The sequence below is a fragment of the Ipomoea triloba genome, chromosome 9 (assembly GCF_003576645.1).
Source record: "Ipomoea triloba cultivar NCNSP0323 chromosome 9, ASM357664v1".
Taxonomy (NCBI): Eukaryota; Viridiplantae; Streptophyta; class Magnoliopsida; order Solanales; family Convolvulaceae; genus Ipomoea; species Ipomoea triloba.
The window spans coordinates 19848061-19909008 of NC_044924.1; the positions used below are offsets into that span (position 1 = coordinate 19848061).

The following is a 60948-nucleotide window of genomic DNA, read 5'->3' on the forward strand; positions in this document are numbered from 1 at the left end:
AAAGACCCGGAATTGATTTTGAGCAAACATATTCTCCTGTTATTGATGACACTTCTTTCCGCTATTTAATATCACTGGCAGTAAAAATGAAATTAGATATGCAGTTGATGGATGTAGTGACAGCTTATCTTTATGGGTCACTAGATGCCGATATATACATGAGAATACCCGAAGGTATTGAAAATCCTTTTTTGAGGGAGAAAAAGGATCGCAACATGTATAGTATCAAGCTTCAAAAATCATTATATGGTTTAAAGCAATCGGGGAGAATGTGGTATAACCGATTAAGTGAATTCCTCCAGAAGAAGGGATATATAAATAATGATGTTTGTCCTTGCATCTTCACTAAGAAGTCATCAGATGGTTTTTGCATCATCTCTATCTATGTTGATGACATGAACATTGTTGGAACACACAAAGATATTGTGGAAGCATGTTCCTACTTAAAATTGGAGTTTGAAATGAAAAACTTGGGGAAGACTAGGTTTTGTCTCGGCCAGCAGATCGAGCATCTCCCTGGTGGAATTTTTATACACCAGTCAAATTATACAAATAAGCTCTTAGAGAAATTCTATATGGATAAGTCACATCCCCTTAGTACTCCAATGGTGGTTCGGTCCCTTGAAGTGGACAAAGACCCATTTAGACCTAAAGAGGATGATGAGGATATGCTAGGACCTGAAGTCCCATATTTAAGTGCTATTGGTGCTTTACTCTATCTAGCTAACTGCACTAGACCAGATATTGCTTTTGCAGTAAATTTACTTGCTAGATTTAGTGCCTCTCCAACCCAAAGACATTGGAAGGGTGTAAGGCATATCCTTAGATATCTCCAAGGTACAAAAGACCTCGGTCTTTACTTTGAGAGTAACCAGGATATCTCATTGATTGGTTACTCAGATGCTGGCTATATGTCTGATCCTCATAATGCCAAATCACAGACTGGCTATGTTTTCCTTTGTGGAGGTACAGCTATATCTTGGAGGTCTGTTAAACAGACCCTAGTTACTACCTCATCTAATCACTCCGAAATCATTGCCTTATATGAAACCTCACGAGAATGTGTCTGGCTAAGGTCATTGATACATCATATCCATAATTCATGTGGTATAGCGAGCGGAGTTGACAACCCCACTATCTTGTATGAGGACAATGCTGCATGTGTTGCACAGATGAGTAGTGGGTATGTTAAGGGCAACCTTACAAAGCACATTGCGCCTAAGTTCTTTTACCCACATGAACTCCAAAAGAGCGGTGAAATTCTTGTTGAAAAGATTCGCTCTAGTGACAATCTAGCAGATTTGTTCACTAAATCCCTACCGACGTCAATTTTTGAAAAATATGTTAACAAGATAGGGATGCGAAGACTTGGAAGATTGTTATCTTCAGGGGGAGCGATAACTTCTAAATATACTCGACTAGGTTATCGAGAAAACCTTGAAAAATCCTGAAGATTAAACCCAGAAGGTTTTATGGTTGTACTCTTTTTTCCTTTAGCTAAGTTTTTTCCCACTGGGTTTTTCTTAGCATAAGGTTTTTAATGAGGCAACCGGTACATCACATAATTAGACATACCATGTACTCTTTTTCCCTCGACTAGGTTTTTCCCACTGGGTTTTTCTAGCGAGGTTTTTAGTGAGGCATGAGTATGATAACATGATGGCCAATGGGGAACCTTATTAATCAGTATGGCATCATCTCAAAAATCTTCAGAAGCAAGGAGGAGCACACGAACTTGATCTTCAATGATGTCTTTATCGGGGGGGCACATATTGTACTCTTTTTCCCTTACCCAAAATTTTTCCCCACTGGATTTTTCTTTGGTAAGGTTTTTAAAGAGACGATATAGTGTTCATCCTTTGGACATCCAAGGGGGAGTGTTATGAAATAAAAGGAAAATGATGGATGTCCAAGTTATGGTTTGAACTTTGGACCATTCACTTAAATGCTAAGACTTAATCCACACAACAACAACTGCTGCTAATGACAAATTTGGAGAACATTTAAGAAGTAAATGTGACTGGAAAGCTAGTTCAAGATGAAGACAAAAGCTATGGGTTAGGGGAATTGACCCCTTGACCTTAGGGTAACAAAGAGCATCTAGGCATTTGACAAATCCAACCAAACTAGGACAATTATGTGCATTTACTGTACATATATATATTTGTTTACTCATCCCTTGACATTATAAAAACCCCCTCCACTCTTTGTAAAATCATCCAGGATCTTCATATATTAAATGCTTCACTTCTTTCCCATTTCCAGACTTTCGGCCATTTCACTATTATTATTATTACTATTATTTTTATTATTAGTAGTAGTACTATAATTTACAACACAAAATTTATTATTGAATAATTATGTGAAATATTATGTGATTATTGGTTATAGTGGTATTTGTGGAAATCATCTATACGTATAAATCAAGTAGATTTTCGTATGTCATGTTTTTATTAATTTAGATATATATATATTAACGTGAATATATATGTGTTCAAGAGTTAAAGCTTGGCTGCTAAATATTTATATATGTTCTTAATTAAATATAATCCTGTCATTGCATATTTGTATACATATGTTCGTGAATATGTCTTTATTATTTATTTTTACGCTTATGTTCGTGTACATGCCTTTATAATCATTATAGGTGATTAATGTATGTACTTATATCTAAATAGAAGTAATATATTGTGTTCCTCATAACTGGGCAGTGTAACAATCTACTGTGTATACATAATGATGTATTTGAAGTCAAATTATATGTGTAAAGGTGTAAGATTTTGGATAAGTGTGAAACTGTGACATATTATAAATATATTTATTTATATTCGAGTATGGTAAGAGAACAAGTTAATTGTTATAAAAAGTATTTAATCGATTTTGGACATGGAGGATTTATACTTGGATTTTTTTCTTGTGAGTTTGGTCTCTCACAATTTGGTTATGAGGTGGTGGAAGTCCACAATTTGGTTATATTGATACTCACCGGAGTGGGCCGGATAGCTAATCCCACGATTGATTATGGATATGGAGTCTACTTTACATACCGGTGTGGGCCGGATAGTTAATCCCACAGACTCTTTGAGTTCGTTCTACCCATTGGTGTAGGTCTTGGGGGTATGCATACTTAAGGAATTGATCTCAGGCCAACTGTGTGGGTCTCCGGTTGGTTTTTCTTTTGGTCACTGGGGCCGAAGTAATGGCTCTTGCCTGGTATATCTCCTCCTTCTGGACAAAATAGTTAAAGATGGTTAACTGTGAAAATTCTATTGTGGTGGAATATTATAAGTATTGTATATTATATGTTGGTAGTAGTGTATTCAGTAGCATGTTCTTATGTGATTTTATATGATGGCTTATTGGCATACCTGGCATATATAACTAGCATGTTTAGCTTCATATCATGCATGAGAAAATTTAAAATAACAAAGATAAGTTTATAAGGGGTTACATGATGTGCCATTTATGTGTCGTGTGTTTTATGTGCTATGTGCAAAATGTTTTACGGGGTAGAGTAAGTCTTACAAGCTTTATGCTGAATTTGTTTCTTTGTGTTCTTTTTCCTTAACTCTTTGGTTAGTTGTTTTAGCCTGTGTTTGGGTATAAGTAGTTATCCAAGCGTGGCGGTAGCACCCTCTGTTTCCTTTGGTTTTAATTTCGCTTCTGCAATTGTATTGTCTTTTAAAGAAAATGTATTTATTTTAAGAGTTTCTTTGGTCTGGAAATGGGGGTGTTACAAACAGGTTGGTGATAAGCACAAAGAATAGCACTTAAAAGGGGTCTTAATTAGATTAAAAGTGCATCATTTTGACATCCGATTACAATAATTGCATGCATTTTAGCTCAAATGTGATCAAAATCTTCTAACATCATTTCTAGTAGGAGTTTTGAGGTATTTCACAGGTTGGAGAGGGATTTGAGGCTAAAATTGAGCAAAAGACAAACAAGCCGCAATGCAGTATTGTCCCACGCAGCCTCACACGTGTGTGGCTAGGCGTGGAATAATTCCAGTAAGCTCCCACGCCCACCACCACGCGTGGAAGCAAGCGTGGTCGGGTCAAGGGCCATTTTGGGAAATTTGTTCCCTTTTTGTCACCTATATAAATCCCTTTTTCCTAAACCTAAAAAGGATGTCACCTATATAAATCCCTTTTTCCTAAACCTAAAAAGGAAGAGGATAGATCAGAAAATTCATAGAATAGGGTAGAATAGATCTAGAGGGTTTTCTCCCCTCTTGGGGGAAAATTCCTTTTTCCTTCTAGCATAGATTAGATCAAGGGCAAGAATGAAGATTGGGATTTCAAGATCAAGGTTGTAAAGATCCCCTTTCTAAGGGTGGTAACCATTCTCTCCAATTTTTAATTCAATACTTGTTTCTTTGAATTTTCCTTTCTTTTTCTTGTTTCTCTAGTATGATAGAGTAGATTAGATAGGGGATTGGTGGCCCCATGGTAGATCTATGTGGATGTTTAATATTATTGCTTTGAATTGTGAGTTGCTTAGTTGTTGGATGATGAACTTGTGTGGATGATGTTTTTCAAGCTTTGTGCCTTTTGTGGCCACATTAGGTAGCAAACCCAAAGGAAGTGAGTGTGTGCGCGATAGCGGCCACTCACGAGTCTAACTCACCCACATCTTCGCTCTTAGTCCGAAAGGACGAGATCCGAGAGGAGTGGTAGACAAAGTGTTCGATGAAATGCCCCAACCGAATGAGGATGTGGGAGTCCAAAGTGTGACGCCACTTGGTGATGTGCCACGAACTCCCTAGTCTATTCCACATCTTGCACTCGCAAAACCATCCAACGATAGACCACATGGAAAAGCCTAAAGCCCCAATCTCCACTTTACTTTACTTTATTTTATTTTACACAACCACTATCAACTTTTCCTCTTCCTACAAATGAATCCAACCCGTAGCCAATCTCGTAACTCTTTCCCTTCAACCTCTTAGATGCCAACACACCTATTCGGTTCCCATTCGCCATCCTTGAGAGACACGACACTCGGGGAGTCTTGACTTTTCGTTTTACCACCTTCACCACACTCACCCCATACAAACACATCGATCAAAATGGCGCCGTTGCCGGGGACGACAAATGGTTTCGAATAGTGTTGACATCTTAGAAGTAGAATTTTAAGAGTTCTTGAATTGCTTTCTTTTTGTTTATTTTATTTTCTTATTTTTGTTATTTGCTTGAAGAAGTGAGCTTATATTGCATTGAATATCTTGTGCTCACTTGCAACTACTTTTAGTTGCAAAGTATTTGTTGTTGGCTAAGCTTTGTGCAGGAAATTTTCTTAATCAAACCACTTGAAGCTTGCCAATAAGTGCTAAAATGAATCCCCATGGTTACCCACACCATGGAGGACAATCCTATAGAAATACTCCACCCCAACCATATCCCTATTACCCTCATTCCACCTATAATTACCCTCCACCAACATACCACTACCCACCTCCATACCCTTACCCATTTCCACACCACTACCTACCACCTCCATATCACTATCCATTTCATACACCCAACCATCACCCACATCCATATGAAACACCGCCTCCACTTTTCCAAGAAAATTACCCTTCACAATCACCCAATTTTCAAGAAATTGACTCATTAAGCTCCAAAGAAATATCCCAAAGTATAGAGAGTAAGCTTGCACAAATGATGAGAACAATCGACCCAAGCTATACTCCCGAGTCAAATTCATTCCCTACTTCCCACTTAAACACCCACTACCCACCTCCATCACAAATCCACAAAGAAAACAATACTACCTATTCCTTTGAAACACCACCCTCTTTCCATCATAATACCCATACAAATCCTTGTGATTATATCCCACCGGCCACGAACGAAATTGAAATTCTAAAAGAAAAAATTGATGCATTCACAAGGATGGCCAAGGAGGATACGACTAAACTAAAAGCCGATATCAAGAGCGAACTAAAAGACTATCTCGCTACCCTCCGGGAGGAAGGACTTCCATTAGAAGAGGTTGAAACGAAGATGTTGTCTATGATGGAGGAGCTTATGAAAATGAATGAGTCCCGAGCCAACTCCGCCATCATAGATGACATCCCCACTTTGGAAGCCCATCCAAGGATTGTACAAGGGGTTGATAAAGAGCAAGATGCTAGCAAAGAGGTGGATGTTGAAGAAAACGTAGATTGTTACGCCCCGGTGCTTGAAGAAGTTCGAATTTTCGAATTGGAAGATCAAACCGAGGTAGAGATGGAGAGTGAGGATGAGAACATCGAAGTAGTGTGGGAAGACGAAGAGCCAAAATGTGGTAAAATTCTTAATCCTTCTTGCATTAATATTCTTGAAAATCCTTGTGCTCTTGTTGAAAACACCCTTGACACTTGTGTGGATGACTCCCTTTGCATTAATATTTCCATCACATGTGATTATGATTGCTTCAAATTTCGGGAGGATGATTCCATGAAAAATTTTGATATATTGATTAATGATTGTAAGGATTATATCTTGTTTGCTAATGAGTATGATTGCTTTAACTTTTTGGAAGATGAATCATTTGTCTTGGGTGAAAGTGAGTTGATGAGTGAGGGGGATGATGCTTCGGTCTACTCTTGTGAGAGTGAGAGTAATTTTTGGGAAGATGAGAGAAGGGAAAGAGAGGAAAGGATGGTAGGAAATGATAGGACTTTCACGTTTGATCTTATAGAAAAAGTTGAATGGAGAGATTTGACCACACTCGAGATTGAGGAAGGGAGTGTGGAGATATGGTTTGAAGCGAATGAGAAGATCTTTAGGGGGAGAATAGATAAGAAAGAAAAGGAAGTAGACACCATCCTAGAAGAGCTAAGGAGGGTGTTTGAGTCTAGAATTCTTCCAACCATGAATTTTATCTTTCCTTTATCTTTGTGGGAATTCAAGGATGTTACCCACCTTGGGACATTCCTTGAAGCTAAAGTTCACGGGACGCTTGGTAAGGTCCCAAAATCTGTTTGCCTTGAAGGATAGGCCACATTACGTCTGGCCAGGAGACGTAAAACCATGGCGCACTTGGGAGGCAGTCCCAATGTTATCTTATGTTTCTTTCAGTTTTCCTTATTTTCTATAGTATGTTTTTCTTTAGCTATTTTTCAATAATGATTCTATAACCTCGGTTGAGCGAACAAGTACAGATTATACACCCGAGAGTTATAAGTTGCCCGCAATCAATCTACAAACATCATCATTAGCAAAGGAAGGAAGGGAAACCAAGGTAAGCTTTTGCACAGCACGCTTTCCACGCCACCACCACGCGTGTGGCTAGGCGTTTGAAACATTCCAAAGAGCTGCCACGCCGCTCACACGCGTGTGAGCAGGCGTGGGAATAAACCAGAGAGCTCCCACGCATACCACCACGCGTGGTAGCATGCGTGGACGGGCACACGATTTTTCGCGAACTTTTCGCGCGAAGTGGTTTAAAACCCTTTCCTTGCTTCATTTCTTCTCCACCACGAGCAAAAACTCTCCCAAGCTGAAAATATACACCTTCTAAGCATTTCCTTCCAAGTCTCTCAACTTTTCTTAAGGATCTTAAGTCATTTCCAAGGTAAGAACATACTCTTCTTTTGCTATTTACTTGTTTAATGAAGAACTTGTTCTATTTTGAAGGATATCTCCATGGGTTTTTCTTGTGTGACATTATTTTTGAGATACATTGTTATGGGATGACTTGATAGACTTGTATTAAGCCTACATTGCTTCTATACACTAGAAATTACATGTTTTAACATCTCTTTGTGACTAGATCTTGAAATTGCTTGATTTGGGTATTCTCTTGTCATGATGAGATCCTTGTTGATATAGTGAGCATGGTGGGCAAAGTTTGCAACTTTCCTACTCTATAGACACTACATTGCTATATTCTACTAGTTATTTGGTCCAATTTTAACTTTCATGATGCTTCCATTTTTCAACCTTGAGCTAGTCTAGAGGAAGAAGATGAAGTTGACCATATGTTGACCTTTTGACTATGAAATGAGTATGGAATAGAATGAGCTAGTTCTTGCATGTATAGGATAGAATTGTTGATGGATATCAAAATGATGGTTGCATGCAATGAATTCTTATGATCTTTTCTTTAAAGATGTGCAATATTGTTCATAATCAATGTTTAAATTGGCAAATGTTTTTCCTTGTGTTGCTTTGATTGCCCATGATATAGGAAAAATGTCTTCGCCACATGACCTTGCACAACAAATTACTCAAAGGCTCCAAAGAGAGAAAGCCCCAGCAGAAGAAAATAGTGCGAGGAGTGCTAACACTCGCTGTATTGAAGTACCCACTGGAACTCAAATCTTACTAATGCCAGCAACTATGCTAGGTCGGTACAGACAGCTGTTGAATTTCCCTATTGTGCAATGGAGATATGTCGACTTGACAATATTGGAGGATTATGAATGCAAGTACGGACTGGAGAGGTTGATCGCAAAGCCTTATTGGAACAACTTGTTGGGTTGGAGACAGGACACTTTCATTCCCCTAGTCCACGAGTTTATTGCAAGCTTAAGTGTTGAAGGAGTAGCTGGAGATCTCTACAGCCCGACCATTAAGTTTCGACTCTTCAACCAGGATTATCACATATCGGCCAACCGTTTGGGTGTTCTCCTAGGATTCTACGATGAGGAAGACCAGTCGAAGCACTGGTACCGAAGATTAAGGCATGACTTTGGAGATAGGGACATTCCGAGAAAGTATTGGTCGATGATCGCAAGACGAGTCGAATGGGAAGGGTCAAGGGTAAGAGTATCTCATATCGTAAGAGAAGACTTAAGAGTTTTATGGAAGGTGATTTCTCATTCATGGGAAGGAAGGCCTGAGACCTATGATCGAGTCTCAAAGGCGGAGCTGTTCATGCTATAGAGTATGGACACAGGGCACTCAGTGAATATGAGCTCGATTTGCAAGAACTTGCTTGTTGCACAAGAGCAAGAATCGGCCAGGGCAATCTTTGTAGGCCCGATGGTGACAAGATTGTGTGTCTCACTGGGTCATCAAATGAAAATACACTGGTTCGAGCACAGACTTCCAGGAGCGAACATAGTTCCTTTATCTCCCGAAGATGTCGCAAAGCTTCACTTAAGACAACTGGCGCGAACGAGGGTAGATGATGAGATGGCGGAAGATCATGCTGACACGCCAATGACATCCCCAGGGTTCACAGCCCCACCAATGTCATTCCTTACCCCATCCTCAATTGAGCTGTACTCGCCTGTGGATTCTTCGATGTATCCTCCACCACCAAGAGAGCCTGGACCGTCTGTACCTCCACCACAACCTGAAGAGCAAAACCCCAACTCCTCTAGCTTCAACATCCCGAGCTGGTTCACCCCAGTCACTGATTGGAGATCCCTCCAAAATTTCCAATATCAATTGCACCTGGAGCAAATGCAGAAACTGGACGAAATTTCGAGAGAGATTAAGGAAATAAAGAGAGCATGAAGAAAGGAAGAAACTGAAGAAAGAAAAGACAAATTTGATGATGATGAGTTGTGATCTGATAATTCTGAACAAATGATTGTGGACAATCTCTTTACTTTTGTTTATATTTTTAGCTAAATTTCTGTTTATATTTTATCTTGCACGTTTCGTCTAGCCAAAGACGTTAAACGTGGCGCTTATGGGAGGCAACCCACAAATAAGGAGAAGAAGGGACCACTCCACCAACAACCATGAAAGACCAATCTTGAAAGGTATAATTTCAACTCCTAATTTATTTCCTTACCATCACTCTGACCATGTTTCGAAGGGCGAGAGTAGATTGCAAAACTTCGATAGGGATACAAAATTGCAAGTATTTCTTTTATCCTAATTCGACGCCCTATTTGATTTAATTGCTTTATTTTCTAGAATCGCAAATGAAGAGCTGCATAACATTGTTGTGTCGGATGTAGTCTGTTTATTAGAACTGTTTTAGCCCAGTTCACACTTTTAAGTGTGGAAAAGGGGCTTGTGTAGAACCCTTAAACATATATCCTTTTTCCTCCGTTCCTTATGGAAACATCGAGGACGATGTTTACTTTTAAGTGTGGAAATGGTGTATGCTTCTTGAAACAGTTAATTGATTAAGTAATAAGGTATAGGAACCTAGAGGGTGTGTTATTGCCAATACTATCTAGGAGGGCTCCTAACCTTGTGCCAAGGATTGAATGTTTTAAATATGCTTTGGAAGTCTCACCTTGCACGAATTTGCACATTCCGACCCAAATTGAAAATTTTTGATGAATGCTTGCATGCTTTCACCTTGTATTTTGTTTGGACCTCAGTCAAGGATCTCTCGAAGTGGGAGTGCGAATCCTTTGAGTTTTAGAAAGATAAGAATTGCGAAGCCTGGAAACTGAACTAATCTTAGCAGGACATGGGGCAAAAGGAGAGCCTAAGTGAGCTTTGAGTGAAAACAATACCTAATCCCTAGAAAAAGGCATGGGGGGTTGATACGGAGAAAAGTAGAAAGGCCTAAGGCCATTCCTAGAGATAAAAACGAGGTGAGCCATCTTGTCTGGATAAGGGGTAACCATTGCACTGTCTTCGAAAAAGAATGGAGATCCATGTGAAGTCGGTTGCCCCGAAGAGATCTTGAAAGATGAGAAAATAGAGAGGAGGTGAGCCACTTCGCTAGGATTCAGGCACCCATTGCACTGACCTTCGAAAAAGCATGGAGCTCCATGTGAAGTCGGGTCGCCTGATGACGTTATCCTAGGAAGCGAGAAAATAGAGTGATCGCCCAAGCCATGGCGATGAGCGGTCCATGTCCCTGCCCTCACTTATATAATGTAAAGAGGCTTTAGCGTTAGGTTGGAAATTGGCGAATGGGTGAGCATCGGTCCCACTAGTCAGATCGGCTGGAGGTCCCTAGAAAATACAAGGTAAAAACTCTTTGGTCACTTGCATGCTTAAAGGTGTGAACAAAACTTCTTATATAATATCCATCTCTCGAGACCTTAACTTTCTTAGCATATTTCTTACATTTGGTTGGCATGAGTTTAGCGGTCTTGGTAAATAGTGTAGGGGATTTCACCAACTCAACTCCGAACACCTACACATCGCTTGATCGGTTAACCATGAAAGAAAGAACTATTCTTGGTGCTTACATGATTAGGGATTAGAAAAGTATGCTTGCTTGAGGACAAGCAAGGTTTAAATGTGGAAACTTTGATAAGCACCAAGAGTAGCACTTAAAAGGGGTCTTAATTAGATTAAAAGTGCATCGTTTTGACATCCGATTACAACAATTGCATGCATTTTAGCTCAAATACGATCAAAATCTTCTAACATCATTTTTAGGAGGAGTTTTGAGGTATTTCACAGGTTGGAGAGGGATTTGAGGCTAAAATTGAGCAAAAGACAAACAAGTCGCAATGCAGTATCGTCCCACGCAGCCTCACACGCGTGTGGCTGGGCGTGGAATAATTCCAGTAAGCTCCCACGCCCACTACCATGCGTGGAAGCAAGCGTGGTCGGGTCAAGGGCCATTTTGGGAAATTTGTTCCCTTTTTGTCACCTATATAAATCCCTTTTTCCTAAACCTAAAAAGGATGTCACCTATATAAATCCCTTTTTCCTAAACCTAAAAAGGAAGAGGATAGATCAGAAAATTCATAGAATAGGGTAGAATAGATCTAGAGGGTTTTCTCCCCTCTTGGGGGAAAATTCCTTTTTCCTTCTAGCATAGATTAGATCAAGGGCAAGAATGAAGATTGGGATTTCAAGATCAAGGTTGTAAAGATCCCCTTTCTAAGGGTGGTAACCATTCTCTCCAATTTCTAATTCAATACTTGTTTCTTTGAATTTTCCTTTCTTTTTCTTGTTTCTCTAGTATGATAGAGAAGATTAGATAGGGGATTGGTGGCCCCATGGTAGATCTATGTGGATGTTTAATATTATTGCTTTGAATTGTGAGTTGCTTAGTTGTTGGATGATGAACTTGTGTGGATGATGTTTTTCAAGCTTTGTGCCTTTTGTGGCCACATTAGGTAGCAAACCTTAAGGAAGTGAGTGTGTGCGCGATAGCGGCCACTCACGAGTCTAACTCACCCACATCTCCGCTCTTAGTCCGAAAGGACGAGATCCGAGAGGAGTGGTAGACAAAGTGTTCGATGAAATGCCCCAACCGAATGAGGATGTGTGAGTCCAAAGTGTGACGCCACTTGGTGATGTGCCACGAACTCCCTAGTCTATTCCACGTCTTGCACTCGCAAAACCATCCAACGATAGACCACATGGAAAAGCCTAAAGCCCCAATCTCCACTTTACTTTTCTTTATTTTATTTTACACAACCACTATCAACTTTTCCTCTTCCTACAAATGAATCCAACCCGTAGCTAATCTCGTAACTCTTTCCCTTCAACCTCTTAGATGCCAACACACCTATTCGGTTCCCATTTTAATAATACAAATAAAATCCCTCATTTTAATTTTCCGTCCAAAACACTCATATACTATATATATTAAAGTTTGTGTAATATTGTAACGTATATGGTAATACAATTCCTATTTGTACTACAATTGTACATTAAAATACGGTAATACAATTCCTACTACAATATATCCTTTCTTACTTTCCTATTCGTAATCTAAAATTCTAAATTAAAATTACAAGTCGTTAGTACATATATTTCCCTACAAAGTAATCTATATTTATATTAATAATATTTTTTTGAGAACAATATTTATATTTATATTAATAACATAAAAACAAAATCTTCCATTTTAACTTCCCGCCCAAAACACTCCTATATTATTAAGGTTTGTTTAATGTTGTAAAATATGGTAATACAATTCCTACCCGTACTACAAATGTACATTAAAATATGGTAATATAATTCCTAATACAATATATTCTTTTCTACTTTCTATTCGTAATACAATTCTAGATTAAAATTACTAATCGTAATAATGCAGTACATATACTTTCCTGCAACGTAATCTATATCTATATTATTAATAAAAACAAAATTCTCCATTTTAACTTACTGCAATAAAACACTCCTATACTATTAAGTGTTGCGTAATATTGTAAAATATATGGTAATACAATTACTATTCGTACTACAATTGTACATTAAAATATGGTAATACAATTCCTAATACAATATATTCTTTCCTAGTTTCCAATCTGTAATCTAAAATTCTAGATTAAAATTACTAATCGTAATAATACAGTATATGTATTTCCCTGCAATGTAATCTATACTATTAATAAAAACAAAATCTTCCATTTTAACTTTCCGCCCAAAACACTCCTATACTATTAAGGTTTGCGTAATATTGTAAACTATGTGGTAATACAATTCGTATTCGTACTACAATTGTACATTAAAATCTATACTGTTAATAAAAACAAAATCCTCCATTTTAACTTACCTCAAAAAACACTCATATAGTATTAAGGTTTGCGTATTATTGTAAAGTATATGATAATACAATTCATGTTCGTACTACAATTGTAAATTAAAATACGGTAATACAATTCCTAATACAATATATTTCTTACTTTTCTAGTCATAATCTAAAATTGTAATGCTTAAGATTTTCTTCGCCCAATTTCATTCATTTGAATCCTAATTTTTCCCCGATATTCATTTGGTCCCTAAGCCATATTCATTGGACTCTACTTCCATATCCATTGAAACCATGAACCCTATTCATTTGGACTAAATAGTATAATACTATTTAGTATATTTTTTTATGATATGTTATATTTGGCAAAAGGGTCAAATAGACCCATGTACTAACACTGATTGTTCATCAAGCACCATGAACTAAAATATGGTCCATCTAAGTCATTATACTCTTAATTATTTTTCATCTAGCATTTTTAGCCCATTTCTAACAAGTAACCCATCTAATTTGTTGACATGGAAAAATAAAATAATAAAAAGTGATGACATGATGGTGTTTTTATTGCCCCTAGGCTTGTGTCAAGAGATGGAGACTCTGATGAACGAATACTGGTGGACTGGGACTATTGGGAATGGCAAGGGGATTCGTTGGAGGAACTGGGCTGGGTTATGCCGACCAAAATCAAAGGGTGGCATGGGGTTTAGAAAGCTTCATGAAACAAATTTATCACTCTTAGGCAAACAAGCATGGAGATTGTTGACGATGCCCGACTCGTTGGTTGCCCGAGTCTACAAGGCTCGCTATATTATCCACAGACTTCTTTCTTTGAGGCTCGGATGGGTTGCAATCCTTCTTTCATATGGAGAGGTTTGATGGCAGTAAAAAATGTGTTGCAAGCTAGTAGTCGAAGATGTATTGGTAATGGCTTAACTACAATCATCGGTCGAGACCCATGGCTCCCGGACGATGTAAAACCCTTTGTCACGACAGAACATATTGCGCAAGCGTCGGTTTCATCATTATTTAATGTGCACGAGGCCAAATGGGATTCTGAATGTGTACATGACATTTTTGATGCACGTGATGCATACCTAATCCTTAATATCCCAGTAAGCCAGCGTAATCCTCCTGACAATTGGATGTGGCCTGCCGATCCTAAGGGTCGTTACACTGTAAAATCGTGCTATAGAAGGTTGATAGGCAATATAATAGATGACAGACCATGGACAAAGATATGGAACTTACAGGTGCCTCCTAAAGTGAAAAGTTTTTGTTGGCTATTAGCATGTGGTTTCCTCCCTACACGTGATACATTGCTTACTAAGCAGGTTGCTTGTAACTTATTTTGTTGTTTATGTCAGCAGAAAGAAGAGACAACACCTTCCCATGGTAGGTTAAAACTTAATACAGATGTTGCTATGGATAGTACAAATTCTGTTATGGGTATGGGGTGGCTTCTACGTGACGAGTATGGTCATTTTATTGCAGCGAAATCAAAGGCATGCGAAGGATGTTTTACTGTTAAGGAAGCAGAGGCTGCAAGCATTCGGGAAGCTCTCAGCTGGGTTAAGGAGTTGGAGATTGGAGATGTTGATGTTGAAACTGACTCCCAGCTCGTTTATTATGCATTATTATCTTAACCTTTTACTTCTTCTTTTGGACTTATTATTGGTGATGTAAAAGAAACTGCATCTCAGATTCATGATGTAGTTTTTTATTGTGCTAGGCGATCTGCGAATCGTGCTGCCCATGCAATTGCCCGGGAAGCCGTTTCTGAGTCAAGTTGCGGAGAGTGGTTGTACTCTCCTTCGTTGTTTCTTGTTATCATTTTGGATTCCGATTTAATGCATTAAGTATTTATTTTCAAAAAAAATAAATATAATAACTTAAGATATTATATTGGGTAAATTTTATTATTTTTAAAAAAATAATTTAACTTTTATATATCAACTAGTTTTATACGCGCATTGCGCGAATGGGTTAATGCCTAATGTTTATATTTAAATAAATATTTGAGAGTATATCAATGCAAGATTATATAGGAGAAGTTTATACATGGGTAATTGAATGTCAAATTTTTTTATTTAAATATCTAACTCAAAGTATATGAATCCAAGATAATATAGAAAATTCATTATAATTATTACTAAAATAAATGTTTGCAACATTGTAAAATCGATAGTCTAAATATTTGGTCTAAAAATGATAGTCTAAATAAATACTACTTTTAATTTGAATTTTTCTAAGTGTTCTTAATTCTCTTTTGAGTAACATTGTTATTGTCTTCATCTTTACTATTTGTTCTCTTTCTTTTTGTTGGTAGTGTGTTATTTGCAATTCGGTCATTGTTGATATCATAGATGACAACGTCATGCAATGAGATTATGATATAGAAGCTATGGACTTTCCTATAGGTGTTCTGCTTGGGGTTCATTTGATTCAACCCTTATTGTTGAATGAGTTATTGTAGATAAATAAATCATTAGTTTAAGAAAAAAGATTAAATAAATTAATAAAAATTTAAAAAATTATGTATTCCAAAAATATTAAAAGGTAGTTTCTCACTTCAATTTGCTGGGTAATGGGTTATTTGAATACTTTCATTGTCAACAAATCCCCCAAGTAGTTAATATGATTGGTTTCAAACTATTCTTTTTTATTTTTTCATGGTATTAAAGAAATACATATGTATCATTTTTTGGTGTAACTACTAATTTATTTAATTCAATAAGAGTAAAATATAGTGATTCCGCTTCAATTTGTTGGGTTATTTGAGTACTCTCTTTGTCAACCAATCCCCAAGTAATTAATATAATTAGCTTCAAATTATTTTAAAATTTTTTCATAGTATTAATAAAATACTTGGTAAATAAATATATAACATTATTTTGTACTTGATAAATTTGAATGTAAAAAATCTTTGTATGAGAGAAAATAAAGACAATATAACTAATGAAATTATTTATCTTATTTAATTTAATTTTTTAATAATGAATAATTTTTTCAAATAAAGGTATTGTAGACACATATTCTAAATTAAAGAAATACATATGTATCATTTTTTGTTGTAGCTACTAATTTATTTAATTTAATAAGAGTAAAATAGAGTGAGAAACTTAATTATGTCAAATTTGATTGAGATGAGGTTCGAACCTAAGACCTCTCTTATAGAAATTAATGGGTAAGTTAAAAGTTAACGGAATACTAACGGAGAAGAGAATATTTAACGAAAAACTTAACGGATAATCATAAAAGTAAGGTTAAATTAGGTAATCTCTATTAATAATATTAATCTGAATTATCTTAACCATCTATTTGATTAAATAATTCATCTGAACCATCCATTTGATTAAATAATTTGACCGCTATTTTTTCTACCCATTTTAGGCCTAACTCTCTTTGGCTCTTATTATTACTCAAATTAAATCCTTTTTATTCTCTCTTAAAGGTTATCCAAAGTGGGGAGTCAATCTATTCTTCTTCCTTGTGGCTTAGCCGAAAAAAATTCTGGTATTCTAAGGGGAGGGAATTTCTTTTCCTTCACATCTCCTTTGGCCGAAATCAACATCCCAAAAAAAAAAAAAATTCTTCTTCCTTCTTATTGAGTCTTCAAGTGTAGGAAAGGAAATCTTGGTAGTAAGTTCCATATTTATCTTGTTGATTTCTTTTAGTCTTAGGGTTGTATCTTATAGAATTGTTTTGTTGTTTTGGTTGGTGATTTGATGGTGGTAAAGGAATGGTAGAGCAAGAGTAAGGAACTTGGAAAAAAGGGATCCTAGAAACATCTCCAAAGTGGATTTGTATCTCATGCCTTGTCCTTATTTGTTGTTTTGGTGTATAACTAAAACATGTATTTTGTGGTATGAAAGGATTGTTCATATTAAAAAATCTCTCTACTTGGTAAATGGTTCATGTATAAAATTATCCTTGGATTATCCTTGTTTATGATTTTCAATATAAGAAATTTTTTATAGTTATGTGAATGATTTTGTAACTTACGTATTAGTCTTTTAAAAGAATAATAATAATAATAATAATAATTAGTATATATAAGTTATATATCGTACGTATAGTATTTATAATTTATGTATATATATACTATGTACCGTATTTATAAATATTTAAATATAAACCGAATGTGTATGTATACAATATTTACTATATGTATAAATATTGTCATATAAATGATTTTTCTTATTTAATTAGTATTAAATATACCGTATGTGTGTATGTAGTGTATATGTATGTGTATTTGTAATTATTGTGCTTTTGTGAAAAATCCAAATATTACTACCTAATTGAATTGCATGTAATATTTGGTGTAGAATTAAATTTTATGTTTTTGGTGAATTATAGTATGTACGTATGTATGTATTAATTAATTATAATAATAATAAAATTGTTTTGTTTTCTTGTGTTAATGGCATATTAGAACAAATGAAATTAATTTTTTTTTTATTTTCTTTCTAATGCCGTACACATGTGATGATAATAATAATAATAATAATAATAATAATAATAATAATAATAATAATTAGTTGGTTTATTTGTGAATGCCGTACAATTATATGTATGTTATGTACCATTGTAGTGTATTTTATTAATAGGGTAAATCAACGTTTTAGTCCCTCAAATGTTGCTAAACTGTCAATGTTGCCCTTTAACTCGGTATTCATCGATTTAGTCCCTGAAAATAATTGTTTTTGGTCAAATAACTCCATCCGGCCAATTTCTGGCGAAGGCTCCAATTTAACAGGGTTAAATATGTCATTTCCTCTTTTCAATATCATTTCCCCACTTCGCATAACACCAGTTCGATTTTCACCAGCCCTCTGCACTCCTGCCGGTTTCCCGATAATAGCCGTGGCCATTATCGGAATTCTCACCACCGGCTTGTTGCTGGTCAGCTACTACGGAGAACACAACCGTGCACCTGAACTCAAAACGTTAAATCACAAACTGCAGCACAAGCGGATAAAATGCCAGGGAATGTATACTGGTTGGCATTAACACTATCTGCTCTCATGCCACAAAAGCACTCAATAGCTTTTAAAGAATTGCCATTTTGGGAATACCCAATGATCATTGCAGTCCAAGTAACATGATTTTTCCCACTTGGCATCATCTTAAAAACAATCTCGGCTTCCACAACACGCATACATTTTGCATACATGTCTACAAGACCGATAGTAACAAACAAATTATGATCAAATCCAGTCTTGATTGCTAATCCATGAATCTGTTCACCTCTCAAAAGCAAACACTTGATAGAGCAAATTCTAAGAATGCTTCCAAGTGTCGATTGGCTCGGCCTATGCCCCCCATTCTGCATTGCCCAAAACAGCTCAAAGCCTTCACTTTCAGCCCCATATTTACAATATCCAGAAATCATTGTTGACCATGTAATGGAACTCTTGTTTGGGGCCTTGTCAAATAATTGTCTTGCTTCAGCAAGCCTCCCTGTTTCTGCATATGTTGAAATCATTGCATTCCAAGTAAACTCATCTCTCTCAGGCATTTTGTCAAACACAACACGAGCCTCATCTACAGAGCCCGATTTCGACAAACCACCCAAGCTCCGATTTTTATCAATCAAACCAGATTCATGGGAGCCTCTTGAAGTTGAACTTGCAAGAGTTTGAAGCTTACGAATTAGCCGTTTACAGTTATGCAGAGGGTTGAAACAATGCAGCTTAATTTTGCTCATGACCTCAATAAATAACGATCTTAAAGAACATTATCAATTCTAATTTAATGGGCGCAAAAAAATCGCCTTTTTGACAAGTTTGATTGTATATATTGCGTCTGGGAGAGGATTGGACGGCGTCGTTGAAGATTGAAGAATGATGGAAAGGGAGCTCAGCTGGCTATGGCGTTCTCTGAAAGGAGAGTGGAGAGCAGAGGAAGAAGCAATATTCCTTCTTAATATTATTAAGTTAAAATATTCACTAAATTACGGAGTAATATTTTTAGGGTAAACGGCGAAGGGCTCGTCCACGCGGCGCCGTTTGGAAAATGAAAACCGTTGGAGGAGGTCAATTCGGTGCCAATTTAAGCAGCACTTGATGACGAAGATGTAGTAGCTGACCAGCAACAAGCCGGTGGTGAGAATTCCGATAATGGCCACGGCTATTATCGGGAAACCGGCGTGATGGGAGCGCAGAGGGCCGGCGAAAATGTTATACGAAGTGGGGAAATGATATTGAAGAGAGGAAATGACATATTTAACCCTGTTAAATCGGAGCCTTGGCCGGAAATTGGCCGGATGGAGTTATTTGACCAAAAACAGTTATTTTCAGGGACTAAATCGATGAATACCGAGTTAAAGGGCAACATTGACAGTTTGGCAACATTTGAGGGACTAAAACGTTGATTTACCCTTATTAATATGTGGGCATGAATATCTATTTTGAGTACAAGTGTATATATAGATATCGTATTTTGAAGATGTTATTTGTATGGTTGTGAATTAAGGGTTAAATAAAATGTTACCCTACAAATTATTATTGTATGAGCAAAATTACTCAAGTAAAATATTATTTTCAAACTATGGAAGTATGTTGATAAATTGATTTACTTGACATTGTGGAGTATTCAATTGTATGTTGGATACTAGGGCTATGCCCTGTTGAGGAGTGGTTAGGATAATCCTACCACTAGGGTTCATACCTTGTTTTGTGGAGTATCCAGTAGGAACAATCCCCGAATACTAGGGCATTTGTTGTCCTGTTGAGTTGAGGAGTGGTTAGGTTATGCCTACCACTAGGGTCTATGTACCCTGTTTTGAGGAGTATTCAATAGAAAAAATCCTCGAATACTAGGGCTAGTAACTTCCCGGTGAGGCTTGGAATCCTCACTTGGAGGTGTGCACACTTAAGGTTAGAGTCCTAATTCTATTGGCATGGGAATTTTGCTGAGTGTTCAGCGTGGAGCTGTTCACTAGGACCTAAGTATAAAGGACCGGTCCCATTTATGTATGATTGATGTGCTTCTATATGTATTTTGTGGTGTGCAAGTATGGCACAAAATAAAGTTATATGTATTTTGTGGTGTGCAAGTATGGCACAAAATAAAGTTTTTAAGGAAATTTTATAAGTGATGATATTATGAAAAGTTCCATATGCTTTTTGATATTAATATCTATAAATTGCTTTTTTTTTGGATCAAAAGTGCAGAGCATCCGAGTTTTGGAAGAAGGGGTAAAGTAAAGTAAATAGTTATTTACTAAATTTTTTTTTTCGCAGGCAGTCCCTTACTTAGCAAGTGTCCCTAACCCCTTACTTTCTTGTTGTGTTTTTGAAATCTCTATTTGAGTAGCAGGTAATGTTGACGTGGTTTGCTGTGAGAGTGCGGTAGATCGAGATCCCGGGGACTATCAAGGCTTAGAAAGATTATGTAATAAAGATTGTGATGTTATTTCAATTAAGACTTATGAACTATATTTTATTTTGGTTTTGTTTAGTTTGCCTTAGCACTTAGGTCTGTTGGTTGCCTAAGTGTGGCGGTAATGCCCTCAATAAGATTTTGAAAAGCTTCCGTGTTCTAAGTTTTGTTTTAAGAATTACTGAATCAATTGGTGAAAATAAGAAAAAAAAATAGGCCGTTTTGGGGGTGTTACAAAAATTCCTGATTAAAATTACTAATCGTAATAATACAATACATATATTTCCCTACAATGTAATCTATACTATTAATAAAAACAAAATCCTCAATTTTAACTTCCCGCCCAAAACACTCATATACTATTAAGGTTTGCGTAATATTGTAAAGTATGTGGTAATACAATTCCTTTTCGTACTACAATTGTACATTAAAATCTATACTGTTAATAAAAATAAAATCCTCCATTTTAACTTCCCGCCCAAAACACTCATATACTATTAAGGTTTGCGTAATATTGTAAAGTATGCGGTAATACAATTCCTATTCGTACCACAATTGTACATTAAAATCTATACTGTTAATAAAAATAAAATCCTCCTTTTTAACTTCCCGCCCAAAACACTCATATACTATTAAGATTTGCGTAATATTGTAAAGTATATGGTAGTACAATTCCTATTCGTACTACAATTGTACATTAAAATACGGTAATACAATTCCAAATACAATATATTCTTTCCTCCCATTTCCTATTCGTAATCTAAAATTCTAGATTAAAATTACTAATCGTAATAATGCAGTACATATATTTCCCTTCAACGTAATCTATACTATTAATAAAAATAAATCCTCCATTTTAACTTCCCGCCCAAAACAGTCCTATACTATTAAGGTTTCCGTAATGTTGTAAAATATGGTAATACAATTCCTATTCGTATTACAATTGTACATTAAAATATGGTAATACAATTCCTAATACAATATATTCAAGCAGCCATAATGTTAATATAAATTACTAATTAATGTAATGAATATGAATATAAGGAAGATTTTGAAAAGGGGGTGGGGGTGGAAGAGGGGGAGGGGACAAAGAATCGGAAATTCATAATTTTGAATAAAATATAGAATGTTATTTGACTATTAAAATTCCATTATAAGTATTCTCAAAAGCAAATAACAATTCTAGCATTGAATATTTTATATTCTTCTCTACTATTTCTCATATTTCTCCTTATTGTTTAGTAATGGAGTTTGTTTTTGTCTCTACCTCCGACCTATCCCTTAAGACAAGGAAATGCTCTTTAAGGCTCTGATTGATGCGTAGTTATTTGTCCAGAGAATATCAACGCTTTACGATCAACCAACAAACACTCAAGTGCTTATTCCATTACTCCTAGGTGAAATTTTTCCTAATATAGTTATACTTACTGAATATCAAAATATAAGTGTACCTCAAGATCTTGCAATAACTGACCAACAAGTAATTAAATTAATGATATATAATGCAATGTAGATTATCTACATATTGCATTTATACACTTATTTTAGAACACTAATTTTTTGTGATATTTCTTGCATTTAAGGAAGACTCATACTATAGTTTATTTGTCGATTCTTATATTTTATCTCCTTACGAGGATTCATATCACCTATTAGTTGCACTAACCACTGTGTTCTTAGGATTTGAATTTAAACATTCATCTATGTAGTCCCTTATTATTTTGAACTTTTATGAAAAACCTTGATTCATTTTCTTCAAGACACCTTTCTGAGCTCTTCTTACTATAACTACATTAACATTTATCTTTAGCTCTGCCTCTATATCATCCTTCAACTTAATATGCTTTATGGTTGGATCCCTTATAATCTTGTCTTCATATTTTTCTTCAATCCATATCTAAGTTACAACCCTTAATTTGTACCTACAATTGAACTTATGTTTTAGATGCAATGTTTTCAATTAGAAACATGTATATCTCTCTTCCCATCTACAATGAAATAAAAAAGGACAACCACTCACACATTTCACTCTAACTCTCTTTCTCCCATCTTATAGAAGCGGATATATCTCTTGTGACGCACGGCATATTTCACCATTGCACTCTTAAATTGTGTTGCATCTTCAAACAACAATCCTCTCTCTAAATCTTGATATTCACACTCTAAGTTATATGTGGGGAATCTCAATTTCTTATGAGTTCATATATGTTCCGTTTCAATGTTTTCTTCAAACTTACAAGTTGGTGGATCAACAAAGTCATAGTAGTAACCAGCATTACCATAATCAATACTTGGTGGATTAACAACCTTTGTCTTGTATTTGGCTTTTGCCTTTGCCTTTGCCTTTGATTGTGCCATTGTCTGACCTTTTCTGATTCTAATTTCCTGCATATTACCATCCCTATTGAGGTCCTCTTCTGCTGCATAAACGTCAAACTCTTGTGTAACCCCTTCATTAAGGTCTTCAATATCTTCAACTTCCATCTCATTTTCAACTTCATAATTACTTTCAAAACCAACATCCTCTAAAGCATGATCAAATTGTTCTGAGCTACATTCTGTTTCATCACATCCATATATGAATAAGCACATCTTCAACCTCAATATCAGCTTCACCATCGACATTGCAGTTTTTGCTTAGGGTTGAGGTGTCAAAAGATATTTGTGTTAAAACGGAAAGTCAGTGACTCCCCGAGTGTCGGTCTCGATGGAAGGACGTGGAGGTGTGTCAAGTGATCGGGAGTTTACTTGATTGAGTCATGCAAGAGATTCGAGTGTGGTGAGTGGTGAATCGTGAGTGAAAGGAGTTCATAAGGTTTGGTTTGAGTGCAAGAAAGTAATAAAGTAAGAGAGTTTGAAAATATGTAAAAGGGGTAGGGATTGGATAGTGTTCATCTATGTTGCATCTTGGTGTGACTAAGGTAATGGATAAACAAGACAAAGATGTTGGCTATTCAAGAGTGTGTGTTCTTAGTCCTTTTCCACCTTTGTGTACTGAGGCTTCTTTGACTTAGGAGTGCCTTCAAGCATCCAAAGCTCTAAGAGGAATTTTATCAAACACTTGAGCTACACACTATCCTACTATTCTTAAGAAGTCCATAGGAACTATGATTGTTTCAAAGCTTTAAATCCTAACTCTAATCAAAGACATGAAAGAGTCAAGAGCTCAATCTCTCATCTAGATTGGCCAAATCCAAACAAGATCTCATCAAAACAACAATCAATAGACAAGAATAGATAATCCAACAATCTAAGCATTTAGATCCAAAATATAGATATAAGATCATCACACTAGCAACATATCTTCACACAATCCAAATCCCTAGATTAAACTAGCCACACATGATATGAAATTCAAGACAAAAGCTAATTTAATCCAAGAACAAGATAACAAAATATAATAGAAATGAAATAGGGATCACCTAGAATGAAGTAATCCTTCAATCCAAGCTTGTTGTCTTCTACAATGGAAATCTTCCTAAAACTAATCTAAAAAATGAAAAGAAAATGGAATAGTAAAAGTCTCTCTAAATTTCTGGGAACCTCTCTGAAAATCTATCAAAGGGGTTTAAATAGTCTCCGAAAAGCAACCCTAGCAACATTTCCGCGCAATGCAGTCTCCACGCCAGCTCACACGCGTGTGTGCGTGTGTGGGAGGCTACTGGATTATTTCCACATATACTCACACGCGTGTGGCCATCCTCTTGGGTCCTCCGGGGCTCCGATCTTGCCTGGTTCGTTCTTTGAGCTCTACTGTTGCTCCTATTGGCTCCCGGGACTCCTGTTTCACCTCCTTTAGGCTAAAAGTAGCTCTTGTGTGTTGGTTAGAGAATTTAAAGCATTTATGACCATAATTCATCATGTAAGGATGCAATAAGCGTGACAAAACACCCTAATATGCACTTGATTTAAGGGTATCTCGGAGGCTTATCAAATTTTCCACACTTTGGCTCTTGCTTGCCCTCAAGCAAGACAATTTACTATTTAAGCTCATAAGTCTCCGAGATACTTTCTCATGTAAAACAAAGCTTTTGGCAAGTCAAAATGATGGGTGTCTAAGACTGTCGAAACGGGAGAAATCATTTATGTTATCTACAAAGGATTTTGGTCAGATGTCATCAACTCAAGAAATATTTTCGGGAAATAAAAACCTTTCGTAGATAAACAAGTAGAATAAAGTGTTAGGAACATCATGTAATAGGTTTTGATGATACCAACTGATAAGTAGAAATCCCCAAGTCTCGATACATAGGCAAAACGCTGTAAGTTCGACAAGTAAACCAAGAGCGAAAATACAACCGGGTAACTTTGAGCTCAACTCGGAAAATATTTAAGCTTGAGGTAAATTTGTTTGAACATCTTAGAAGTCTCGTGTGTTGTAATCATATAGACAGATCAGAAGAAAGCATGGGACAACACTGGAGGAATAAGGGTCTGCGAGACATCAACTAAGTCTCGAGACATAAGCAGAGTTCGAGAGGTAGGACCTCTCGATACAGCTATCTAGTTCGAGACATAAACAGAGTTCGAGAGATAGACCTCTCGATACTTGAGTACGAGACATCAAGCAATCAAGATATCAACCTTGGTCTCGATACACTAACAATTCTCCAACAAAGCTGAATGACGGTCAGGAAGCATACTTAAAGTTTGGAAAAGAAGAATATCATGGGGATAGAATAATGAAGAGGTGCCGAACGTGAAGATTTCAAAATGGGCAGAAATGGATGACACGTCAGATTTCCACCACAAACGGTCAAAAGGTGCACCAATGCTGAAGTGGTCTGATTCCCTACAAACAAGGAATAATGGGAATATAAAAAGAGTAACTTTTACCAAAAGACGAAAGTGGAGCATGGACTCAAGAAAGTGAACTATGGAATATTCACTACAAAACAAAGAGGTTCAAGTTACAAGATCACCACTCCATGAAATATGCTGAAAATATGCAATACCCATGATCAGCATGGGAGACAAATTTCAAACGGAATAGTTTTCCCTCCAACGGAATTATTCCTCTACTCTCATATATAAGGACGTGAAGACACAGAAGTAAAATATGGTGAAGAGGTTCGAAATTCTTAAGAAGTGTCCGTCTAAAACGTTCAAGTGCAAGTACCTAAATTTGGAATATCATCCTGATATTCAAAACAGCGAGAAAACACATCTTAGTGTTTAAGAGAGTTACAAAGCTTAAACTGTTATACATCTAGAAGGTGACCGAAGCTGCTCTACATCGAAGTTGATTCAACGATAGCTTGTGGTCAGATTGGAGCCTGTTACATTCAACTGTGACAACCAAAAACACCTTGCTTTGGATTAAGCAAGAGAGGTGGAGTAACCTGGCAGCTGTCCGAGTGAAAGAAACCTGAGGCTTGACGCGGGCTTGGTGATCAAAGGTCAAGTGCTCGAGAGGTGGAGTAGCTGGAAGCGGGGAGAAAGACCTTGGAGAGGCGGAGTAACCTGGGAGCTGTCTTGTGAAGATCCTGAGGCTTGACGCGGGCTTGGTGATCAAAGGTCAAGTGCTCGAGAGGTGGAGTAACAAGAAGCGGGGCGAAAAACCTGAGGCTTGAGGCGGGCTTCGTGATCAAAGCTCAAGCGCTCGATATTGTACTAAAAAGGGAAGTTTTTAGTGCAATCCTTCCAGGGAGTTTCTGGAAGAAGAGTGGACGTAGGCGGGTTGGCCGAACCACTTAAAAATCTCTCTTGCATTTACTTACTGCTTTTATCTCTCGCTAACCTCTCGATTGCACTGCATATAAACGCACTTCTCGAACTAACTTAAACTCGTGCTAACTAAAAGGGGATAACATTTCCGCTGCGCATAAAACTTTGTCTTCACCTCGTGAGGTATCAAACCTAAACATCCTAAGTTCAATACACACGAGAGGTCGAAAAGATTTGCAAAATCTTATACAAGTCTATTCACCCTCCCCTCTAGACTTGTACCCCATCCCCTTGGGACCAACATAAAGGATCACACTCCTCGCACCATACGCAAGCATGCATTTCCAAAGTTTTGGTTCACCTTCTATTTAATTAGGGCCTCTAGCCGATCCCGCTAGTGGAAACGATGTGCACTAGCTAATCAACTTTTCCAACCTTATACGCCAAAGCCCAACGTAAATATGAATGAGGGTAGGGGCATGGACCACTCACCGCTTTTGGCTTAGCGCGGTCCCTCTTTTCTTCTCACTTCCTAGGATAACATCATCGAGCCACCCGACTTCACATGGAGCTCCATGCTTTTTCTCATCGAGCCACCCGACTTCACATGGAGCTCCATGCTTTTTCGAAGACAGTGCAATGACTTCACATGGAGCTCCATGCTTTTTCGAAGACAGTGCAATGGGTACCCGAATCCTAGTGAAGCGGCTCACCTCATCTCTTATTTTCTCAATTCTTGGGATCTTTTTATGTGAATGACCGACTCTAGATAAAGTTTTTTGCTTACCGAAGACTATGGTTGAATACAACCCAACGTATTGGCTTCCCTCAATTTTAAACTTGGTGATTAGCCTTTTGCCTTTTCGACTTCTCTCCCATGTCAACCCCTCATGCCTTTTTCTATTTATGATCAAGGGATTTTTTTTTCATTAAGCTTACCAATAGGCTCACCTTTTGCCCCATGCCCTACCAAAATTAGTCCAATTCCGGGTCTCGCTAAATTTTATCTTTCTCAAATTAAAAAGTGCACACTCCCACTTCGAGAGATCCTTGACTAAGGTCCTACATAAATAAGAGGTGAACATCATGCAAGCAGGCAAGAATATAAACTTATTTGGCTCTAAACACTCTCATGGGTTCGAAAGTAACTTCCTCAAAGATATTTCAAGAGTAAAAATTTTGGGCATCTAGTCAAAATTCTCTCTAGATAACACAAATAATAACTCTCTTTTCAAATTGCAAATGCACCCGCTTATCATTCCCAAGAGCTTCAACTTTCTTATTCTAAGCATATAAGCATACAAAGCACAAAGTGCGTCCTTTCCACACTTTAAAATAAACATCGTCCTCGATGTTTCCATACGGTATAGGGTAAAGGAACATACAGGGACTCTAAGGATTAGACAAACGAAAGATCCCTTTCCACACTTTGGAATTTGTTGTGGGATATAGGGTACACATCAAACGATCCTATATACTCCCTCTGTCCCATTTTACCTGTCTTACTTTCCTTTTTAGTTTGTTCCAAAATGTTGTCCTCTTTCCAAAATTGAATATCACCATTATTCTACTTTTTCAAATTTACCCTTATGACTTTTGCATTCTTTATTGCTTTTATTTCTAAAAGTGAAAAAGTGAAGGTCATAATTGGAAAGCACATTACCTTTACTTTAATTTCTTAAAAAGCGTGCAAAAAGCAAATGAGACATCCATTTAGGGATGGAGGGAGTAACATGGTAAGCTCAAACATAACACATACACAAAGCTATATAAACAAATTTTTCCACTTTAAAGATAAAAAACGGGGCTTAAAATTAGAAAAGGGATAAGAGGATAAACCAAGTATGCATCCCTCTTTCCACACTTGAGCTTCCAGCATAGGTCTGCTCCCGTTATCGATGCTCTATAAGAAATGGAGACATAACATACAAAAAAGGGTTTTCGGAGTGCTATTCAATTATTGTAAGCTGATAGAAATATAAAAGCAATAAAACATAAACATAGATAATTAAGCATGTAAATATAAAATAAGCAAAATTATTCAAGTAACTAGCAAATATCTAAACGCATAAAAAGTAAAGTAGTTGAAATGTAGATAGCATAAAGCAATAAAATAAAGTAAAGTAAAGTAAAGTAAATAAAGGTTGGAACCCCGCGCATAGGGAACCTAATGTTTAGTGGGACAAACAACCAAAGTAACCAATGTCATTCGGACTTCAGAATCACGGATCAAGTGTCAGGATTGAGAACGGACTAGAGAGGCATCACTGATCGCCGAAGGAGGGAGGGTGGAACTAGCTATCAAATCGAGCCTGAAGCTCTTGAATTCTTCGATCATTTTCCTCCACTGCTCTTTGCATGCGAATAAGCTCTTCACTGTGGACGTCCTGCCTCGCAGATATAGAAGTGAACTGGCCTTCCTGCCATGTGCGCTGCTCATGCCAATAAGTCATTTGCTCATTATGAAGTTGCCTATGGAAAGTCTGAGTTGCTTCCCATTCCATTGAAGTAGGGCCTTGCTCCTGCGCTGCGGCTGCTTCGTCCTCCTCATTCTCATCATTGTCCTCGTCAGTGTCATCAGAAGCTTCCAAGTCTGGCGCATCATCACCTCCCAACCTCAAATTCATAGCAAAGAACTCACCAACGGAGAAAGAAATCATGGTACCCGCATCCTTTTCTCCCAAAAGAAGGTTTGTTAGGCCCAAACCCTGGCACAATCTAGTAACAAAAGGTCCAATGAAAACAGCCTGAACCTTAGGCTTAAGTTGGGTTTGAAGACATTTTCTCGCTTGTACTCCCATGTTGATGCTGATTCCGTTCTCCATACACCACATGTAAAAGAGATCTTGCTTATAGACTTTGTTTCGGTTGGTGGTCCTACCGGAGAGATTAACTGCAAAGGCTAACCTAATAGCCTTTAAAGCATTCCGAGTGATGAGATTTGCCTTGAGATTGGATGAGTTGTTAGTTATGCTCTTCCAGTATTGAACAGCAACAGCTTCTGAATCGAAATCTTCCTTAAACTCCCTGAAGTATGGTAAAGAAATATCCACAGCATCATGGAATCCGAGAGTAACACCCAAAGTGTTAACTGATAAGCTGTAGTGGTTGCCAAATAGTCTGAACGAAATGGACTCTCTTGCATTATTAACTTCTTTTCTGATCTCCAATGTCGCCAAGAATTCATACGTGACTGGCGCAAATGTATGTCCTCTCCACTCGAATAGACGGCGGAGTTGACGGTGCCTTATCAGTCTGTTAACCTCGTTCAGGCAACCAAACTCTGTTAAAACATTGTCATCAAAGAAACGCCCGACGGATAGCTGCTTGCTCTTATAATTATCTACCACGGTGCGCTGAAGGGGTGTCAAGTGCCTAAGCGGCCTTGAACCTCGCTCCTGAGGAGCTTGTTGAACTGCAGCTTGAGGTCGTGCTCGTGACCTGCTGGATTCTCCATGATCATGTTTAGATTTCTTTGCTATCTCTTTAGATCGTCCCATCCTGCAAAATTTTAGAAATTAACATTCATGGTAAATGGTTTTGAATAACTATCTTTCAAAAAAGTCACCATTGGATTCATGTAAAATTCCTTGTCGAGATAATGGATTTCAAAATATAGGGTTAAGGATTTTCGAAAATTTTGCCATAGTTTCCCTTATAATTTGAACAATTCTATCATGAGAATATCAACAATATCATTCCATTATCACACACATGCATAATATCATCATAAGATAATTCAATTTGATAGTCAAATAAGAAGTCAACTACAAAAGTCAAGAATTTCAAAAAGTCAACTTCATCTTCTTCCCCAAATTCTAAAATTAGGGTTTGAAATTGAAAATTCAATTTTTGCAATGTAGCATGTGGAAAGTTAAATTGATGGCATATAATAGTTCTATAACAAGTTTACTCATCAATTCAAGCATCAATTTCATAATTTAGACAAGAAATTCAATAAACCCATTTGTTCAACAATGGTGTTCACACTTGATGCTCAAATATAAATATCAATACATCAATGCAATCATCAATAATGAAAGAAAACATCAAAGGATAGTTCTATGAAGCATTATAAACCAATTTAAACATTCAAATCATTCAAAAACATGCAAGGTAATGTAGAATAAATTTTCTCATTCAAGATCTTCCAACTCATGGATATTCAAAATAAGAGGTTAAAATATAGGATTTTACCTTGATAGGGATGTATTTAACCTTCTTCGAAGATGAAAATAAACACTATGTTCAATTCTTTGAGTATGGAGTATACCTTGCGTGGAGAAGAGAAGAAAAATAGGGTTGGAGAGCAAAATGGCGTGGGAAGGCCGAATGGAGGGTTTTAATCCGTAGGGAAGGTTTCACGCCGGCGACACGCGTGTGTGCGTGCGTGGGAGCTTACTGCCTCGCTCCCACGCACGGCTGGACGCGTGTGAGCGCGCGTGGGGGCTTACTGCTTTGCTCCCACGCACGTCTGCATGCGTGTGATCCTGCGTGTCAGCGCGGTGTACTATTATCCTCCGGATTTGGTCTTTTCCTTCACACCTGTACCTTTGTTAGGCTTTTCCAATGCATTTTTCAATCTCGAATCCTACAAGTTAGTCCTTAAAAACATGGTTCCATTGGGTTGTATAAATTATTAGAACAAAAACATAAAAAGATTATGAAAACAATTTATTAAATCTTGGGTTGCCTCCCAAGCAGCGCCACAGTTTACGTCATTAGCTAGACGCATTATACCTTGTTTGTTTTTCAGCCATATTCCTTGGTAGTGGGTAGGAAACATTTTGGTACCCACGTATTCTTCCATGTCAGCTTGTCATTTTTCCACTTCGGTTTTGACTTAGTTTTCGTTTTGATCATCGCCCTTGCATCTTCATCAGTCCCTTCTTTTCTTGCTTTGTCATCATTTGAGGCTTGTCCATCAAATTTCAAGGTTATCTCCCCTGAGCTTACGTCAATGCGTGCGTGACAAGTAGCCAGAAATGGTCTTCCAAGAATTAAAGAACCATGGGGCTCTGCATCTCCCATCTTACAAACAACAAAATCGATAGGCACAAGAAATTTTCCTACTCTTACTAGAACGTCTTCCGCCAAGCCTTCCGGGTACCGTGTGGTCCCGTCAGCTAAACGTAGAGTCAGCCTTGTCGGTTTCAAGCTTGGTAAGTTCAATTTTTCAAAAAGATTTGAAGACATGACATTAATAGAAGCTCCAAGATCGGCAAGAGCATTTTGAGGTTCCATGTTCTGTATAGAACAAGGAATCAACAAAGCTCCAGGGTCGCCCTTCTTTCTGGGGTAACCCTCAGTCAAACAAGCCGAAGATTCTTGGCTTAAGCAAGTAAAAGTATCACAATTGTCATCTTCAAATAACTCGCGGCATTCCTTGTTATTGAAAAACGTTCGGATAAAAGCATTAATTGTACCTTCTCGTGCCGCTTCTTTCTCTTTTGCATTTTTGGATTTGTCTCGTGGTAGCTCCTTTTCTTTTGGGCGTACTTCCGAAGTGGTTTTCTCATGGCTTTCTTTCATTGAGATTGTACACGAACCGCTCGCATTCTTTAATTTAAGATCGGGACTACAAGAGGTAGTCTCATCTCTTTTTCCTTCCTTCCTACATTGGCATATTTCGCATACAATATCCATCAGGTCACATTTTTCATGTTTTTCTTCCTTGGCATCAATAGCATTGACTATCTCCTTTGGATTATTCTCCGTGTTACTTGGGAGTTGTCCGTAGTGTCTCTCAGACATCATCTTAAACATTTGTGAGATTTGATTCTCAATGGTCTTAAGTGTAGCTTTGGACTCTTGTCTGAGACTAGAAATCTCTTGTCTGATCTCCTGAGTGATCTCTTATTTAAGATTTGCACGATCATTTTTCAATTCCATAATCGTCCTTGTAAGCCTTTCATCTACTTCACGGATATCATCTCGTCTTTGTTGAGTCAAGTCTAATTGAGAGTTGTATTGTGGCCTATATTGGGTCATTTGACTTCCATTGCCTTGGTTTTGATTGTACATCAATCTGCCCTTCTCATTCTGTCCATAAATAGGTTTGTTTCCATAAATGTATTGTCCTCGCGCTTGATATCCATCATTGTTGTTCCATCCCTCACCCTGTTTCCAATTGTTATTCGATCTTTGATTCTGTCCATAGGTATTGTAGTTGGAGTTCCTTTGAAAGTCTACCGCCTCAACTTGCTCAGATGCAGACGGAGAAGTGCAAATATTGGTATCATGCGGTCCTCCACAGATGTTACAATAAAGTGCTAAAGCCATACAAGGTTTGGGTTTTCCTTCCATTTTTTCTACCATGGCCTGCAGCTTTTTGATTTCGTGATTCATTGCTTCTATCTTTGCCTCACTCGCCACACGATTATCAACTTCATATATGCCTCCATGATCTCCTCGTCGGTCATACCAACAAGAGGTATTCTTAGATATTCTCTCAATCAATTCTTCAGCTTCTAGCAAAGCTAGGGAGACAAAGGCACCGCTGGAGGATGAGTCAAGCAACATCTTTCCTTCGTTTGTTAGCCCTCCGTAGAATGAGCTAATCATGTCCCATGGGTGCATCAGATCTTACGGGCATTGTCTTTTAAGAACCTTGAATCGTCGCCAAGCCTCTCCCAGACTCTCAAGCCTTCCTTGCTTGAATTCATGTATTAGCCTTCGAATCCTCATAGTCTTTGTAATGGGAAAGAACTCGTTCATGAATTCACAATGTAACTGCTGCCACGATCTGAAATGATTGTCGTCTTGGCTTTCCAACCATCGTGCTGCCTCTCCTATAACTGAAAATGGGAATAATTTAAGTCGAATTATCTCCTCGCTAACGCCTTCTTGTCTGTACATCCCACATGGTCGTATGAACCTTGCTATGTGTGCATTGGGATCTTCAGATGGTAATCCCGAGTATTGACTATTCTGAACTAGTGTGAGAATAGTTGGATGCACGTGAAAGTTGACGTTTTCCATCGGCGGTACATAGATCGAGTTATGCATGTTAAAATCAGGAGTCATGTAATCTGCAATTGATCTTTGTGGTTCCTGAGGATTTCCATAGTATTCTTCTTCACGAATGTTCTCTTGGTTGTTTGCTCTGTTAGCTTGTGGTTCTTTAAGAATTGGTTCTTCATGATTAATGGGTGCTTGTGGAATAATTAGAACTAGGGGTGGATTTGGTACAGTTGTTCCTCTTCCTTGTGGATTTCTTGTTGCGCTTGATGAAGCCATTTGTGACCTTTGGCTATTTTTCTTCCTAGTTGCTCTATTAATTTCAGGAATGTAGGGTAGTAAGCCTTGATTTCCCTTTGCTCGCGTATGCATTCACCTAGTAAGATTATCAATGAAACAAAGATTCCACAATTGACTAGAAGTAGTCAATTGGGTAAGTAGCAAAAACAAGTAAAATAGAAATAAAACAAAAGAAAGTGGTATGGATTAACAATGCTCAAATCTAGCATTCATGCAATCAAAGTAAACAAAAACATATGACAACCTATTGCCTTTCTCGGCAACGGCACCATTTTGACATTGCAGTTTTTGCGCAGGGTTGAGGTGTCAAAAGATATTTGTGTTAAAACGGAAAATCAGTGACTCCCCGAGTGTCGGTCTCGATGGAAGGACGTGGAGGTGTGTCAAGTGTTCAGGAGTTTACTTGATTGAGTCATGCAAGAGATTCGAGTGTGGTGAGTGGTGAATCGTGAGTGAAAGGAGTTCATAAGGTTTGGTTTGAGTGCAAGAAAGTAATAAAGTAAGAGAGTTTGAAAATATGTAAAAGGGGTAGGGATTGGATAGTGTTCATCTATGTTGCATCTTGGTGTGACTAAGGTAATGGATAAACAAGACAAAGATGTTGGCTATTCAAGAGTGTGTGTTCTTAGTCCTTTTCCACCTTTGTGTACTGAGGCTTCTTTGACTTAGGAGTGCCTTCAAGCATCCAAAGCTCTAAGAGGAATTTTATCAAACACTTGAGCTACACACTATCCTACTATTCTTAAGAAGTCCATAGGAACTATGATTGTTTCAAAGCTTCAAATCCTAACTCTAATCAAAGACATGAAAGAGTCAAGAGCTCAATCTCTCATCTAGATTGGCCAAATCCAAACAAGATCTCATCAAAACAACAATCAATAGACAAGAATAGATAATCCAACAATCTAAGTATTTAGATCCAAAATATAGATATAAGATCATCACACTAGCAACATATCTTCACACAATCCAAATCCCTAGATTAAACTAGCCACACATGATATGAAATTCAAGACAAAAGCTAATTTAATCCAAGAACAAGATAACAAAATATAATAGAAATGAAATAGAGATCACCTAGAATGAAGTAATCCTTCAATCCAAGCTTGTTGTCTTCTACAATGGAAATCTACCTAAAACTAATCTAAAAAATGAAAAGAAAATGGAATATTAAAAGTCTCTCTAAATTTCTGGGAACCTCTCTGAAAATCTATCAAAGGGGTTTAAATAGTCTCCGAAAAGCAATCCTAGCAACATTTCCGCGCAATGCAATCTCCACGCCAGCTCACACGCGTGTGAGCGTGCGTGGGAGGCTACTGGATTATTTCCACGCATACTCACACGCGTGTGGCCATCCTCTTGGGTCCTCCGGGGCTCCGATCTTTCCTGGTTCATTCTTTGAGCTCAACTTTTGCTCTTATTGGCTCCCGGGACTCCTGTTTCACCTTCTTTAGGCTAAAAGTAGCTCTTGTGTGTTGGTTAGTGAATTTAAAGCATTTATGACCATAATTCATCATGTAAGGATGCTATAAGCGTGACAAAACACCCTAATATGCACTTGATTTAAGGGTATCTCGGAGGCTTATCAACCATCTACTTGTCCTTCATAAACAGTATCAATTTCCTTTCCTTTGTTAACATTCCAGGTGCAAGTAAAAAGAAATCAAGTATCACTTCAACTTAATCAATTCTATGATCAACAAAGATATCACATTTCTTTCACTTCTTAGCCAAATAATTCAGTCTAGGGCGTTTTGATAATTCGACCATTCCATAGACATATGAGTTTCTCTAAGGGTTCATGAGTTGCTTTATAGTATAGAGATTTAATGTTACCATATTGCCCATCTTTCATATATTTGACAAGTGTGGCTATGAGATCCAATATGGGTCAGTTGTTACCTTGGTCACCTCACCATTATATACTTCAGGTTAGGTTGTACAAAATTCTCACCATGGTAGACCACTAATCCAATACGTGTCCACATGTCTGCAATAATTTAGTATACTATTAAAAGTTGTTTGAGACAAAGTGTACATTAAATTCAAAAGAGAAATTGTAAAAATCTACATATGTTAAGGCATAAAGAAAAAACCTACCCAGCAAACCAGACACACTACACTAGACCCCATTTGCAACAACAAAAAAAAATAGCAGAATCTTGCATGATATGTATCAATCATAAAGCATTCGACCACATGTGCAATAAAATATTCAACAGATTCCACTATGTATGACAAGGAAGGACCACATTTTTGAGTAAACCAAAACTTGCTGGCATGTTTCAATACATATTCAATGAATACAACTAATCAAGTACAAAAACGAAGGTAATCCAATCTCCAGAACCATAAACCCTACAACATTGGATCTTGCATAGAAAACAAGGACCCCTTCTCTTGTATATTCTTTGCATGTCTTACTAAAAATTAGTATTGTGAGACTAAAGCAGAAGTAGCATACAAAACAAAGAATAAGTTCAAACAAAACTATCTTTTAACTATTGAACTAAAACATTACCTAATCAATGAGCTCTATTCTTATTTAGGGTGTGTTTGGAAAGCAGAAAAATGACTTTTGGAAAATGTTTTCTGGAAAATGAGTCATTTTCTGGAAAATGAGTTCATTTTCGGTGTTTGGATGTACTCTGAAAAACTGTCTGTGTGTGTTTGGTTCATTTTCCGGAAAAAGAGTGAAAAATGAGTAGAAATGTATAATTATATATTTTTATTATTTTATTTAAAATATAAAAATATATAAACTAATAATATTTATTAGAAATTAGAAATAAAAAAAATTTACAAAAAAAGTCGCACGAAGCCATTTTTCGTTTCAGGAAAATGACTTCCGGATTTTTTGTCCGGAAGTCATTTTTCGGAAAAATGAGCTCATTTTCCGTGGTCAACGAAAAATGTTTTCCGTTGACCACATTTTCTGAATGTTGCCAAACACCAAAAGCCCGAAAAATGATTTCCGGAAATCATTTTTCGGGTTACCAAACACACCCTTAATGACAATTGCGCATCCAATTGATAGTGACGGTGAGTTTTTTTGGATTTGCACTTGGGTCACCAATGGTGGAATTTCTTACAATGCCACATTGCCACTACATTTCACACTTAGGGGCCCTCAAAGAATTTAGGGATTTAAGATAGAGAATTTCTTGCCAAGGACCTTGTGGTCCAGTGGCATCAAACCCTTGGGAGGTGGTGGGTTCAAGTCTCAGTGGAGACAATACTGACTCTTGTGCTTCAATAGGTAGGTTGAGAATCTAGTTATGAACAGATACTGTATTGTAATAGAGTGTTTTAACGGAAAATAAGATATTAAAATGCCATGTGTTTCTAATATTTTTTTTGTTTATAAAAAACTAATTAAAAGGCCACATGGCAACAACTTGGCATGGTAACCAGTTGCAAACTTGTAAAACTAGGAAATTGAAAGAATTGCATGGTATTGGTTAATTTAAGGACCTAATTGTAATTTTTTTTTAAAGTTTAGTGGCTCATTGTAGTTTTGTGTATACTTCAGTGACCTATTTAACCCTTATTAATTATGACTAGTTTTTCTTATGCGCGATGCGCAAAAAATATGTGCCCAATAGTATTTTATATTAAAATTTTAAATTTATTTAAATTTTAATATAGTAAATAATAATAATAATGAAATATTTTTATAAATTGGATATTTATATTTTAAAAAATAACTAATATATAATGCTAATATTTAATGTGTATATTTTATTATTATTATAACTAGGAAATTGAAAGAATTGCATGGTATTGGTTAATTTAAGGACTTAATTGTAATTTTTTTTTTAAAGTTTAGTGGCTCATTGTAGTTTTGTGTATACTTCAGTGACCTATTTGACCCTTATTAATTATGACTAGTTTTTCTTATGCGCGATGCGCAAAAAATATGTGCCCAATAGTATTTTATATTAAAATTTTAAATTTATTTAAATTTTAATATAGTAAATAATAATAATAATGAAATATTTTTATAAATTGGATATTTATATTTTAAAAAATAACTAATATATAATGCTAATATTTAATGTGTATATTTTATTATTATTATAACTAGGAAATTGAAAGAATTGCATGGTATTGGTTAATTTAAGGACTTAATTGTAATTTTTTTTTTAAAGTTTAGTGGCTCATTGTAGTTTTGTGTATACTTCAGTGACCTATTTAACCCTTATTAATTATGACTAGTTTTTCTTATGCGCGATGCGCAAAAAATATGTGCCCAATAGTATTTTATATTAAAATTTTAAATTTATTTAAATTTTAATATAGTAAATAATAATAATAATGAAATATTTTTATAAATTGGATATTTATATTTTAAAAAATAACTAATATATAATGCTAATATTTAATGTGTATATTTTATTATTATTATAACTAGGAAATTGAAAGAATTGCATGGTATTGGTTAATTTAAGGACTTAATTGTAATTTTTTTTTTAAAGTTTAGTGGCTCATTGTAGTTTTGTGTATACTTCAGTGACCTATTTGACCCTTATTAATTATGACTAGTTTTTCTTATGCGCGATGCGCAAAAAATATGTGCCCAATAGTATTTTATATTAAAATTTTAAATTTATTTAAATTTTAATATAGTAAATAATAATAATAATGAAATATTTTTATAAATTGGATATTTATATTTTAAAAAATAACTAATATATAATGCTAATATTTAATGTGTATATTTTATTATTATTATTGAAGAAGATAAGAAAATATATGATGGATGCATGTGCATAGTAACAATAGTGGAAAAGATAACGGAAGTTATAACGGTAGAGGTATATTTTTCCAAAATATTATGTAGTACAACTTTTATAGCATAATAATGTACAAAATAAATTAACGGAAAAACCAGACATAAATGAGGGGTATAACCTTCATTCACATTTATTATGTTTTTGGATTTTTTGTATATTTATTTATTACTTATATTTGATTTAATTATGAATTAATGTTATTCAAATGTTTTTATTACTTTTTATCTTTCTGGGTTAAATAAGGGGTGATATTGAATTCTAATTGAGTGTTAAAATCTCATAAGTATTAATACACTAGTATTTTCTACGCGCCATGCGCGAAAACTTATGCCCAATATTAAAAATATTAATAAATACAAATAATTAAAATGTATAATACAAATTATATATACACAAATAATGTATGTATTTTATACACAGATATATGATTTACCATTAATAGAAATTTAATTAAAATATAATCAACCATTAAATTAATTATATAATAATTTTAATAAAATGAAAATCAAAGAATAGAAAAAGATATGATAGATATAGGTGCAGGGTAATAATGATGGAGTTAAAACTAACGGTGTTATAACGGTGTAAGGGTAGTTTTGTATAACAAGAATATAGTAGGGACAATTTTGTCTAATAACATTGAAGTGTACAACATTTAAAGTAAAATGTACACATTTATTAGCATCCAAAAAAGGGACATAAATCAAGGATATAACTTGATTGAGACTTATTATGTTTTTAGATTATTTGACTCTTCAACTTAGACAGATGATAAATTATACGTTAATTTGCATAGGACATGAAGAGTGAACAAGTACGTACATATGGAAGAAAAGGTTTATTCAATATGAGTTGCAGGGAAATTGTTGTCAATCACAGATTTGTTAATTATTTTCTTTGAGACAATGAGGTATATAATTTTGAGGCACCATCTTGGTTCTCCACTACTTGACATTAAATTTTTTTTTTTTTTGTCATTTCTTGTTAAATTTTTGGTTCTTTTGGCATGGGTTGACTCATCACATATTATGGTCTTGTTTGGTAACATAGTTAGCTTATCAATTAATTTTGACTTATTTAATGCATGGTTACAGTAGGCGCTAGGCGCTAGTCGGGCGGTAGACTAGCGCCTAGCGCCTAAGTAGTCTAGGAGACGCCTAGGCGGTGTTTAGGCAGTGTCTAAGCGGTACCTAGGTGGCGACCTATAAAAATAAAAAAATAATGCATGTGTGGGTGCATGTCATATATTATATTATATATATCTCTTACTTCTTTTATTTATATAAATAAATAAATTTAAATATATATAAATATAATAAAAAAAATTAACAAGGCTGATTGACCTGACTCGTCCGAGTTAACTCGATTAAATCTGATGAGTTGGGCTAACTCGGCCAAATTTGGCCGAGTCGACCGCCAACTCGGTCCAGTCGGTCGAGTTAGGCGCTAGGCAGAAGCCTAGGGAGCAATTCGCCTCGATCTAGGGCACGTAGCGCCTAGGCGGCCGATTTTTGCAACAGTGATTTAATCACTATTAGCTGTTTGACTTGGTTAAACAATGAATATGAATGTTTGATTAATTTACATTTTGTAATAGCTTATTGCTTTAAAATGCTAAAATTTAAAATGATGCTCAAAGCAGCTTTTTGAGAAAGTAACCAGCTTTTCGCTTGCATGTAATCAGCTATCAGCTAACAACTAATTTATCAAACACTTTTATACCATTAGTTAATGCTATCAAATAGTCAAACCCATTAACACAATCAGCTAACAGCTATTTACCAAACACCCCTAAGTATACTAAGTCATTGGGGTTAACGTAGATGGGTTAAACTCAACAAATACGATATATTACTTAACAGTTAGTTAATGATAAATTGAGAGATTATATAACAAAAAATAAAAGTAAAATTACAAAATGTCAAATCTCTATAGTAAAAGGAAAAATAAATAAAAGAGTTTATAAGCATTAGACAAACTTATTTTCTAATAAAGTGCAAGAACCTTTCAACTGGAGTTCCTAAAGGTGTAGAAATGCTCAAAGTTGAGTATTGTAGTTCTGAAAATTGATATCATGATGTGACACTGCGTGAAACCTGAATATTGGTAGGTCATATTTATTTTCTTTCTACCTAAAAATAAAGTAAGATAAACTGGGATTCCTATCTACTATCTAGTAAGTAGTAACATCATTAACCAAATTCAGCAACTTACAATTTCTAAATAATGCTATTTGCTAAAGAAATAAAAATTGAAAACCATAAAATATCATATTAGTCTCACTACAAGAATAATTCAAGTTTGGTCCCAAATAAATACTTGTATCCCTGTTTCAAAAATAAATAAATAAATAAAATACACTTGTATGCCTATTTGGAAATGAATAATGCTATTTGCTGAAGAATCAAAATTGGAAATCATAAAATATCATATTAACCTTGCCCACTGCACAAATATCATATTAGCCAGACTATGAGAATGAATCATGTTTTGTCCCAAATAATACTTCTCAATTGTTATATCGTGGACCAGAATCAAGGTGAAGCCTAATCCAAAATGATGTGATTTTATAATTCACATAAACAATACCTTTAGTTGAGTTGATTTTGTTTCTTTTTGTTTTTTTTGTTTTTTTTGTTTTTTTTACTTGCAATGAGAAACAATGTTGGTACTACAAATATATAATATGTTAACTCCACGTACATAATATGTTAACTACAATTATATAATCTGTTAATTATATGTTTATAAAATTAATACCTTAAGTAATTAATAAAAACTTGCTAATTTTTCACTAAATATCTCTTATCTATACCATCATCATGATTATATATCAAACACTTAATCAACAAATATCAATTTTGGTTCCACCAGTATTAACAAAATTGACAAATTTGATCCCCATGTTTAATCCCTACCAAATTTCATCCACGCCTATTGTTTTAGTAAAAAATCATCATGCTTGTCACCCCATTGTTTAGGACATGCTGGAATTTGAAATTATTATGAGTATTTCATTCTTTCCTAATTAAGATCCCAATTCGAACATGAATACATGGATTTAAGCCTTAACAGGGCGTTTGGTTGGAAGGAATTTAATGAATTATGTGGGAAAGGAATTGCAATTACATGGGAAAGAATAATGTAGAATAAAGTGGGAGTTTAAATTCCAGTGTTTGGTTTGCAAGAATAAAATTATTAGGAATTTCAATTTCAAAGTTTGGTATACATGGGAATAGAAAAGGAATAAGTAGTATAAAGTCCAAAATGCATATCATTATTATTATTATTATTATTATTATTATTATTATTATATAAACAATCCAAATTTTCAATCACATTGCATAGAAATAAAGAATTCATTCATTATTATAAACAAAGTTAACAAACACACAGCTTATGCATTTCATTGTTGCATAGATCGGCGCACATAATGAACATTATACAACACACCCACTATTGGCGCACAGAATGAAAATTTTGTCGTTCAAAATTTAGGCAAATACGTTATATACACATATCAAATTTAAATACTTGAGAGTTTTGAGAAAACATACTTGATTAAGGTTGGCCTGGCCTAGAATGATTATTGCTCATGAACGACGTTCTCTGTTGATAGTAGTCGAAAAATAATACACGCTATAATCTAGAAGGGAAGGTTAAACATCAATTTTAAATTTTAAAAAGGGAGGAGTAATTTTGACTTTGAGGGTCACCAGTTCACCTAGGAGCGAGGGAGAGGGACTTTGTACTGGTTCAAGAGAAGTTGGATCGGGTTTGGGTGTCCGGGGGTTGGAGGGATCTTTTCCCTGATGCTAGAGCTTGGTCTTTGGAGGGGGGTAGTAGTGATCACATGCCCTTGTTCTTGGTGACGAATTCTGTTAGGCGTCCTTAAGGCGTCGACATAGATTCGAAAATTATTGGGGGGAGAATCCTGATTGTAGGAGGGTGGCAGTGGCGGCTTGGGAGGGGTTTGAGGGGTTAGATGTTGCTGAACGATTAGCGAAATGTGGGCAGGCGGTATGGAATTGGGGTAAGAAGCAGTCTAGTTAGGTGGATAGGGAATTAAAGGGTGTGAGGAGAGGATGCGTAGGCTTCGTGCGGCGAGGGGGGAAGTCAGGGTGAGGGAGTTTGGGGCAGTGCAACGTCGTTTTTTTGTTCTGTTGAAATCTCAGTGTAGTATATGGCATCAACGGGCAAACGAAATGTGGTATAAGGGGGGTGATTTTAATAGTCGATTTTTTTCATAATTATATGAATACTTGAAGGAGGAGAAATAAGATCAGAGGTTTGCAGGGAAGTGCGGGGGCGATGGTTACAGACGCTGCGGGCATGGGGAAAATTATGATTGATTATTTTTTAGACCTGTTTGCGGCAAAGGGTGGGAATATGCGCCCAGTTCTGGATTGTGTCAAAAGGAGAATCTCACCAGAGCAGAATGATGAGCTGTTGTGTCCTGTTTCCATGATGAAGTTCGAAAAGCTATCTTTTCTATGCATCCGGACAAGTCTCCGGGTCTTGATGGCTTGTCCCAACTTTCTTTCAAATGCACTGGGATTTCTTGGGGGATGAGGTAGTTCACTTTTGTCAATCTTTTCTAGCTACTGGTCAGTTACCCAATTACCTGAATGATACTCATATTGTTTTGATTCCAAAAACAAATCACCCAGACTTGATGACTGATTTCCGTCCTATTTCTTTGTGCAATGTGATTTATCGTATTTTAGCAGAAGTGCTTGCAAATAGGTTTAGGGGGTTGTTGGGCTCTGTCATATCTAGTGCTCAAAGTGCTTTCATTCCGGACAAGTCTATCATTGATAATGTGCTTATTGCTTTCGAGTCTTCTCATGTTTTAAATAGACAAAGGGGTCATAACCGGGGGGGGGGGGGGTATAGGGCTTTGAAAGTAGATATGAGTAAGGCCTATAATCGAGTTGAGTGGGATTTTTTGGAGGCAGTGTTATTAAAAATAGGGTTTGATGAGCGATGGGTTCAATTAATTAAAATGTGTTTTTCTACCGTCCGGTATTGGGTTCTGGCTGAGGGTAGGGAATGGGGGCCGATTTCTCCAACCCGGGGGAAAAGGCAAGGGGATCCTCTTTCACCTTGTTTGTTTATAATCGTGGCTGAAAGTTTGAGTGCAATGCTTCGAGTTCAGGAAAGGGAGGAGGATATTCATGGGATGTGTGTAGCGCGCTATGCGCCGTCTATTTCTCATCTTTTCTTTGCTGATGATTGTTTGTTTTTCTTTCGGGCAAATAATTTTGAGGCAGGTGTTTTAAAAGAGGTTCTAGCAGAGTATGGGTGTGCTAGTGGGCAATTGGTGAATTATTATAAGACCTTGATTGTTTTTTGTTGGAACGTTCATAGGGAGGATAAGGAGGCTGTTTGTGAAGTTTTGGGTATTCGCGAACAGCAGGGTAGGGGTAAATATTTGGGGCTTCCGGGTTATGTGGGTTGTAGGAAAAAGGAGATTTTGGGATTCATTTCTGATAAGGTCAGGGCAAGGATGTTACATTGGGGGTAATCGGTTCTTATCTCGGGCTGGGAGGGAGGTCTTACTTAAAACGGTTATTCAGAGTATCCCCAATTATGCCATGAATGTGTTCTTGTTACCGAAGGGCCTTTGTGAGGACATTGAACGAGTTATGAATTCCTTTTGGTGGGGGTGTGAGGGTGGAGGGAGGAAAGGGATACGGTGGGGTACGTGGGGTGACTTGTGTAAGCCGAAGAAGTATGGGGGGTATGGGGTTCCGTAGAGTTCAGGAAATGAATATGGCTATGTTAGGAAAGCAAGGGTGGAAGTTCTTGACTAAACCTGATGCTTTGGTGACGAGAGTCTTTAAGGCTCGGTATTTCCCGCATTGCTCTTTCTTAGAGGCAGGCGTGGGTTCTAATCCTTCTTTTGTGTGGAGTAGTATTTGAGAGGCCCAGAGTGTGTTGAGAAAGGGGGTTAGGTGGCAGATTGGGGATGGGAGTACGGTGAGGGTGTGGGGACATGCATGGCTTCCGGATAGGGATAATCTGTGTATTGCCACTTCGAAACCGGACTACTTGGGGAATCCTTTAGTTGCTTCTCTATTTCACACTCATGATAGGGAATGGGATGTGGAGTTGGTGAGGGATGTTTTTAATCAGCGTGATTGTGATCAAATACTGAGTGTACCTGTTACTACGGGCCTTAGAGGGGACTCTATGTTTTGGGGTTGGGAGGAGTGTGGCATGTATACTGTTGAAGAGTGCATATAGGTTGATTATGGAGTTAGTGAATGTGCAGAGTGTTGTTTGTTGGGTTGGGGTATGGAAAATGAACATTCCCCCGAAAGTGAAATGTTTTTTAGGGCATTATGTACTTTGTGTTTACCCACTAAAGATGCATTGACGGTTAAACAGGTTGTGACTGATCGCTTATGCCCGTTGTGTGGAGTGGAGCTTGAGACTGCGGTTCATTTATTTGCAAATTGCAGCTTCTCTCACTCTTGTTGGAATGAAATTGATAGGGGTTGGAGGATGGATACGGCTTACTCGGTTCAGGATTGGGTAGGTGAAATGTGGAGCTGCCTGCCTGTAACGTTGGTGGAGGTGATTGTGGTGGTATGCTAGGCCATTTGGGATAATAGAAATGTGATGGTGTGGAGGGGTCAATGCATGGATTCTAGGACGGTTGTGAGTCTGGCTTTGAATTATGTGGAGAATTGGCGACTAGCTCGACAGGATAGCCACTGTTCTCATTTGACAGATTGTGGGGTTCCTCATTCTACTGTGTGGAGTCTTCCCCCAGCTGGTTGCTATAAATTAAATATAGATGTGGCAATGGATATTCATGCGCGACAGATAGGGTTTGGGTGGGTTTTGAGAGATGAGGAGGGAATGGTTTGTGGGGTTGTGATGTTTTCTAAAGATGGGTTATATACGGTTCGTGAACCGGAAGCTATGGGGGCTCGGGAGGCGTTGAGTTGGATAAAAAACAAGGGGTGGAGTCGGGTGATTCTTGAAACGGATGCTCAGATTGTTACGAGAGCTGTTTGCGGTGAGAAGACCAATACTCCGTTCGGAGCTATAGTGGACGACATTAAAAAGCTTTTATTGGATCTCCCGCTAGTGGAGTTTCGTTTTGTTAAACGTAGTGCGAATACTCTAGCTCATGTTTCAGCTAAAAATGCTTTATGTATTAGGGGGTAGTTTTGTTGACTATTCTGATTGTATCCCTCGTTTTGTTTCTTCTGCTATTTCTGTGGATGATTTCGTTTGATTAATGCAAGTTTTTAGTTTTGGTTGTCAAAAAAAAAAGGAGGAGTAATTTTGTTTCAAGATTATATTTTTTTTCTTCCTAAAATTCATGGAATTAAAATCCGGCCATGAAATCTTAATTCCATGAAAATGATGGAATTGCAATTCCGTGGAATTGAAATTCCCTCCAACCAAACGAAGGAATTTAGTTACCTTCAGAATTATATGAGAATTAAGTGGGAATGAAATTGTAATTCTCTACAACCAAAAGCCCTGTAAGATGTTGGTTAACAAGTTATGTGTGTGCAATTAACATATTATGTACATGTAGTTAATAGTTTATATGTCTGTAGTTATCATGTTATGTGTTTTTAATTGTCATGCAATGTGCTTTCAATTTGTTTATAGGTAAATAAACGATTAACTGTAGGTACAAAATTTGAAATATTTTTTTACCCGGGTCCACAAGGTAGACCTTGGTCTATATATAATTTGTCATCTATGTATTATACCATGAACCAATGTCTACCTACATTATTGACAATGGTCTAAAATAATCTTCAGATTAAGTGTTTGTGATTGACATATTCTGTACTTGTAATTAACAAGTTTACACACATGAGAGGGGGTGGGTTCGAGCCCCAGTAGAAACGATATTGGTTCTTTGTACTTTATTTGATTGAAAAAGTAGTTACACACATGTAATGTGTTAACTGCAAAACAACATATTATATATATATATATATATATATATATATATATATATATATATATATATATATGCAGTTATCATATTATTATCTGTAGTTATTATGTTATATGTCTCTAGTTAAATGTTATGTGACTTCAATTTATTTATATGCATATAAACAAGTATTTTAAAAAAAATATGCATATAAACTATTAAATGCAGGTACAAAATATATCAAACATAAAATTTTTAGACCAAAATTAAATACAAAATGAATCCCTATAATAATTGGGTTTTCGTATTAAAGGCTAAAAATACACCGGCATGCACGTTATAACAAACAACTGCTCAACTGGAAAAAGCTATGGCTAATTTAGCAATCATCTGCTTCTTGCTTCTTACTGCTACTGGTACAGGCCGAAATTGCCGTCTTGCCGAGGGAGCACAGCGAAGGATCCACATTTCCGACGATCTCGACGACGTCGTCGATGACGAGGAAGACGAGGCCTGGAGAGAATGGGGCAAGAAGAAAACCACTCGACCCGAATTCGACCCGCCGCCCAAGGATTTCAGCGATATGGATCCCTCTCAGATGCAAGCTGAAATGATGAAGCGCCAGTTCGGACCCGTTTTTGGCTTCGCCAAGCTCCGACTCGGCACCCGTCGGACTCCGGTATCCTTCTCAACTACAACGGAGTAGTGTAATTAATTTGGTGATTACTGTTTATTCTTTGGTAATTTTCTATGGAATTACTTGTTTTTGCCAATAAATATATAGAATTCATAAACGATACTGCAAATTATTATTAGTGCAAACTAAATAAAGATACTTCGTAAGAAACAAGCTAATTTGATAAGGAAATCTGGAAATCTTGATGGGGTTAATAAATTAAGATTTGAAATTTCTAGTTTTTACCAGGAAATGGTGAATTAGCAATTTAGGGTTTAGGCTTTCTAATTTTCAGCTCCATAGAATAGAAATAAGGAAAAAGTGTCAAATAGGCCACTGAACTTATCGCTTTTGTGCAATTAGGCCATTGAACTTAAAATGTGTGCAATTCAACCATCAAACAAGCAAAATTTGTGCAATTGGGCCATTTTTACAAAAAATTTCTTGTAAAATCCAATTATATTACTAACATATATGTATTAAGAGTGACATTTTCTTCTACCATACTAGTTGAAAGTCAATATTGAAATGTTTTTAATTCAAATTGAATTAAAAATTTTTGTAAAAATGATCCAATTGCACAAATTTTGCTTGTTTGATGGTTGAATTGCACACTTTTTAAGTTTAATGGCCCAATTGCACAAAAACAACAAGTTCAGTGGCCTATTTGACACTTTTTCCTAGAAATAATTATCAGCATTGAGCTCAGGACTCAGGAGTTCAAACTTTTACTCCGTAATATTTATAGTTTTTACAGTGCCGTATATGGCACTTTACTATGTCCTCAAAAAGAAAATAATTAGCAGTGCATAGTTATACGGTTTATACCTCCTTCATTGATGAAAAAAGAATTAGAGAAAGGGTTACAACAGTTTTAAGTAGGGAGTTTACTGTTCTGAGCCAGCAATAAACCATACTGCACAGTAGAAAAATCTTTATTTATTATGAAAAAATTGCAATTTTGTTTCTCCAGTTATATTTGTGGCCAACTGGGACTAAAATTGTATGTAGAATTGAAGCATGTGCTCCATCTCAATTAAAGCATAAGCTGATAGTTGGGTTGCACATTTATGTTTATATATTATATATGCTCCCCTCATGTGTGGGGCATGGGGTTGGCTCTAATATTAAATTGAATCATATGTTCTATCTCAACTAAAATTCTAAGCTGATAGTTGAGTTGCACATTTATGTTTATATATTATATATATGCTCAACTACTCAACATGTACCACTAGTATAGTTGAAAGACCAAAAATGTATTTTTCCATTTTTTATTTATTTCTTTTTCTTCTAAATATTTGCATCTATCCGTGTTTTCTTGGTGGGTTTGTGATGGGAGGAACTCAAGTCTATTCGTGAAAAGGAAGTTAGTTGTGTAGATTTCATTGTGTGCATTCACATTGCTACCAGGAAATGGTTTCTGAAATTGCAATGAAATGGACCAAACTTGCAAGGACTGGGGCAATTGATGCAAAGTTTATGGCCGTTGATGTGAGCACCATCATGTTCACTATGGAAAGAGGTCAAGACACTCTAGAGGTAAATGCCTATTTCAATCTTCAAAGAGCTTAAAATGTGTTATGCAATCATGCCTTTACTGATTATGCTTATTGATAATTCACTGAAGACATACACTAGCGACCTACAGTATATTGATTGTTTCTTTGCTAACAATATATCTGTTAGGATCAAACGCTTATCACTACGCCAAAAGCTATAGCTAGTAGCGAAGGCGCAACTTTATTTCTTTATACCGCCACACATTTTCGAGAGCCAACTAGCCAGGGTGTTAGACTTGACCCTTTACCGAATTACCAGCCTCCACCCAATAATCTCCCTAACCACATGGTGTTGAATTTAGCCCTTACCAGCCTCTGCCCAACAATATCGTATCGTATCCATTCATGCCTTCTGCTTAGTTAGAAACACCGTAACTTGTAACTTTCATTCTTCATTAGAATCTGGTGTCTTCATTACCCTGATATAGTGATATGGATGTCATGGTTGTGTGCTTTTTTAGTCTTGTATATATTTCGCATTGGGATTTATGTGTTGTGTTGTGTGTAACTATGTATATTCATTTCACAACATAGATGATAAATATGTATAGTTCTTGTTGCTTCACTTGCCTAGGATTTAATACTGATGAAATATCAGATGATTCAGAACTGATAGGCTGTGTTAGTAATTTAGAATAAACACTCATTGCTTCATCCTCCTGCAGTTGAAGGAGTTCTTATTGAGCCAACCAGAAGCATATGAAATCAAAATAGGAGACCAACTTTTTCGAAGACCCGGGGATCCTCCATTCGAAGAAGCATTTGAGAAACACAAAAATGATCCTACACAAACAAAAGCAGAAGACCCACACAAAGAGCTGTAATAACAAGAAACTGTCCCTTCTTCATTTGGACTTGCCTTCTATTTTCACTCTTACAATATAGTACAAACTTATACAGATAAAGATCCCACATGTTCATATTTGAGTTACAGAACAGTGTTTTTCATTACTATGAATCCATTTCATAATAGTGATTGTATGCCTAAAAGTTGCATTATTTCAACTTTCCAGAATGAAAAATGAGGCTGTGAAGTTGTAACCATTTACAAGTTCATGTAAAGCACTACAAGAAGAATTTCCAAATGAAATTTTCTTCTACTTGGCATTAATGTCGGGTCTCATTAGATACACTGATACAATATGGAACCAAAAAAATTATGCAGTGATAAACAATTGTCCTAGACTTCTACTCCATGTAGAAGCAAATAATAACAACAATAATCTATTCAAGGGATGTAGGCGTACCTCAACATCACTTATTCAGAGCAATGCAATTGTCATAACAAGTATACTTCTAGCTGTAATAATATAGTAAAAATTGATGATCATTTCAACTTCTTGCTAAAATCAGAGAGCTCAAGAATGCGAATTCTAGCAATGTTTGCAGCTTCCTCTCTCTCCTCTGGCGTGTTGTAACCCCAATCACCTGTTGAATTAATAGGCATCAAAACCAAACCGAAATCCAAAAGCAATAAGCACTGAAATAGAGGGATTGGCTAAATAGGGCATGAGAAGAATAGCTATTACAGTGGTGACATAAGGAAGAATAGAGGATACACAATTGAAGTTGAGTATTACCTAGATACAAGTTCCATCCATTTAATTCGGGTTCTTTAATCACATTCTTCAGGGTTGCAAGTCGATCTTCCACAAAACTGATACAAGTTTTGTAAGATTGTCACGAGATTAGAAGCTTGTGGTAATCAAATAAAATGTCGAACTGGAGAAAATGAACAGAATACCCTAATCTCTGTAAGTATTCAAAAATCTTACTGGAGGGTAAGACCCTGGTGTTCTGGCATTTCTTGAAGCTGTTTTAGCACTTTTGTTTTCGGTCTGATGAAAAGATCATACAGATCAGTTATTAAGAGGCTATATTTAACCAAAACCAATGCTAATAAAGTTATTGTACCCAACAGGAACGACAATTTTTTTTTTTGACTAAACTCACCCTGTACCAAGACCATAGATCCTTTCAGGTGGAATAGTTACTCCAGCAAGCTCCCGAAGTAATGCGTCTGCGAAGCGGCTCTGAATTGGAAATGCAGAAATATGATGACAGAAAACTTGAAGGTAAGATGTAATCATTATATTAAGACAGGAAGCTTGTCAAGCCCATATCTATTCATCTATATGGAAAGATCACAATATAAGATTTCAAATGTCCACATCCATTATGTGTACTAAACAGAAAATCCTGGATTTAACTTTTCTTTCACGTTTAAACAAACCTGTTTTGTGGTCACAATGTACACCTTTGAGCTTGCAAACTTCAGCGCATCAGCGACTCCAGGATAAAACCTGCAGAAGAAGCAGTTGCTATTAAGATTTCTTTGGGTATAAAAGCAAGAAGATTTGAAGTTCTTAATAATAACAAGAAAGAACTACTTAATTCTTGTTAACAATGTATATCGTGTGTTTCTATCTCTAAACTTGAAGGAACACTATATGTAGCACATAAATAACATTAGAAGGAAATCATAGTAATGAAGTAAAATTTACTCCAAAATAAACATGTTAGGGTGCATGAACAATTATTTTGCTAAGACAATCATAATGTGATCTCTCTTATGAAGAAGCTCTTGATGCCACCAAAGTGGACCGAACAGGGCCAAACCACACTAAAAGACTAAATCCAATCAATTATCTAGTCTAATCCATGACCTTATAAACCCATATCTCTCTTATTTTTTTCAATGTGGGACTCTTAACAATGCAAATTGAGCTATGCAGTTTGATGCCATCTACTTAGGCACTGCAAAGAAGACTTGCCTGTTTGCACCAATCCAAGTAGACAAATCATTGTCCATCCACTCATCCCTGACCTTACCAAAAAGATCAATTAACGCATCTCTGTTTTCATTCCATTCTTCCACTATTACAGGTTTTATCTTCATCCAGTTTTCAAGTATCTCATCAACTGTGAGTCCCTCTGCAACCTTGCACATTTAACAACAAACATCAGGCCAAGCATTATCAAGAAAAACCATAAAAGATGACAGTGTCCAATTAGGATATCATTACTGTATCATCACATCTAATCAATAATTTCATAGTTTGTCTCTATACCGACCGAAGACTTGCGAATGGAAGAAAGTCTCATTTCCAAAAGCAGCCTCACTAGCAATAAATTTTCATAGCCGGTTTCTACCACTGGCCTGACCTGAAACAAATTTCAAGTTCAATTCTGTGTAAACTATAAAGTTCAGACAAAAACACATCAAGTTTCCAATTCAAAAAAGGCAGTAGCTAGTAGCAACCATCAAGTATCTGTGAAATAGTACCATAACAGCTTAAGGGAGGCCAGAATAAGAAGTGCATACTTATTCTTGATCAAAAGCAAAACCAAGATCCTTTGCATTTTGAAAAATTCCAGAGCCAAGATATACGTACCATCAGGAAATAAATAAGTCCATGTAAATAGAAAATGTGTGATTGTTTGCTATTTTATTAGTTATATAATTCCAACCTTCACGGTCAACTTGACATCTCGGTCTTTTTGCCATTTTTGTAAGTGATGACTATAGGGAGTGTATAAGCAGCAGTTGCAGACATGGTAAGTCACAATGAAGAGAGTTGCCTTAATAATTGATCACCAAATTACATGCTATATGAATGCCGAAAAAGAAGCAAACTACATATTAAACGAGATAAACTACTTATATGGCAGATCCCTGACAACTTAACACAGAGAAGAAAGTAATGCCGATTTGCAATCTACAGCTCCTTAGCTTAAGAAGACTCTGGAGCAATATAACCATTATTAAAATTAAAGCACAGTCCTTCAAAACTATAAAACATGTGTATTCTTAAATAGCATAGCTACGCTGCTACGGAACCTTCCATGGTTTCACCAAATGTAAATTACCTAAGGAAATGAAAATCCAACCAATGACCAATCTGCAGTCCTACATTGCCCAGAAACTGCAGAAACTTGACAATGAGCCCCAGGATAGATTAAGAATGTAAAGGACTTCCTAGCTTCAACATTAACTTGGTGCTACAAATTTAGTTTCTTTCATCTTCCTAGAATGCAAAACATAATAATTAATTTTAGGTTCTTCAGAATGTTAAGTAAAAACTAACTTACAGTGTACATCTGATCAACAATCCAATCTTCCAATGCAGAACCCACAGTCTGGAAAAGACTGGGCCATCTCACTTTAGCAGCCTACATTAAGCAGCCACGGTAAAAAAATCAAAGTCAATTAAATAAAAGCATAAGCTTTCCTATCAAAAGGGTATCACCGGATGAGAAAGATAATGGCAAAATAGCTACTTTTATATAACCTTAACAGCAGATAGAGAGCTTTCTCCGCAGCTGTCACAGAGAACCCCATCAAAATCCAGAGCATACAAATCCCCCATCTCTCTGTGTTTCTGTGTATGTGGCTCTGGAGACCGGGAAGGTGATAGATTTCTTTGGGTTATCTTGTCAGCCTCGGTAGAATTGACTTTTGGTGGATTTCTAGTCCAAATTGCAAAATTTAGGGCTGAAATACTAATTTAGTACTTCCTTCGTCCCATTTAAGTGTTTGGGTTCGATTAACAAGTTTTTTTTTTTTTTTTTTTTTTTTTAGTACTATCCACTTTGTTACAATTTAGGGGTGTAAATGAGCTGAGCGGTTCAAAGCTTGGCTTGAGTTTGATTAAATACGAGCTCGAGCCGCCGAGCTCGAGCTCTAATGTCTTAGGTTCGTGGCTCGTTGAGCCGCTCACGAGCCCCACACACACACATATAAAATTATATTTATTTTTAATTGAAAAATGAATTTAAAATCAAACAGGTTAAATTTGAGCTCAAAATCGAGTTATTCCTAATCTCGAGCCGCCTCCCTATGTTTACACCCCTAGTTACAATGTAGTATCTGTTTATAGTTACTTTCTCAATCCACAAAGAGCCAATGTTGCCTTCACTAAGGCTCGAACCCACCTCCTCTTAGGTGGGTGTGCAACCGGGTGCCACTAGAGCATTGACTAAAGTTATTTATAATTTAATTTTTCATAATATTAAGTTTAGAATTAGTATGTAAAGTTTATATATTAGAAACTACATTAAAAGTATTATTAAACACATAAAATTAAATTTAAAAATCATAAGAAAATGCTAATAGAAATATAAGTAAATAAGAAAGAATTGGTTTAACCAATGAATAATAAGTATGACAGATAAAATAGGATAGAAGAAGTACATATGTTATTAATTCGTGTTTTTTGTTTTAACCTTTACTTGTAAATTTTAATGTTGCTTATATGTTTAGACTATTTTACCTCTAAAATAGTGTCTACAAAATTGAGTTTTATTTTCACATAATCATATTTAATTTGTAACTTAGAATTTTATTGGTGGTGGTGGATTGGGGAACAAAGAGAAGTGCTAGAACGTACAATACCCAAATTACATTGAATTATGAAAAGTTTTTTGGTTAAGTTAAAGAGCTTCATGTCATCTTTCTTAATTGTACGTCTTATGACAAGTTTTGTTTGTCCTTGTTCTTGGTGACAAGTGTTGTGTTTCCTCTTTATTTTTGGTGATCTATATCTGTTTTGATTTTTATGTTGTTCATTCTCTGATCTGTCTGTTTTTCCTTATCGTCTCTTCTGGTTGGTTGGGGTTTCTTTTTGGCTTGAAGCACTAAATCAACCATGCACGAAAAGCAAAAGGTCTGGAAGCTGCCTACTGATGATAATGACGGGTTGGTGTTTGAGGAAACAAAACTACAATGGACTGTAGGCTAATGTGGTTGGCAAATTAAAGTTATGACAGAAAAGCCAGTCAATTTCAATTTCTTTATTTAAAGAAACAATGTTAATTGGCAGTTTGGCAGTTGGGAAGGGCTCTCTTCTAATATGTTCTTATTTCAATTTTTCCATGAGTATGATCGAAAAAGAGTGATGGAGGAAGGCCCCTAGGCCCTAGGCTTATGAATAGAGTCAACTAGTTCTTAAACATCTCAATATGGAGGAATCTCCCTTTGACGTACTGCTCACTTCAACAAACTTTTGGGTTCAATTCAAATACATTGTCTTCTTATTGAATTGGTTTCTCTTTCGAAAAGATTGCAGCGACCATTGGAACTTTTTTAGGAGACTATAAATATGTGGATAAGACCAACTTTGGAAACCTTTTCTGCGTATTAGGGTCACGATTGATATCACTAAGCCGCTCAACCAGAGAATGAAAATCAGGAAAGCGGGTGGAGAGTGGGTTTGGTTAGAGTTCAAATATGAAAGATTACTCACGTTTTGTTTTATATGTGGATGGGATCATTAGTCACTCGGACAAATTCTGTAAGAAAATCTTCCAAGGTGTTGGTTCGAATGGTGAGAAGACGTATAGGTCGTCGCTTAGGGCGGCGAGTCACCGTGACCTTCCTAAAATCCTAGTCGTAAAATCACTGGTTCCTCGTACAGGTCTCACAAGTCACAATGATGAAATATGGATGGAGAGCGTGGAGGTCAGAAATGTCAGGGCATAGTATGAGAATATGGTTCTGTAGAGTACAAATGATACATAGAGGTCACAGACAAATACCACGTCATTTGTGGTAAAGTAGGAGGACAAATTATTGTGTGGACTATGGTCCACATAACTGTGTGGAGCATGAATATAATGTACATTATTTTTGTACTGAAAGTACATTATTTCATAATATATATTTAAAATAATGTACTTTATGTACAAAAATAATGTACTTTTAGTATATTAAAAATTTACTTTTTTTTATGGTCCATGCAATAATGATTGAAACTAGGAGCAGTTGGGCTTAAATTATGATGGGATGTCTAAAGATGGGCCGATTTTGGTGGACCAAAATCACAAAAGGATGGAAGGAAAAACAACCAATCGTTATATCGTGGACCACGGTGCACATAGCAATGTGCACCCTGGTCCATAAAGACGTCGTTTCGATATTAGTGGACGCGGATGCGAATAACTCCAGGAAATTTATTATCTATAATACACAAAATCATTATCTAGAATTAGGGCTGTGCAGCAGACAGTTCGGTTCGGTTCGGTCGGACCGCAGGCTTCTCCGATCGGTTTTCGGATTGGCATTCGTCATATCCCATCCGAAAATATTTGGCACTATACCCTATCGGTTTTTTGTAATTTCGGATTGGTTCGGTTCGGTCGGTTATCCGACCTGAATTCGGTTAAAGAATATATGCAAAAAAACAAGTGAAAAACAATTAAAAACTTTACGAAGTACCAAGGGTAAGCATTAAGACAAAAAAACCTAAGTATTAACTGATTGTCTGATTCTAAGTTAGAAGTTATAACTACAAATTATTACTTATTACAGACCAAAAGAGAAATTTGCAAAACTCATAAGTACTTTGATACTTATTACAGACTAAAAGAGAGTAGAATAGATCATAGATGATACTTTGAAATTTGAATCTTTGAACAATACACTGAATACAACAACAAGTTAGTGCACAGCCCTAGCCCCTAATTCCTTAACTTATATCCACAAAGCTGAAAGTTCTACTCTTCTTCCTGTAAATTGTTACAACTTACAAGTTAGTGAAAACTGAAAAGTGAAAACTGAAAACAATTACAACACAATTGTACAATTAATACTTGGAAGTTGGAATTTTGGCTCAGTAAGCATTGTTTCCTATCAATTTTGAATTAAGGGCAAATTGCTTCAATAAATATAGAGCAACATGCCAACTTAATCCTTCTTTTCAGATTATAGGTGGAAGCTTCATCATTGCCATTTGCCACATAAACTGATAAAAGGGACAAACAGAATAGAGTAACAGAGTTAAATAAGGCAGCAACTTACAAAAAGTTACCAAGCCTTACACTCTTACAGTTACAGAGTACCATACTTACAGTGGACCAATGCAATCAAGGATTCAAGCCAGCAACTAATAACACATAGTTACCATGGCCTCAAAAAATACCAACTGAGATTAGATATTAGAATGCAATTGAGTAAATTGACAATTAATTAGAGTGGAGACACAAGTAATGATAAAGAATAACATTACAGGAATTGTAGCCAGTGTAGGACCAAAATTCCTTCCACTTCCACCATCAACTAACTCTGCAAAATAAGAAATGTAAATTATTAAATGCAAAATATGGATATAAAACTGTAAAACAACTAAATGAAATGAAGTGTACAACAATTACCTTTTTCAAACCTCTCCAGTTCTTCAAGATTTTCCTCAATACATAGAGGAGTATTGGGCAGTCTAAGTCAATCCTGGGCACACACCAAAGCTTCCACAATTTTTGGAGTTAATGAACTCCTAAAAGGATCCAATACTCTCCCAGATGTACTGAAGGCAGACTCAGAGACAACAGTTGAGATTGGAATAGCTAGGACATCCCTAGCAAGCTTAGAAAGGATGAGAAACCTCTCAGCATTTATCTTCCACCATCTCAGAATATCAAAGGAGTTTTCCTCCTCAACTATTGCCTCACTCAAGTAGATATCCAGTTCAGTTTTTTTTCGTACTCCCAGATTCCAATCTTTGTTTTTTAATTTGGGACTTGAGTAAATGCTGTGGCCTTCCAACAGACACAGAACTGACAGAACTCACAGAAGAAGCACTACCAACAGCAGCAGACACAGAAGAAGCAGGAACAGAAGAAGAGGCAGGAACAGAATAATCATCAAATAACTCATTCAAACCAGCAAGCACTTTATCATAGTATGGTTTACCTTTCTCCTCACCATACATATGATTAATTTGAGTAGGCATATACTCTAATTTATCCCTGGGGTCTAGAATGTTTGCAAAGAAAATCATAAGATTCATCTTGTCTATATCACCCCAATACTTCTCAAATTTTTCTTTCATATTTCTCCCCATTAAGCTCACTTCCCCACCAGCTTCCACCATTCCATTTAAAATACAATACAAATCAGAAATCTCACTGAAAAATGTGTTAGCTGTCACATATAAAGATCCAGAAATTCTGATTGTCATATCATAAAAACATTTCAACAACTCCACCAAACTGTCCACAGACTCCCAGTCCATAAAATTAGGCACAGAATCACCCAAGTCAGATTTGAAAGAACTATCAGACTGCTTCACAAGATTCAAAGACTTTTTGATAAGTCAAAGCAGATTGTAACATCAAATATGTAGAGTTCCATCTGGTTGGAACATCTAGACACAAAGAAGACCTTTGCTCAATTCCTAACAAATCAGCCAAGTCCCTGAACTTCTTTAGCCTAGCAGGTGAATCCTAACATATCTAACAACCTCCCTAACTTTTTTCACAGAACTATCACACTCCTTCAAGCCATCTTGAACAACCAAGTTAAGGATATGGGCAATGCATCTCATGTGAATATACTTAGCCTTCACAGTTGATGTACCCCAAGACACTATTTTTTTCTTAAGAAACCCCATAGCAGTGTCATTAGACGAGACATTATCCACAGTAATACTAAAAACATTCCTAAGCCCCCACTCCAGCAAACATGTTTCTAGGGCTTTTGCAAGATACTCCCCTTTGTGAGAGGTAACAGGGACAAGGCTATGATTTTTTTATGCAGCTTCCACTCTGAATCAATGAAATGGGCAGTCACAACCATGTAGTTAATCCTTTGGATTGATGTCCAAGAATCAGTGGTAATGCTAACCCTATGACTGGTTTCACTTAAAAAGGACTTCAATTTCAGTCTCTCCTCTTCATAGACCACTAGGATGTCCCTACTTATAGTCCATCTAGATGGAACTATAAACCTAGGGCATGCAACAGCAATGAACATCCTGAAACCTAAACCCTCAACAAATCTAAAAGGCAGTTCATCTATGATTATCATTTTAACCAAGGCCCTCCTAATTAAGTATTGGTTAAATACCCAGGCCCCAATTTCTCCCACAGCAGTTTCAGATGAATCAGAGGTATTAACTGCTTGAAAGGTTAAAAGGGACTGCCTAGTATCCTTGGAGTGAGGGTTTTTCAAACAGCTTAGCATATGGGCTATTAAGGAAGATGTACCATGTTTCTTGGACTCACACTTGTACACTTTTGCACAATAAACACACCTTACTTGTATAGTAATATTGTTACTGTCTTTTATTCTCACAAAATGATCCCATACTCTGGATCTGGAATCAACCTCTTTCCTCTTCTTCCCAGAAACTGCAGCAGGAGGTTGCTCATTATGTTGATTATTACCTTCAACAGTTTGGGCTTCCACCACTGTAGGTTCCACAATTGAAGAATTGGGTGGTTGACTACCAGGAGTACTGATATTATCCATCTAAAATATGGCTAAGTATCAGTACAGACAGTATTGGGATAGAATCACAAAGAATAATGGACAGAGCCAGAGTGACAGACAGTCACTCAGTGTCTCAGTCAGCTATACAAGTACACATAAAGTTCTAGAATCAGACACATTTTGTGTCATCATTTTCCAAGAACATAATTATTTTATTAGGAAATTTATTGAGAATACATTTAAGGGCATACATCCATAAACTTGACTAGAGTCTAGACTCTAGAGTACTAGACAAAGAAATCCAGATTCAGGGTTTTAATTTTCAAATTTCAATTTCAGATTGGGAGACTGTAATACTAATATACAACAATTGTTTCCCAATTCCTAGTCCATCATTATCAGGATTTCTATAAAATGGGCTTCCACTTGACCACCAGTATATGATAACTGATAAGTTATCAAACTAGGGTTTGTAAATTGTTAAAATTCCAAAGCAAAAAAACAGGCAAATAGTCAGTGCTTCGACCATAATATCACAAAATCGCTAAGAAATCTATTTTGTTAAACTAGGGTTTGAAAGAAACATGAAACGAGTCAGTGCTCCCACCAGAATATCACAGATTCACAGAATATCACAAAATCGCTAACAAGTATGTAATGAGTCTGTGCTCCCACCAGAAATCCAGAATATATCACAAAATATCACATAATCGCTAACAAATCAAACTATCAAAGTTATTAAACTAGGGTTTGAATACCTACTTCCTTTCTCACAAATACCCCGGAGAACAAGGGCTTCTAGCACAGATATCACCAGATGAAACAACCGAACGGTCTCCAACAGGCACCAGTAGGGTGTCAGGCTTCCACCAGTCGAACTCGAACAGAACCAAGTCACCAACGGCCACCGGGTGGAACTGTGGAAGTCACCAACGGAGAACGAGAGAACTCAGAGTCTCAGAGTCTCAAACTCTTAGAGAAGTCGAGAATGAGAACAGAGAGGGATCGCGATTTGCGACTGAGGTCTGAGAGAGTGAGAGAAGTCTCAGAGAAATGAGAGAAATCAGAGAGGTCTGAAAACCCTAGGATGAGTCGCGACTGCGCAAATGAGGAGGTACAGTAGTCTCAATCCTTATCTAAGGATATATATACTACAACACCGTAGTCTCAATCCTTATCTAAGGATATATATACTACAACACCAAACTCTCAATCCTTATCTAAGGATATATATACTACAACACCAAACGACGTCGTATAATACATAGCATATTATACTACAACACCAAACGACGTCGTATAATACATAGCATATCTAACCCTAGTTTTGATCGGATATTCGGACGGGTCGGTTGCAATTTTGGACCATCTAACCCGCAGCCACTTAACCGACGTCGTTTCACTCCCTCGGTTCGGTTTTTATTGGTTGGGTTCAGCCCGGTTCGGCAGTTGCTTTTCGGCCGGCGGTTCGGTCGGGTTCGTCGGTTTTTTCGGGTTCTGCAAAGATCTATCTAGAATACACAGAATGTTTGCCTAGAATACACAGAATGTTTGCCCAGAATATTGACACAAAATACACAAAACTCATCTTCATAACATTCGAATGCACAAACACATCACATCCTGTGTTAATAACATGAATACACATAATATTGACACAAAATACACAGAACTCATCCTCCTAAACATTTGAATGCACAAGCACATCACAACATGTGTTACTAACATGAATACACAGAACAGTTGCCTAGAATACACAGAATGATTTCCTGGAATACATAGAACGATTACATAGAATACACAGAATATTAACATAAATACACAGACCGGCCGAAACGGGAAACGTGATTTCCAAAAAAAAGAGACGGTTAGTTTACAATGCTCAAAACGACGTCATTTACGTACGTGGTGCACAGTATAATTTGCCAAAAACAACGGTCGTTATACCGTGGACCAGGGTGCACAATGCATTGTGCACCCCATAAGGAGATGAGTTTTGTGTATTCTAGGCAGTTGTTCTGTGTATTCTAGGCAATCATTCTGTGTATTATAGGCAACCGTTCTGTGTATTCATGTTAGTAACACATGCTGTGATGTGTTTGTGCATTCGAATGTTATGATACATG

At 36.5% G+C, this 60948-nt stretch overlaps 4 protein-coding genes across 4 annotated transcripts; 1 reads left to right on the top strand and 3 right to left on the bottom strand.

The window, feature by feature from the left end:
* Nucleotides 1-18295: 18295 nt before the first annotated feature.
* On the bottom strand, nt 18296-19063 carry LOC116029692 (pentatricopeptide repeat-containing protein At4g37170-like). Its single transcript, XM_031271736.1, has one exon. It carries the CDS (start codon nt 19061-19063, stop codon nt 18296-18298), a length of 768 nt encoding a protein of 255 aa, XP_031127596.1.
* Nucleotides 19064-46702: 27639 nt separating this feature from the next.
* Nucleotides 46703-49566, top strand: LOC116031034. Its single transcript, XM_031273464.1, has 3 exons — nt 46703-47056; nt 48467-48595; nt 49281-49566. The coding sequence occupies exons 1-3, from the start codon at nt 46748-46750 to the stop codon at nt 49437-49439; spliced, it is 597 nt and encodes a 198-aa protein (XP_031129324.1). The 5' UTR covers nt 46703-46747; the 3' UTR covers nt 49440-49566.
* A 126-nt stretch (nt 49567-49692) lies between these two features.
* On the bottom strand, nt 49693-53083 carry LOC116031033. The gene is made up of 9 exons (XM_031273463.1): nt 52908-53083; nt 52708-52788; nt 51691-51780; nt 51390-51556; nt 50849-50918; nt 50569-50648; nt 50391-50453; nt 50196-50272; nt 49693-50043 (listed from the first exon to the last, which is right to left on the bottom strand). Exons 1-9 carry the CDS (start codon nt 52983-52985, stop codon nt 49943-49945), a joined length of 807 nt encoding a protein of 268 aa, XP_031129323.1. The 5' UTR covers nt 52986-53083; the 3' UTR covers nt 49693-49942.
* A 4995-nt stretch (nt 53084-58078) lies between these two features.
* On the bottom strand, nt 58079-58861 carry LOC116029693 (zinc finger BED domain-containing protein RICESLEEPER 4-like). Its single transcript, XM_031271737.1, has one exon. It carries the CDS (start codon nt 58859-58861, stop codon nt 58079-58081), a length of 783 nt encoding a protein of 260 aa, XP_031127597.1.
* Between the last annotated feature and the right edge of the window lie 2087 nt (nt 58862-60948).

What these genes read in the sequence shown, in the direction of transcription:
- LOC116029693 (XM_031271737.1), bottom strand. Translation starts at nt 58,861, where the DNA reads ATGGATAATATCAGTACTCCTGGTAGTCAACCACCCAATTCTTCAATT.
- LOC116031034 (XM_031273464.1), top strand. Translation starts at nt 46,748, where the DNA reads ATGGCTAATTTAGCAATCATCTGCTTCTTGCTTCTTACTGCTACTGGT. An exon ending in TCGGCACCCGTCGGACTCCG is followed by an intron (nt 47,057 to 48,466) that starts GTATCCTTCTCA and finishes CATTGCTACCAG; the next exon opens with GAAATGGTTTCTGAAATTGC. An exon ending in GAGGTCAAGACACTCTAGAG is followed by an intron (nt 48,596 to 49,280) that starts GTAAATGCCTAT and finishes ATCCTCCTGCAG; the next exon opens with TTGAAGGAGTTCTTATTGAG.
- LOC116031033 (XM_031273463.1), bottom strand. Translation starts at nt 52,985, where the DNA reads ATGGGGGATTTGTATGCTCTGGATTTTGATGGGGTTCTCTGTGACAGC. An exon ending in CTTCCATTCGCAAGTCTTCG is followed by an intron (nt 51,557 to 51,690) that starts GTCGGTATAGAG and finishes TAAATGTGCAAG; the next exon opens with GTTGCAGAGGGACTCACAGT. An exon ending in ATCTATGGTCTTGGTACAGG is followed by an intron (nt 50,454 to 50,568) that starts GTGAGTTTAGTC and finishes TCTTTTCATCAG; the next exon opens with ACCGAAAACAAAAGTGCTAA.
- LOC116029692 (XM_031271736.1), bottom strand. Translation starts at nt 19,063, where the DNA reads ATGAGCAAAATTAAGCTGCATTGTTTCAACCCTCTGCATAACTGTAAA.